Source organism: Lactuca saligna, chromosome 8, assembly GCF_052625555.1.
Source record: "Lactuca saligna cultivar CGN05327 chromosome 8, ASM5262555v1, whole genome shotgun sequence".
NCBI classification, from domain to species: Eukaryota; Viridiplantae; Streptophyta; class Magnoliopsida; order Asterales; family Asteraceae; genus Lactuca; species Lactuca saligna.
The window spans coordinates 42,369,784-42,441,872 of record NC_136424.1 but is presented as its reverse complement, the minus strand read 5'-3'; the positions used below and the strand labels follow the sequence as shown (position 1 = coordinate 42,441,872).

At 34.7% G+C, this 72,089-nt stretch overlaps 2 protein-coding genes across 2 annotated transcripts; both read right to left on the bottom strand.

The window, feature by feature from the left end:
• Positions 1-49,614: 49,614 nt before the first annotated feature.
• On the bottom strand, positions 49,615-51,990 carry LOC145011734 (uncharacterized). Its single transcript, XM_078970464.1, has 8 exons — positions 51,865-51,990; positions 51,298-51,374; positions 51,127-51,202; positions 50,957-51,037; positions 50,746-50,879; positions 50,417-50,666; positions 50,266-50,329; positions 49,615-50,144 (listed from the first exon to the last, which is right to left on the bottom strand). Exons 2-8 carry the CDS (start codon positions 51,372-51,374, stop codon positions 49,693-49,695), a joined length of 1,134 nt encoding a protein of 377 aa, XP_078826590.1. The 5' UTR covers positions 51,865-51,990; the 3' UTR covers positions 49,615-49,692.
• Positions 51,991-53,746: 1,756 nt separating this feature from the next.
• NUDX1 (nudix hydrolase 1) lies at positions 53,747-54,943 on the bottom strand. Its single transcript, XM_078970235.1, has 2 exons — positions 54,754-54,943; positions 53,747-54,291 (listed from the first exon to the last, which is right to left on the bottom strand). The coding sequence occupies exons 1-2, from the start codon at positions 54,893-54,895 to the stop codon at positions 53,993-53,995; spliced, it is 441 nt and encodes a 146-aa protein (XP_078826361.1). The 5' UTR covers positions 54,896-54,943; the 3' UTR covers positions 53,747-53,992.
• Positions 54,944-72,089: the final 17,146 nt, after the last annotated feature.

Below are 72,089 nucleotides of genomic sequence, written 5' to 3'. Positions count from 1 at the left end.
TTTAAAATTTGTCATCATGTTTTGGAATTTATAAATGTAAAGTCTAACTTTTGATACATTTGATTCCAAACCCTAGAATTTTAAAAGTTTAAAATTCAACCCTTATATTTATTATAATATTATAGGTTTAACATTCATATATGTATAAGAACAAAGTCAATCTTACCGTTAGTAGGCCTCATTCATGAATTCGGTCTATAAGGGGGTATAAGGTTACTGCCTATAAAATGACAGTTTAATGGGTGTCCACTCTCACTCACCGCTTCCTTGACTGGTCAAGGGTCATTAGCTGAAGGGGGTAGGATAGGATATTAGTTCTCATTAAATGTATAATGAAAATACCAAGTAACTAAACACGTATAAATTCACAATCTTAGTTATTTAGGAAAAACATGAATTTTGTGCTAACCCATGAAATTTCACTTTGCACCTTGTTAAGTCATTAGTGGAGTACGTGTGGTTAATCGGCACACTAATATGGGACTAACAGTCTGTGGAAATGGTAGATTGATGCTAATCATAGATCAATGGAGCATGTGTGGTTAACCGGCACACTGATTAGGTGATTTGTAACATTAGGTGTACCAAGATAATTTGCATGGTTATTAACATCTTGTTTGTGGTCATCGGCATCTCAGTGACAAAGTTGAAGGGCACAATCGATATTTAAACATGCCATTAAAAAGTTCAATGAATCTCAAAGGATCTAGGAATTTCAATTCATTTAAAACTTAATAATCAATTTTGTTTTTCATGGTGGAAATTGGTAAATTGTCATTTACCTACCTTTAAATATTTTACAACTGGATTACAGCATCCCTCTTCCGAATTGTAAAACATTGTGTTGGGTCCTAGCCTTAATATTTCATTTGGGTGTTATATTAAGGACCTAAATCAACTAACTTGAATTTCTCCCTTGTAGATGTCTAGTTGTGGTCTTCCCAAATCTTTTGGAATAAGCTTTCCTCTTGAAGAAGATGTTCCACGATTGGATTATGGAAGTGGAAATCATACTTCACTTCATCCACCTCCTCCTATAATTCTCCCTGACCCACAAGCTCGAAGACTTGAAAAGTTCAAGGTCACTCACACCCTACTTGCAATGACACATCAAGATGGAAGGTCTGTGTGTACTCATGTCTTGGAGATGAAGTCACATATTGACAGGCTGGGAGTATTGGGAGTCGTTGTCTCAAAGAAGTTGGCTGTTGACTGGGTTCTTTAATCACTTCCCGAGTTATAGAGTTCATTTAGGACTACTATGTTACAGACCACAACATGACCCTTATTGATCTTACCTATTTTGTTTGTTTCTGTTGAATCATCAATGATTTGGCGCATTGGAAAAGAAAATTTGATTGGAATATCTACTTCTCAAACTTCCATGGACTTTGACAATGGTAACATTGGAAGTCTAGAAAACCTTTCTCTTCCCATGGAAAGGGATTGGCCATGGTCAAGTCGTTTGACCAAAAGGTAAAGAGAAAGGCTATGTCTGAGATAGTCTCATGTACTATTCCCAAAGAGTCCATATGTTTCTACTTCCATTTGAAGGGACATTGGAAGCGAAGCTACCCTAACTACCTGAAAGATCTGAGAGAAAGTAGAATCAAAAAGTTTGACTCTGATTCAGGTAAGTCCACTATCTAACTCTATTAAGATCCTAATTGTTGATTCTTAATACATGATGTGACAAGGTTGAATTTCGATGCTTTGTTGCATCTTGCAAAAGGAAGGAAGCTTAAAGGAAGAGCATGTTGAATCTAGTCGCAAAGATGGATTTCAATCGCATGGTTCGATGATCGTATTTTTGAGTTGCTGCTTAAGAGTTATGGTAGATTGCTTAGAAATTTATAATAACATAGTTTTCATTTGTAATTGCATTGTAAGGAAAAGTTTTTCTGCATTTTATAAATAAATAAAATCTTGTTTTATTTTATTATATCTCCTTGCAATGGCATTTGTGATAAATGATGTTTGTATGTTTGTATGTTAGCAATATGAATTTGATTCTTTCGTTTGTGGTAGTGTCGAGAATTTACCAAATAAGGAAAGATTCTCATCACCCAAGTTTCAGTTGGATAGAAACTTGGAATCAGCAACTTGTAGTGTGATGAATGAGAACTTTCATCTTTGGTAAATTAAGACTAATTCCTTGTTCAAACTTAATTGAGCACAGCAATAGAGTTCTGACAAGGCCCGACACATAATTCAAAACAAGATCATCGAGGGGCCCAAGATACGCTTTTAGTCCTCTTAGGATAAAAGGAACATTTAAACTTCGACTTACATGCTTGTGCTAACTATTCACCGAATCATACATAATAGCAAGTTTTATAACATAGAGTTACTGATGCGTTTTCGCACTATTAATGTACAAGCAACAAATAATCTCCAACTCATATATCTTGGTTTGAAGATTATACGATATTATCGTCTCACAATCACCCATGATAAATTCCATGAAGAGATATGTGAGCGTGAGTTTAGTCCAATACTCAAATCTTATTTCAAGAGCACTCATGAATGTTTGTAGCAATCTTTTGCTATGTCTAACACCTTAGAAAATCATACAAAAACCCATTAATGACATTCTTCTTTCATAGCGTACTTCCAAAGTATGATCGACTGTGGATAGTTTGAATAATCTTATTATTCTGGATGTCAAAGCATGCAAAATGAAACGATAGTAAACAATTGGCATAATACAGTAACTTTACTTATAAATAAAAACACATTTTATTCAATCATCAAATGTTAATTACATTTTAACTATTACAAGTTTCTAAATGTCTATCTAATCACTAAAACTAATACCGTCCTTCAGCCCGATACTACTAGCGTGCTGCAAGTGCTTAACCCTACTTAGTCCCGTCGTAAGGGGATCTGCTAGATTTTCTTCTTATCATACCCTCTTAACCACGAGGAGTCCCTCTTCTACTTGATGTCTTATGAAGTGATATTTTATGTTGATGTGTCTTGATCTGCTATGATCTCTTGGTTCCTTTGATAAGGCAACCGCACTGTCGCTATCACATAAAATCTCCATGGGCTCTTTTATAGCTAGTACAACTCCAAGGTCTCTGATGATGTTATTCATCCATATTGCCTCCTTCAATGCTTCACTCGCTGCAATATACTTTGATTTACACGTTCAATCAGCTACAATCTCCTGTTTGGAACATTTCCAAGTTATTGCTCCTCTATTAGGGTAAATATCCAACCCGACTAAGAGCGGAAATTATCTCTATCGGTCTGAAAGTTGGCATCACTATACCCTACCACTCTAAAGTTATCACTCCCACCAAGGGTAAGGATCCAGTCCTTAGTCCTTTGCAGATACTTAAGAATGTTCTTTACCGTAGTCCAGTGAGAATTACCAGGATTCCTTTGATATCTGCTAACCATGCCCAATGCAAAGGCTACATCATGGCAAGTACAGTTCATAGCATATATGATTGAACCAACTGCAGAAACATATGGTATTCGACTCATTTCTACTATTTTAGAATCGGTACTCGGACTTTGAGTCTTACTCAGTCTATCATTGCTTTGGATGGGTAATTCTCCTCTCTTGGAATCCTGCATGTTGAAACGTCTCAACACCTTGTCCTAGTAGGAACTTTGACTAAGTCCTCTTAGTCTTTTACTCCTGTCTCTCAATATCCTTATCCCTAGAATATAAGCATCTTCGAGGTCCTTCATAGTGAAACACATCCCAAGCCAGGACTTAACCTCCTGCAAGGTTGGGATGTCATTTCCTATGAGTAATATGTCATCCAAATACAACACGAGACAGCTAACTATACTCCCACTAGCTTTGACATACACACACGACTCATCCTCACTTCTTGAGAAACCAAACTCTTTGACTTTCTCATCAAAACAAAGATTCCATCTACGAGATGCTTGTTTCAATCCATAAATGGATTTCTCAAGCTTACACACTCTATTAGGGTACTTTGCATCAAAAAAAACCCTCTAGCTGATTCATGCAAACATCCTCAACCAACTTCCCATTAAGGAAAGTGTTTTTGACATCCATTTTCCATATTTCATAATCATGAAATGCAGCTATGGCTAGCATAACCCTTATAGATTTAATCTTCACTACTGGTGAGAAGGTCTCGTCATAGTCAACTCCAGGAGCTTGAGTAAAGCCCATCACAACCAATCGTGCCTTATACGTGTGTACTTTCCCATCCATGTCGGTCTTTTTCTTGAAGATCCATTTCCACCCGACTGTCTTACGGCCTGGTACATTCTCAACCAAGTTCCAAACTTGATTTTCATACATGGACTAAACTCGCTGTCCATCGCCTCTTTCCATTTAGCAGACTCGTGGCCTAACATGGCTTCCTTGTAGTTGTTAGGTTCATCCAGATTTACCAGTGTACTATCACTGATAAATGTATCACCTTCAAAAGTAATATGGAAACAATAAAACTCAGGTGCCTATCTAACTCTACCAGAATGCCTCATAGTTAAGGACTCGTCAATTGGTTCAACATGAGTTTCCTCCTCGGGTTGAGCGCTAGTGTTTGAGGTTCCTTCATCACTTAACTTTTGAAGCTCTTCAAGGTCAATCTGCTTCCCGCTGTCCTTCTGGCATATGAGTTCCCTCTCATGGAAAACTCCTCTCCTCTCAACAAAGACAACATTGTCACTCAATCTACAGAAGAGATATCCAAAGGATTTATGTGGGTAGCCGATGAAAATACATCGCTCACTACGAGGTTCAAGATTTTTGTGAGTCTCTCATCTTATGAAAGTCTCGCAACCCTAAACCTTGATATGTGCTAACCAGGTAACCTTCCCTATCCACATTTCGTGAGGTGTTTTGGTAAACTTTTTAGTTAGGACTAGATTAAGGATATGGGTGGCAGTCTCTAAGGCGTACCCCCAGAATGAGATGGTAACAAAGCTCAACTCATCATGGAACGAACCATGTCTTGCAAGGTTTGATTGAACCTCTCAACTACACCATTAAGTTGTCGTGTCCTAGGTGGCATCAATTGTGAGACATTTCTATATTCCTCAAGATAGTCGTGGAAATCTATACTAATATACTCTTCTCCGCGATCGAATCGAAGCATCTTTATCTTCCTACCCAATTGATTATCCACTCCTTTCTTAAACTCTTTGAACTTTTCAAAGGTTTCTGACAGCCATATCTGTTCTAATCATCCGTAAAAGTCACATAAAAGTGGTTAGCATCCCTTATGGCGGTTCTAAAGGGTCCACACACATCGGTGTGTATGAGGTCCAACAAACCTTCACCCCTTGCACAAGAACCAGCGAAGGATTACTTAGTCATCTTTCCAAGTAAACAAGTTTCACAAGTGTCATCTGACTTTAAGTCAAATGATTCCAACACTCCATCCTTTTGGAGTTGGGCTATGCGCTTCTTGTTGACATGTCCAAGACGACAATGCCATAAGAACGCTTTATCCAAATCATTGTATGAATCAATATGTAACATATTATTTTCTAAATTATCTACAACCATCACTGTTTCATATATTTCATTGCAAGGTAATGCTTCAAAATAAAATACACCATTAAAATAAGCATTTATTGAACCAATTTCATTCTTAAAAGAAAAAGGTAAAACCTTGTTCATACAAACTGTGAAAGGAAATAGTATTTCTCACCATATCAGACGAGTAGCAACAATTATTCAAATCTAATTTTAACCCACTACTAAGCAATAAAGAATAAACTCCAATCTTGGTGATAGGCGACTTTTTCCTATTCCCCAGGATTAAGCTCATCTTCCCGTGCTCCACATCCCTACCTTTTTTAGACCCTGCAAATCAGAAAAAATATGAAAACTACATCCTATATCAAGGATCCAAGAATTAGCATGTGATGAGTTATTAGATAGAATAGTATAAATACCTGCAAAGGAGGGTTTGATCTTCCCATCCTTTATGTCCTGTAAGTATTTAGAGTAGCTTCGTCTCCAGTGCCCTTTTTCATGGCAATGGAAGCACTCAGCTTCCTTTGGATTGGAAGAGGGTGTGACAGAACCAACTTTAGTTCCACTGGAAGAGGATCCGGCATGGGACTTACCTTATGACTCTTGGAAGGAGTCTTCCTCGTCTCTCCCTTTACATGTCCAATTTCCAAGATAGGGGCAGTTTTAGTAGTTCTCAAGAGACCTTGAAGCTTGCTTAGAGTGACCTCCTCCTTGTCCATATGGTAAGTCATACGAAACTAATCATAACAAGGAGGTAAATAGTGTAGAATTATTTCTATAGCCAACTCTTCATCGAAGTTGACATTCAACTTCAGCAAGTGGTCCATAAAACTTTGCATCTTTTGCAAGTGGGCCATGATGGACTCTCCATCCTTCATTTTGGTCATGATCATGGAGGAAATAATCTCATACCTCTCCTGCCGAGCACTTTGATGGTACATTTCCATCAAATCCTGGTGCATTTCATAAGGCCAAAAGTCCTCATAGGACTTCTGAAGCTCAGCAGTCATGGTAGCGATCATTATACACAACACTTTGGTCGGGTCCTCCCATGAGTTTTGTACCCAGCAATCTATTCGGGAGTAGCAGTTGATTCATCAATCTCCTTAAGCTCTTTATTAAGGACATATTCTTTGACCTCATAATGAATAACCATTCAGATGTTTCAAATCCAATCATGGAAATTCGATCCATGGAAGATGAGTCCCCCCCCCCACACACACACACACACATAAACGCATAAGTTTAAGAGGGAGAAAGAGTCGGAAGTGATTGGGTTGGAAGCATTGTTTGAAGTAGACATCTGAAAAGAAAGACAAATTTTAGATTAGATAAGGATCCTTAATATGACACCCAAAATGGAATATTAAGGCTAGGACCCAACACAATATTCTCCAATTTGGAAGAAGGATGTCGTAATCCAATTGTAAAATATTTTAAGGTAGGTAAATGGCGATTTACCAATTCCCACCATGTAAAACAAAATTGAAGATTAGGTTTTAAATGAATTGAAATTCCTAGATTCTTTTGAGATTGATTGAGCCCTTCAAGTTTGTGACTGGGATACCGAGGATCACAAACAAGGTGTGAATAACCATGCAATTTATCTTGGTACTCTCGATGTTACAAAATTAACTAATCAATGTGCCGGTTAACCACACATGCTCCATTGATCCATGATTAACACAATTTACCCTTTTCCACACATTGTTAGTCCCAAATTAGTGTGTCGGTTAACCACACATGCTCCACTAACAACTTAACAAGGTGCAAAGTGCAATTTCATAGAATAGCACTATTTTCAAATTCTCCTAAAGTAACTAAGATTGGAAATTTATAAAAGTTTAGTTACTTTAATAATTTTTATTATACTTATTAATGAGAATTGGTGGCCTACCGTACCCGTTCGGCTAATGACCCTCCACCAGTCAACGAATCAGTAGGTGAAAGTGGATGCCCATTAAACCACCATTTTATAGGCAGTAACCTTATAACCCCCCCCCCCCCCCCCTTATAGAGCGGCTTAATAAATGAGGCCTACTAACGGTAAGACTGACTTGTCTTATACATACATATATATATATATATATATATATATATATATATATATATATATATATATATATAAGTATTAAACTTTAATATTATAATAGTATAAGGGTTGGATTTTAAACTTTTAAAACTCTAGGGTTTAGAATTGAAGTTTCATTAATGTAACTTTTCAAGTTCCAAAACTTGAGGGCAAGTTTTGTAACTTGTCAAAACTCTTGAAATTCATATGAACTTTTATGTTCCATGAATGAGACCTTTCCAATTCTAAATTTGTGTACAAGTTATGAAACCTTTCAAGACTCTTAGAATTCTATAACTTACATTAGTTAATGGTTTCATAAATAAAGACTTTTCATATTCCATAACTTGAGAACAAGTTATGGAACTTTTTTAAGAACACATATAGATCAAATTAACTAATCCAATAATGATATAAAGATCATTTACCAATTTGACCTAATTTGATTCATAGTACATGATAACTTCAAATTTTACAAATAACTAGTATATAACAAAAACAAGTAGTTATCTTAGAATTTGATAAACAACATGTTATTGGATGGGGATAGACGTTACCATATCATTAAAATCGAATTTTATGAACCAAAACAGTTTGTGGTAATGTACCTAATCCAAAATAAGCCAAAAACTCGAAGATTCTGCCCACTGACTGTCTAACTCATCGAGTGCACTTGTGAAATCGACAAGTTCATCATCATAAGGCACCTACATGTCGATATCATACATGGACTCGTCAAATAGGCCTTGGCAGAATCCAGACTTGTCAATTTTCAGCTTCTGAAAATCACACAATTGCATCAATATAATAGAAAACAACCAGGCTCTAATACCACTATTGGGTTTTATGTACTCTAACATTCCTATGGTGCACATACAACCCTAATGCTTTGCATCTTAGTTTTCTCTAATGGTACATGCAATAAACATTTCCAAAGCATGAAGGCTAAACTAGTATGCAAGGGGATATTTGAAACATAAAAACTAGTTAGAATATTACCTTATGTAGTAGCTTGAATGACTTGGCCTCAAGAAAGCTTAGTACCCCAAGTTTGATGCCTCAAATGGAATCACAAAACACCAAGAACAATTAGGATGACTATGGAGAGGTTATGGAGACTCTAAAATCGGTTCTTACTCTTCAAAATACAAGTGGTATGTGTGTAACCGATTTTTAGCTTATGAATACACGCACACACACACACACACACACACACACACATATATATATATATATATATATATATGTGTGTGTGTGTGTGTGTGTGTGTTTGTATAGAATATCAAGGGTCATCTATAACCCTAATCCATACCCATAAACTTATGATCCACCCATTTGATTTGGATAACAACTTCATGGACTAACCCATAAGCCCATCACAAATCAATCATGGATCATTAGCCCAATCTATATTATCAATTTAATTAGTCTCTTTTGATCACTAAATTAATTCTTGATCAGTAATAATAAATAAGATTCCTCAATTAATATATTATACGTATAATATATTAATAAATCATAATTAAACTCTTACTCAAATATCCTTCCTAACATATTGCTTTAATGAATGCAACCCAAATGGGCCATGCTACTATCGGGTCAAGTACATACCAATTATAGTTATGGGCTTATACACCTTTTCCAACAATAGCTTGTCGCCTTGCGGTCAAAGCATCGGCCACCACATTAGCCTTTCCAGGGTGGGACCGGATATCACAATCGTAATCCTTTACCACATTCAGCTATCTCCACTGCCTCATATTCATATTCGGTTGGTCCATCGAACACCTAAAACTCTTATGATCAGTGTGGATAGTACACCGAACCCGATACAGATAGTGCCTCCAGATCTTAAGGGAAAAAACCACGACCCCTAAATTTCAAATCATAAGTAAGGTAGTTTGCCTCATGAGGCTTCAATTGCCTCGAAGTGTAAGCAATCACATGACCCCTCTACATAAGAACAACTACCAAACTCGAAATTAAGGCATCACAGTAAACCACAAAATCATCCAAACCTCAGGGAGCGTGAGAATCAGGGCCTCACACGACCTCTACCTCAAAGTCTCAAAAGATAACTGTTGATCAGGCCCCCAAAGAAAGGCCACACACTTCTTTCTCAAACGGGTCAAAGGTACAACAATCTTGGAGAAATCCTGGACAAATATTTGATAATACCCTGCGAGACATAAGAAACTCTGAATATCAGATGCGGTCCTCGAAACCTCCCAATGCATCAAAACCTCGATCTCGGGTCAACTAAGATTCCCTTTTGGTTGACAATGTGCCCTAAAAACTACACCTCGCATAACCAAAACTCGCATTTGGAGAATTTAGCAAAAAACCTCTCCCTCCTTAGGGTCTCTAGAACCTCTCACAAATGATGCTCGTGCTGCGCCTTGGTCTTCGAGTAGACCATAATATCATCAATGAATATCATCACAGACCGATCCAGCATCGGACAGCAAACCTGGTTCATGAGGTCCATGAACGTTGTTGGTGCATTGGTGAGCCCGAATAGCACCACCACAAACTCGTATTGACCATAACGAGTCCTGAAGGTTGTCTTCTGCACATCCTCATCCTTGAACCTTGCCTAGTGATATCATGACCGTAAATCAATCTTGGAAACCGAGATGCACCCTGAAGTTGATCAAACAAATCATCAATCCTAGGAAGTTGGTAAGGGTTCTTCACCATTGGCTTATTTAACTCCCGATAGTCAATGCACATCCTGTATAAACTGTCTATCTTCTTCATAAACTGAATCAGTGTTCCCCACGGTAGGGACACTAGGCGATACGGCTCCTTGGCTATTGGAGCAGCACTGGGTACCAAATCAATCCAAAACTCAACCTACCTCTTGGTAGGTACTCTAGGCGAATCCTTGGAGAAAACATCAGGAAAATCCCGCATAATGGGTGCCCTGCTCAACTTCAACATGTCCTCAACCCGCATGTCAGAAATATAAGATAAGAACCCATAACAACCTTGCTGCAGATATCTCTTGGCCCTCACAGCTAAACACAGAGATGGCCCATGTGAAGCTCTCTCACCAGAAATTGCCAGTTTTCCCCTACTTGGGGTTCAAACTCTCACTAGTTGTCGCTCGCAATCACGAACCTATTGGTGCCCAACCAATCCATCCTGATGATAATATTCAATCCTCTCAAGGGAATCGGTACCAAATCACTAGAGAACCTCTCATTAAACATGTTCAAGACACCCACAGAAAACCCTTAAAGCACTCACAAAATGGTCATCCACAATCTCCACCTCTAGGGGAAAACCAAGGTCCCTGGAGCATCTCGAAACTTATTGTCGAGAGTAAGAGATAAAAATTATCAGGTAGCCACCGAATCAAACAGAACATAAGAAGACAAACCATTGACCAAAAAGGTCCTTATACAAGATCATAATAAACATGAGCATAAAAAAGGAAGCAATAAAAGATAGGGTTAAAACACATGCAAGTAACTGATAGGTTTTGAGCATAACAACATCCTATGTGATCATGTGTAATGCCTGTAGATCCGGGCTAGTCAATTTAGAGACGATAAGCATCAAAAATGACTTTTTGATGGAAGATTATTTAGAAGGATTAATCTTACCTAGGTATAGTATATGTTACGAGGATTTCCATACATATAAAGAACGCTGGAATCCGAGTTATAATGAAGAAGTTATGACCTGTCGAAGTTTCGCGACAGAAACGGCATGACACAGCGCGACGTAAATAGCGAATTTACATTAGAGAGATATTTTGCCTTAGCAATCTAAATGAAAGTCCTAGAATACGTTAAACCGAGAGTGTACATAAAAAGAACGTCTAAATCTGACTTGGTATGAGGAAGTTATGATTTTTCGAAGTTTCAACAATAGTAGTATGCAGCCCGAAGTTTGAATATGAGATCGAGTGATTTCTAGCTGAAACGATCTACACAAGAATCGAAGATATTTTCGATAGTAGTCCAACGGTAAAAAGACAGACGAAAACGGAGTTTTCCTGTCCTGACCTACTAAAAATAATATAATAAAAATATAATAAAAATAAAGTCAAAATTAGTCGACGAAGTATAAACGAGAGTTGTAGAGCATAATATCACCTACACGTGGATATAAAGAACGTCGAAAACGGAGTTCGTATGCGAAAGTTATGAATTTATAAAGTTCGGGGCGCAAAACCCCAAAACTGTCAGAGTTCACAACGTGAATACAGTGCTCACGACGTGAACTCAGTATTTATGACTTTTGGAGCCTGACAGACGCGAGTTGCGATGACGCACCTGATGACTATTGAACTCACGACTTGAATATTTGAGATTCACGATGTAAATCCAGAATAATGGCCCTATAAATAGACTTCAAGGGGCGGCCGAGTTTGGTTGCTCAATCTCTTCTCTCCCACTCCCAATACCCTTTTTAAGCCCTATTTTATACCCCCGAAGCCCCGATATCATCCCGAGACCCGAAGGAAGTCCCTAATCCCGAAGATCCCTAGAAGAAAAAATTTTCCGAGCCAAAGCTCTGCCTGCGAGAAGCCCGGTGTGTGAAGATCTTCCAGTTTTACCGAAGAATACTACTTTACGAGCCATAGTGTTGTCTGAGAATCCTCTAATCAAGTGAGTGTGTAGTTACTTTATTCTAACACATATATATGAAGTATTTGCTATGAAATACGTGTTATGTGTTTATATATTGTTGTTTACTTGAGATAGATGTTGAATGAATGTTTTATACAGGTTTTTAAATAGTTTTAAACTGTATATGTAATTTATATCTACAAATATTTTGGGTAGAACATGGGTAGATGAAATAGTTGGTGTGTGATGAAATAATGTGATAAAAGATAGCTGAGGATATAATGGTGATGATAATTAAGTGATGATAGATAGGTAATGAATTACGAGTCCAGGCGATGTTATGGTTGCGTATTCATGCAATGATAGTCTAACCCTTATTATGAATTACGAGTCCAGGCAATTTTGTGGTTGCGTATTCATGCGATGATAGTCTAACCCTTATTATGAATTATGAGTCCAGGCGATGTTGTGGCTGCGTAATCATGCTATGATACCCTAACCCTACACATATTGAGGGAGTGATCCCCGAATTAGTATTGTCTATGCGATGTAGGCAATGATCCTTAGGAAAAGTTCTTAGGAACAAACATATAAGGAAATAAGATGTAAGGAGATGAGAGGTAAATATGATATAGGAGATGACCCTTAGGATAATATCTTTAGGGACGATTAAACGAAGATTATGGGGATAGGTAATTGGGTTGATTGAATATAATAATTATATTATTGTGGGTTGAAAACTCTATATGCTCACCAGGCTCCCAAGTCTGACCCACTCAGTTTTCTTACATAGATAATGGCATAAGAGTATAAGTTGGTGGACTTGATGAGAGATTTTGGATTATAGATTAGTAGTTATAAATAACTGTTGTAAGGTCTGTTTTATACTGTTTTCGATTTTGCTCTGTATCGGAACATGACATCCCGAGATTTTATTATTTAATGAAAAATGCGTTTCTTTAAAGAAATGATTTGATAAAACAAAGCATAAACAAATCAATCTTTTCTGGCCGTGAAAATGGGGATGTCATAGTTGGTATCAGGGCATTAGTTTAAGCAAACTAGGAAATCTGTAGGATTTCTAGACTTAAACTTAGAATGCTAAGCAATGATTGTGAGATGAGCGTCTACCATATTTTAGACACAAGCACTATTATATTTTAGGAAATATGTCTAAAATGATTTTATATGCTAAATGCTATATGTTTGACACATATGAAATTGTTTGTTCGGATCTATGGTCTGTTGTTGACCGGATCTGGAAGCCTTATGTGTTTAGGATTCTAAGCATACGACTACGATATTAGAACTAGAATGTAAATGTTGATATATGTATCTATCGTGAATGAGGATCTAATTTCACCTTATTAAGTGTATAGATCAATATGGTAAGAACCAGAAGTGGCGTTGGAAAAAGCAGATGAAAACAGGAATCAACTACCTGTGGTTGAGCGAGTGGCTGTTGTAGCAGCAACACCTGAACCAATCACAATGGTTGGAGTGCGAACCATGATTCAAGCCATGATGGGTGAGCAAAAGGATGAAATGAGACCATTGTTGCTAAACAATAGGAGTGAACCCTCAATACCAGTTGAACAGCCTCAGCTGAATGATGGGCAGTCAGAAGGAGGGAACTATAATGGGACCGTTGGTCAAGCCAACCCACCGATAGATAGACGAAACAATCAGGATGGAGGAAATGATGGACGCGGATGCAAGTACAAGGATTTCATGGCATCCAAACCGCCAATTCTATCTGGAAACCTAACACCAGTGGAAGTTATGTACTGGATCTTCGAGATGGAGACAATGTTGAAAGTTACGACTGTAGCAACAAGCAGAAGACCACGCTTGCAATTCCCCTATTTAAATTTGGAGTATTTAGCTGGTGGAAGTTGGTGGCTGGTTCGATGCCCAAGTGGGAAGCTAGCAAGATGCCTTGGGAAGAGTTCGTAGTGCAATTGAAAATGCAATATTGCTCTAAGCAGGATCTTCTAGAAATCAACAACGAGTTCCAGAATCTGAAGAAGGGAAGATTGAGCATCACTGAATATGCTATAAGCTTTATGGAGAAGATGAAGCTTATTCCATACCTAATTCCATCCAAACTTTCCAAGGTCAACAAGTTTACCAATGGACTACCAGCGGACTTTGGTCTGATAGTCAAGCAAGCGACCACTCTGAAAGCCGCCATCTAGGCTGCTAAGAATGTCGAGACCCAGATAAAGGAAAAGAATCTAGAGAATGCTGAAGTGGGAGAGAAAAGAAAGTTTGAAGTATCTTCAAGATCCAACAAGGAGAGCAAATTTCTAAAGTCAGGAGTAGAAAGAGGAAGTGAAGCAAAATGGTGCGAGAAGTGCAAGAAGAAGCACTTCGGAAGATGCGATGGAGAAGTGACCTGCTACAAGTGTGGTAGGACCAGTCACTATTCCAGATATTACACGTTCGACAATAGGAAGTGTTACGAATGTGGGATGGTGGGCATATTTCAAAGAACTGCCCATAGAAGGACGAACTTGCAAAGAAAAATGCACCGCCACAGCCAAGGGCATTCCACACGATCCTCGACGAAGCGAATCAAGGATGAGGATTTTATATCCAAGGATCAAATTATGAAGTAGCAGTGCGAATAGTAAATTATGATGTAGCCTATTAGAGGCATAGTATAGGGTAAACTTTAACTTTTATGTAATCATTTCAAGATATAATATAAACCCTGGTTTTGTTATTTGATGGTTAAATGATTGTGTGATTTTTGTATGGTGACTCGGTTAACTGCGAGATAATACTTGGGACGAGTATGAGTAGGTGTGAATAGTAGTAGATATCTATACTACTGTAAGCATAGGACTCATGGTTGGATCAGGGAAAGCCACAAGGTTACCAAGAAGCTAGTGATTGGTCTCGTTTTATTCAATTATGCCATTACCCTTGTTTCGGTAATGACTAGTAGGATGATTGTTATTCCGACCCTAGTGGTCATATCAATTAAGTCCGACTATGATAGGTTTGTTACGTGGTTCCGAGAACTGAGTTCGATGTAACATTACACTTAAGCTAGAAGATTGAAATCAATGCGATCGATGTCATAGCGCTCGTTGTTACGGAATCTTGTAGCTAGAAATGCTACATGCAAAAATGTGATTATATCACATTAGAATATGAAGAAAGGTCTATTCCATTATGGAATTTGACTCTAAGAGACTTGAGTCTAAACGTTGCATCATACGATGAGAGGTCATTAGAACACTACCCATCGGTTTATTACAATAGATAAAGGAAAGTACTTATCCTAAGAAGAAGAAGGAGTCCTCAATAAGGATTTATTTTGTAACTCGAAGGCTATGATTGAAAGTCCAACATAGTACGAAGAGCATATGCAGGATTGAGCACTACCTGCTATTGAGAAGTCCAAGAGTTAGATACTCTTTCAAGGAAACATAGAACTTACAATTATTACCTCGGATGAAGAGATAACGTATGGAATCATTATACAAATCCTATTTCGATGATGATTCCAGGATATAATCATCCTAAGGGGGAGATAATTTTAATGCCTGTAGATCCGGGCTAGTCAATTTAGAGACTATAAGCATCAAAAATGACTTTTTGATGGAAGATTATTTAGAAGGATTAATCTTAACTAAGTTGTAGTATATGTTACAAGGATTTCCATACATATAAAGAACGCCGAAATCCGAGTTATAATGAAGAAGTTATGACATGTCCAAATTTCACGACAGAACCGGCACGACACAACGCAATATAAATAGTAAATTTATGTTAGAGCGATATATGGCCTTAGCGATCTAAATGAAAGTCGTAGAATACATTAAACCGAGAGCGTACATAAAAAGAACGTCTAAATCTGACTTTGTATGAGGAAGTTATGATTTTTCGAAGTTTCAGCATTATGCAGCCCAAAGTTTGAATATGAGATCGAGTGATTTCTATCCTAAACAATCTAAACAAGAATCGAAGATCTCATCGATAGTAGTCCAATGGTAAAAAGACAGACGAAAACAGACGTCAGACGAAGAAGTTATGGATTTCTAACGGAGTTTTCCTCTACCGACCTACTAAAAATAATATATTAAAAATAAATTAAAAATTAGCCGACGAAGTCTAAACGAGAGTTGTAGAGTAAAATCACACCTACGCATGGATATAAAGAACGTCAAAAACGGAGTTCGTATGCGAAAGTTATGAATTTCTGAAGTTCGGGCACGAAACCCCAAAACTGTCAGAGTTCACGACGTGAATACAGTGCTCACGACGTGAACTCAGTAGTTATGACTTCTGGAGCCTTACAGACGCGAGTTGCGATGACGCACCTGATGACTATTGAACTCACGACTTGAATATTTGAGATTCACGACGTGAATCCAGAATAATGGCCCTATAAATAGAGTTTAAGGGGCGGCCGAGTTTGGTTGCTCAATCTCTTCTCTCCCACTCCCAATACCCTTTCTAAGCTCTATTTTATACCCCCGAAGCCCCGATATCATCCCGAGACCCGAAGGAAGTCCCTAATCCTGAAGATCCCTAGAAGAAAAGAGTTTCCAAGCCGAAGCTCTGCCTGCGAGAAGCCCGGTGTGTGAAGATCTTCCAGTTTTACCGAAGAATACTACTTTACGAGCCGCAGTGTTGTCCGAGAATCCTCTAATCAAGTGAGTGTGTAGTTACTTTCTTCTAACACATATATATGAAGTATTTGCTATGAAATACGTGTTGTGTGTATATATATTGTTGTTCACTTGAGATAGATGTTGAATGAATGTTTTATACAGGTTTTTAAATAGTTTTAAACTGTATATGTAATTTATATCTACAAATATTTTTGGTAGAACATGGGTAGATGAAATAGTTGGTGTCTGACGAAATAATGTGATAAGAGATAGGTGAGGATATAATGGTGATGATAATTAAGTGATGATAGATAGGTAATGAATTACGAGTCCAGGCGATGTTGTGGTTGCGTATTCATGCGATGATACTCTAACCCTTATTACGAGCACAGGAAATGTTGTGGTTGCGTATTCATGCGATGATAGTCTAACCCTTATTATGATTTACGAGTCCAAGCGATGTTGTGGCTGCGTAATCATACTATGATACCCTAACCCTTACTAGACACATATTGAGAGAGTGATCCCCGAATTAGTATTGTCTATGCGATGTAGGCAATCATCCTTAGGAAAAGTTCTTAGGAACAAACATATAAGGAAATAAGATGTAAGGAGATGAGAGGTAAATATGATATAGGCGATGACCCTTATGATAATATCTTTAGGGAAGATTAAGCGAAGATAATGGGGATGGGTAATTGGGTTGATTGTTTGATGATTGAATATAATAATTATATTATTGTGGGTTTAAAACCCTATATGCTCACCAGGCTCCCAAGCCTGACCCACTTAGTTTTCTTACATTACATGTAATGGCATAAGATTATAAGTTGGTGGACTTGATGAGAGATTTTGGATTATAGATCGGTAGTTATAAATAACAATTGTAAGGTCTGTTTTATACTGTTTATGATTTTGCTCTGTATCGGAACATGACGTCCCGATATTTTCTTATTTAATGAAAAATGCGTTTCTTTAAAGAAATGCTTTGATAAATTCTTATCACATTTTGTTTTGGGAAGAAATTCTGCAACTGTTTTCTGTAAACGATTACTCTGATTTTAAAACAAAGCATAAACAAATCGGTCTATTCTGGCCGTGTAGTCCAGCAGTCTATTTTGCAACTATCAATGATTTGCAAAACTAGTCCCCCGTACTTTTAGTCAGTTCCTTTAATACCAAAATTAGTACCAAATTAATTTCTGATTAAATACTAATTATATAATATGATTTCTAATTAATACTATTCTTATAATATATTAAGAAATCATTAAATAACCTCTCTCTAAAAGTCATCATGCCAAGTTGTTATGTTGAACGCAACCCTAAAGGACTATGCTACTATTAAATCAAGTACATACCAATTATAGTTATGGGCTTATACACTTAATCCAACAGTCTCCCACTTAGATAACTCTAATAACTATAACTACAAGTATGACTTCAGAATCTGATTAGCAATCATAACTTTCAAAAGCCGTTGACAAACTCTGACCTAGTCAACGGCGCATCCTTTAGATAAGGAATCATATAATCCTCCGTTCTGTAATATATCATGTGGACAAACACATGGAACAAAATCGTTCTTAATGCCCATCGGTTTGTTTCTCGATTTCTAATTTGTATGACATAGAACTTAATCGAACACAACAATTTAGTCCCGACCGGGCTCAGAACATAAGTCAACACAAAATCATCGAGGGGCCTAAGATATCGCTTTTACCCTTAGGGATTAAAGGAACATATAAACTTTGACTTATATGCTTGTACTATTTACTCATCAAATCGTACACAACAATATATTTTATAACATCAAGTTACCGATGCATTTAGGCATTATCAATGCACAACCAACTCGTAAACAACAACTCATATATCTTGGTTTAAATATTATACGATGTTATTTTCTCACAATCACTAGTGATAAATTCCATGAAGTGATCCAAATGAGTGTGGGTTTAATACAATACTCAAATCCTATTTTAGGAGTACTCGTGAAAGTTGCAGCAAACCTTTGCTATGTCTAAGCACTTAGACAATCTACAAGCCAATTCATGACAGCCTTACTTCATAACTTACTTCAAAAGTATGAACGACTGTGGATAATTTCAGCAATCCAATTATTTAGGAAGTAAAACATGCAAAAGTGAAACACAAAGTAAACAATTGACAAAAGATAGTAAACATTACTCAAAAATAAATATTCCATTACTTAATCATCAAATGTCAATTACATTTATATTGTTACAAGTTTCTAACTATCGATCTAATCACTAAAACTAATATCATCCTTCATACCAATGCTCCTCACATGTTGCACGTGCTTAATCCTACTCAGACCCTTTGTGAGAGGATCTGCAGCATTCTCTTCTTACGATACCTTCTTGATGATGATGAGTCCTTCTACTACACGATGTTTGATGAAATGATATTTTATGTCGATAAGCCTGGATCTACCATGATCCCTTGGTTCCTTGGTTAAGGCAACCGCTCCTTCGTTATCATAGAAAATCTCCATAGGCACCTTTATGGTTGGTACAACTCCCAGGTCACTAATGAAGTTCTTGAACCATATAGCCTCCTTTGATGCTTCGCTCGCAATATGTACTCTGATTCGCACGTTGAATCATCCATGGTCTCCTGCTTGGAACTTTTCCAAGTAACTGATCCTCCATTAAGGGTAAACACCCATCCTAAATGAGAACAAAAGTTGTCTCGGTCGATCTGAACGTTGGTCTTACTATACCCTATCACTCTCAAGTTATTACTTCCACCAAGTACAAGGACCCAGACCTTAGTCCTTTGCATATACTTAAGAATGTTCTTAAATGCTATCCAATGAACTTTACCCGGGTTTGCTTGATATCGACTTGCCATGCTCTTAGCAAAAGCCACATCAGGTCGAGTACATGTTATAGTATACATGATCGAGCCAACGAAGGTAGCATATGGCACTCGACTCATTTTCGCTATCTCGGCATCGGTACTCGGACTCTGAGTCTTACTCATCTTGGTATTGTTATGGATTGGTAACTCCCCTTTATTGTAATTCTCCATGATAAAATGTTTTAACACCTTCTCCAAGTAAGTACTTTAACTAAGTTCAATTAGTCTTTTACTCCTATTTCTCAAGATCCTTATCCCTAGAATATAAGCAGCTTCCCCTAGATCCTTCATAGTGAAATACTTCCCAAGCTAGGAATTAATTTGCTGCAAGGTTGGAATGTTGTTTCCTATAAGCAGTATGTCATCGACATACAACACTAGAAACCTAACTATACGCCCACCAGCTTTGACATATACACAAGACTCATCCTCACTCCTAGAGAAACCAAACTCTTTGAATTTCTCATCGGAGCAAAGTTTCCATCTGCGAGATGCTTGCTTCAATCCATAAATAGATTTCTCAATCTTGCACACTCTATTGGGGTATTTAGTGACCACAAAACCTTCTGGTTGATTTATGTAAACATCTTCAGCCAGCTTCACATTAAGGAAAGCGGTTTTGACATCCATATGTTAGATTTCATAATTATGAAACGCGACGATAACCAACATAACCCTAATATACTTGATCTTGGCCACTGGTGAAAAGGTCTCTTCATATTCAACCCCTAGGGTTTGAGTAAAGCCATTCGCAACCAGTTGTGCCTTGAACGTATGCGTCTTTCCATCCATGTCGGTCTTCTTCTTGAAGATCCATTTGCACCTAACTATCTTTCGACCTGGTACATTGTCAACCAAGTTCCAAACTTGATTGTCATACATGGACTGGATCTCGTTATCCATTGTCTCTTTCTATTTTTTGCAGATTCAGGGCCTGCCATGGCTTTCTTGTAGTTAGTAGGCTCATCCAAATTTATCAATGTACTATGACTGATAAACGTATCACCACCTGTAGTAATATGAAAACCATAAAAATTCGGTGCCATTCTAACTCGAGTGGAACATCTAATAGGTAACAAATCGTCAATCGGTTCAATAGGAATTTCTTCCTCGGGTTGAGCGCTAGTGGTAGAGGTTCCTTCATCGCTTGACTCTTGAATCTCTTCAAGATCGATTATCCTCCCACTGTCCTCTTGGCATATGAGTTTCCTCTCACGGAAAACTCCTCTCCTTGCTATGAAAACCATGTTATTACTAGGTATGTAGAGAAGATATCCAAAGAATTTATGTAGGTAGCCGATAAAAATACATCACTCACTTTTAGCTTGTTGTGAGTCTCTCATCTTAAGAAAGTTTCACAACCCCAAACCTTGATATGTGCCAACAAGGGAACTTTCCCTGTCCACATCTCGTCAGGTGTTTTGGAAACCTTCTTTTTCGGGACTAGATTAAGGATATGGACGGCGGTCTATAAGGCATACCCACATAACGATATTGGAAGCGAAGCTCGACTCATCATGGAACGAACCATGTCCAACAAGGTTCGATTGTTCCTCTCATCCACACCATTCATTTGCAGTGTCCTAGAAGGTGTCAGTTGTGAAACAATTCCACATTCCTTAAGATAGTCATGGAACTCGATACTAAGATACTCACCACCCCTATCGGATCTGAGCATCTTGATTTTCCTGTCCAATTGATTCTCCACTTCTTGCTTAAACTCTTTGAACTTTTCAAAAGTTTCTAACTTATGCTTGATTAAGTAGATATATCCATATCTACTAAAATCATCGGTAAAAGTCACAAAGAAGCGATTAGCATCCCTTATGGTGGATTTAAAGGGCCCACACACATCTGTGTGTATGAGATCCAACAATCCCTCACTTCTTTCACAAGTGCCAGTGAAAGGTGATTTAGTTATCTTTCCAAGCAAACAAGACTCACACGTGCCATCTGACCTAAGTTCAAATGACTTCAACACTCCATCATTTTGGAGTTGGGCAATGCGCTTCTTTTTGACATGTCCAAGACGACAATGCCGCAAGCATGCCTTGTCTAAACCATTATACGAATCAATACGCAAGATATCATTTCCTAAGTTGTCTATAACCATCACAGTTTCATATACACCATTAGAAGGAAATTCTTAAAAATAAAATAAACCATTATAGTAAGCATTAATATAACCAATTTCATTATTAAATGAAAATCTAAAACCTTGTATGTACAAACCATGAAAAGAAATAATATTCCTCGTCATTTCTGACGAGTAGTAACAATCATTCAGATCAAACATAACCCACTACTAAGCACTAAAGAGTAAACTCCAATCTCGGTAACAGGCGACGATTTCCTATTTCCCATTATCAGGTTCATCTTCCCATGCTCCACATCCTAATTTATTCTTAGTCCCTGCAAATAAGAACAAATGTGAAAACTACATCCTGTATCAAGGACCCAAGAACTAGCATGTGATGATTTTTTAGATAGAATAGTATAAATACCTACGAAGGTGGGCTTTATCTTCCCATCCTTGATGTCATGCAAGTACTTCGGGCAGCTTCTCTTCCAATGCCCCTTGTCTTGGCAATAGAAGCATGTTTCTTCCTTCAGATCTGAAGAGGGAGGTGCAGAATTGGGTTTTGCTTTGGATCCACTAGAGGAGCGTTCATTGTACTTTCCTTTCCAGTTTGATTTAGAGGGAGCTTTTGTCTTTTCCTTTTTCCTTGTCTAATGGCTAGGACAGGAGTAGTAGCAGTAGGAGTAGAAACGACACTTTTCCCATTTAAACCACTTTCAGCAGCTCTTAGTAAACGTTGAAGTTTTCTCAAGGTGACTTTATCCTTGCTCAAATGATAAGTCATATTGAATTGATCATAGCAGGGAGGTAAACAGTGCAGGACTATGTCAATAGCCAACTCTTCATCAAAGTTCATGTTCAACTTGAGCAGACGATCCACATATCTCTACATACGTTGCAGGTGGGTCGAGATCGACTCTCCATCCTTCATCTTCGTCATGATGAATTGCATGACTATTTCCTACCTCTCTTGACGCGCTCTTTGGTGGTACTTTTCCATCAAGTCCTGGCATATTTCGTAAGTCCAATAGTCTTCATAGAAATGTTGTAGTTCGGGATTCATAGTGGCAACCATGATGCACGACACTTTGGTCGCGTCTTTGACATGGGCCTTATGCTCATCATTTTCTTCGGGAGTTGATTTGGACTCATCAATCTCATTCATCTCCTTGTCGATGACATACTCCTTGTCGTCGAATCGCAAGGCCATTCAGATTTTGTGGATCCAATCATTCAAATTGGACCCATCGAATGTCACCTTAACACAGATGCTCAAGAGCAAGAATAAGTTGGAGGATTTGTTGTTGTTTGAGGAGCCAGTAACGTTGTTTTAAGAATACATCTGCAAAAGAAAAAGGAGAAGTTTTGATTAGATATAAAATCCTCAATATAACACCCAAGATTAAATATTAAGGTTAGGACCCAACACAATAATTCACAATTTGGAAGAGGGATGCCATAATCCATTTGTAAATTACTTGAAGGTAGGTAAATGACGATTTACCATTTCAACAATAAAAAAACAAAATCTAAATGAATTAGGTTTTATTAAATGAAATTCATAGATCTTTTGAGATTCATTGAACTTTTCAACGGCACGTTTAATCTTGATTATGACCTTCAAGTTTGTGACCAGGATACTGAGGATCACAAACATGGTGTGAATAACCATGAAAATTAGCTTGGTGCTCTCAATGTCATTTACCACCTAATCAATGTGTTGGTTAACCACATATGCTCCATTGATCAATGATAATTTAGGAGCTACCCATTGCAACACTTTGTTAGTCCAAGTTAGAGTGTCGGTTAACCACACACGCTTCATTAACGACTTGGCAAGGTGCAATGTGAAATTTCATGGATTAGCCTTAAATTCACATTTTCCTAAAGTGTAACAACGTAATTTTTCAAAACAACTTTTCATTTTTCAACACAATAAAACTAAAATAATATTCTCAAATCTCATATTATCAAATGTTATCACAAATAAACATATCCTAGAATCTCAAAAAACATAATCCTCTGCCAGTGTGTACAAATCATATCGGCGCCTTCCCGCGATCCTCGCTAGTACTTGAAACACATAACACATAGCACGGTAAAAATAATGCTTAGTGAGGTCCCAAAAATACCACATACAACACATAATCCACTCGAGGCTATAACTCGGTATGACCCTCCAGTCAATGTGTCACAGCGGGACCCTCCAGTCCCGTAGCTCGTTAGACCCTCTGGTTCGGTCTAGCTCGTTGGACCCTCTGGTCCGATCTATATATCAAATAGCATACATATAACACATTGCACATAATCACAAACATACACATACATAGAAGACCCTCCGGTCTGCACATAAATACCAATCTAGGTAACGTATAGTGAGAATACTCACGTCGTAAGATGTCTAGTAACTTTCGTGCCCGATATCCTCGGTCTAGCGTCCGTCTATCAAATGATAACATCTCAAATCAATACTCTCTTTATGTTCTTGTCTATAAAGGATGGTTAGAAGACTATTCTACCCCTCCATGGCCTCTCTTAAATCAGTTGACCAAAACCCTAAGGTCCTCGGAAGTCAACCCCAGTCAATGGTCAAATTTGACCAGACTCACCGAGTGCACTCGCTAACTCGGCGAGTTCATGCGTATACCCTAAATCCTTCTAAGACCTCACTCAACTAGTCAAGCTAACCTCCCAACTCGATGGGTTACCAATGGTCACGAATCGTGGGGCAAGCTGATTCGACTCGTCGAGTTCTCTCATGGACTCGGCGATTTTCGTCCATGGCAACACTCAATTGACCTCCTAAGGTCAGATATGTTCCTCAAATCTATAGATCTGGCCTATTATCACTCAAAAGTCGCGTAAAGGTCTGAACTTGATGTCCATGCATGGAACATTAAGCTCTATTTGATGAAATAACCACCTTAATGGTGTTTTAGGCTCAACACACTCATGGAACTACATAAAGCTAAGCTCAAGGAACTCTCTGGACCTATCAAGGTCCAGATTCAATGTCTAAATTGAGAAGGGAGCTCTCATCTAGATAACCTAGCTCCAAAAGAGGGTAAAGAATCCAAAATCCATAATATTTATCCAATACAAGAGATTAGGTGTTGATTTGTACCTAATACAGAAGTCTGGAGTGAAATAGCAACCAATCCCACGACCTCCTTGCTTCCAAACCATGAAACTCTTCTCCTTCATTTCAAAGAACACACCAAGAAGCTCAAAAAGGTGAAATTTCTCACTCTAAGCTCTCAAGGTCGATTCGGGTTTCACAAGGGTTTGTGTGGCCGCAAATGAAGGCCATAAGGGCCTTTAAGTAGGTCCCAAACCCAGGCAATTAGGGTTTTCCTTATCAGCACCGACTCTTCGATTCCATTCATTAAACTCGTCATATAAATGCGACCCTACTCGTCGAGTTGAGGCACCAACTCGTCGAGTCCTTCTACTTAACTCAAAATAAATAATCAAAATAGCGTACCCAAAAATCCTGATCTTACATAAAGTAACTAAGATTGGGATTTATAAAAACATTTAGTTACTTTATATTTGTCATTATACTTATTAATGAGATAATTAATGTTCTATCATACCCCTTCGGCTAACGACCTTTACCAATCAAGGAAGTAGTGGTTGAGAGTGGACAACATTTCAACCACCATTTTATAGGCAGTTTCCTTATACCCCTCTTATAGATCAGCTTTGTGAATGAGGCCTATTAACGATAAGACTGACTCATCTTATACATACATACATACATACATACATACATATATATATATATACATACATACATATATATATATATATATATATATATATATATATATAAATTAAACTTTTAATATTATAATAGTATAAGGGTTTATATTAGACTTTTAAAATACTAGGGTTCTAGAATTTAATATTTCAAAATAAACATTTTAATTAAATTTTAAATTCCAAAACATAAAGGGTACAATTTGAAACTTTTCAAAATAATTAGATCAAATTTTAAATAACTAAATTAATCATATAATTTTGTCATTATCTTAAATTTGACCAAATCCATATATTTTCATAAGGAAATCATAGTACCAATCAGAAAATTCAATTTATGACGATAAAAACAATTTATGGTAATAATCCTAATCCAAAATAGATCAAAAATTCGAGAAATCAGCTAACAGACAAATCAACTCTTCGAGTCAGGGCATTGACTCGTCGGGTTCATCATAGAACTCGTCGAGTTTGTTGAACAAAAAATGATTTATGTTTTGCAATCGATTTGGACAGTTCACTATTGCATCAAATATAATAGAAAAACATCCTAGGCTCTGAATCCACTGATAGGTTTTGAGCATAACAACATCCTATCTAATCATGCAACCCTAATTGCTTTGGATCTAAGTTTTTCTCTAGTTATACATGCAAATAGAAATTCCAAAGCAATAACCCTAATACTAGCATACATTTTTTGAAATCAATATAAAACTAGGGTTAGAATGTTACCTTGCTAGTTATCTCATAATAACAACAATTCCATGGATGATCATCACTCTTGAAAGCTTTAGTGCCTCAAGTGTTGCACCTCTAACGGAGTTACAAACACCAATAGAAAAGGATGAGAGGGGGTGGGGGAGTAGAACACTATGATTTTCGGCTAGGGTTTCTCTTAGAATCATCGGCTAAAAATCATATGCCAAGGGGTCTTTATATAGTTATGGCTGCTAGGGTTTTCATGTGGAAACCCTAATCCTTTCTTAGGCTCCAAGTAGCCTAAGGACATCCCTTCTGGAAGGCCTTGGACGATTTCTATAGGGCCTCCCTATACAAACTCATCCACCGCTATTCTAAGTGAGTCCAACAGCCCATTTTGCAACTATCAATGATTTGCAAAACCAGTCCCCTTACTTTTAATCAGTTCCTTTTATCCCAAAACTAGTACCAAATTAACTTCTGATTAAATACTAAATAAATAATATGATTTCTAATTAATATAATATTCTTACTATATATTAAGAAATCAGTAAATAAACTCTATCTGCAAAAGTCATACTGTCAAGTTGCTATGGTGAAAGCAACCCAAAAGGACCATGCTACTATTAAATCAAGTACATACCAATTATAGTTATGGGCTTAAACACATAATCCAACAGTAACGACATTCGGTTTTATACGGGCCTCATCAGTGGTCAGCTAAAAAGCCATGCTCTTCACCACAGGAGCCTCTGCCTTGCCTTGGCGGTCATCGGTAATCCTCAAGGTGTCTGACGTAGGGCCACCACTTCTCCCCCATACAACCTCGTACAATCGGCTTTTTTATGGTTGGTTTGATTGCAATGAAAACAAATCGGGGCCCTCTTCGGGCAATCCATGTTCACGTGGCCTGACTGGCCACAGCTAAAACATCCTGAACCTACAGATCGGCAAGCCCCACTATGCTGATTGTCATACTTGGCATAATAGACTCGGCCCTGTTGGCCTCTGGTGTGGGTATCAGAGGTCTTGGGCCTCTTAGCCTGACCCACAGCTGTCTGAGCCTGCTCCGGCTTCCACTTTGTCCGAAGCTCCAACTCAATCTCCAGCTCGCTGACCTTCTCGATCATATCATTCAGGGTCTTGCACCCCGAAAAACTCACAAACTCCTTGATATCATCCCTTGGCATATCATGATATCTCGTATTCCTCATCACCTTATCTATAGTGTATGCCAAGACCAACAATGCTCTCTCCTTGAATTTGGCGGTAATCTCCGCCACAGCTATGATGATATGGGAGGACATTATACAATTAAACTTTTTTTAACACGTTATACCTTTAAACTTTTTTTGTACATATTTTATCATTAAACTTTTTTTTACACATTTTACCATTAATATTATACAATTTATTCAAAAAAATATCATTTCAAAACATACATATTTTTACATAAAAATGGTTTTTCCATCACCTATTGTTACTCCCTGATTTTGCAAGGTTTATGGGTGAGAGTTCGTTTTTGACAATGATACTAAGCACTCTTGTTGGAAATAAAACCCTAATTGTGATTTGATGAACAAGATGCGGAAAATAAGAACAAACACAAATATGAAGATATGTCGAATGATCACTCAATTTATTCAATTATGAGGAACATATTACACTTTAAGGAATAAGAGTCTAACTCTACAAGAAACCTCACAACGTGGCAGCTACATTTTGCCTCACCCTTAACCCTAATTATGAGTAATACATGACTATTTATAGGGAAAAGACAAGTCTTGGGCTTTTAACCTACACTTCATCAAGGGGGCCATTTCCATCATCCATGGATTACTTTGAAACCCTACAATATCCCCCTCAAAGTATGGAATGGATGACAATGCTTTAACTTCCAAAACAAGCATCTATCAAATAGGAAAAGATCTTCCAATGAGAAATATTTGAAGCAATCCACAAATCTTGATTCTTCAATAGTTTTCAACTACGGGTCTAGGAGATATAGATATATATATATATATATATATATATATATATATATATATATATATATATATATATAACCAAGCACTGAAGTAATGTTTTTTAAACTTCATTTTTTGATGTACTCCAAAAGATCTTCAATAAAGCTAAACCCACCATAAAACCCATCTCAGAACAAAGAAACCAAATCACTTTTTGTCTTTGAAGAGCTCCCCCTCCAAGTCACAATGATCTTCAAATAAGATAATGATATAATCCATCAAAAATTATCATGTAACAACCTAAATTTTAAGATTCGTAATGCCACTTGATCAAGAAAATACTAGAAGTCGGAGATATAACAAGTCCTTATAAGAGCTCGATGAAGAACTGCTACTATAAAGGATACTTCTCTGCAAAATCTTTAGAAGAGCTCAATGAAGAACTGCTATTGTAAAAGCTACCTTCATAATTTTACCACAAGCTTTATCAAAAATCTTCAAATTTGAAATGTCACAAATCCAATTTTGAATGACCATACCAAATTCTCCCCCGATTTATAATCAAAAACATGATTATAAAGCCTTCAAATGGTCATCAGAATGATCTTAAATGGATAAATAATTATTGTGCTCCCCCGTGCCAAACTGATATACACAATGAAGTATAAAATCCAAAAAAGTTGTGAAATTTTGTCATTATCACGAAAAACGACTTTCCGAACCGCAAAGACTTAATGGAATCTTTAATTTTCTGTTCACGAAAAAAAAAATATGTGCGTTAAAAAATCCAAAACTGTTCACCAGCCCTTAAATCTGTAAACTTTTCGAAAAATGGGCTGAAATTGTCACTTTATTGAAATTCTGGGACTGAAAGTGTAACTCTGCATCAATTTCCCTTTTAATTGTAACAATTTCTAGGAATGGTCCAAAACTACCTAGTCATGAAAAGTATAGGGACCAGATCATCAAATTCTTGAAGTTGCAGGAACCAAGTGTGAAACTTTGAGTTATATTCTTCCCCACAGCGACTCAAATGAATGACTTCAAACGAATGGTCACAAGCGAAACCACAGATACGATATCGATCATCCAATAACGTCGATCGACCATTTCATTCTCTTCCTTATGTTCGTACCTACTGGGAATCCGAATCCGATTCCAATAGTGCCACCATTCGTTCCAAGTACACCCAAAGCGAATCTCTCTTATTTCGTTCCAAGTGCTAGCTGTGACATCCTCATTTTCACGGCCAGAAAAGACCGATTTGTTTATGCTTTATTTTGAAAATCATAGTAACCTTTTAAATAAAAGAGTTGCAAAATTTGTTCCCAGAAAAACATGATAAATACATTATCAAAGCATCTCCAAAGAAATGTATTTTATTAATTTAAAAAAAAAATTGGATGTCATCGTCAATACAGAAACATAAGCATAAACAGAACTTATATTCATTATCACTAGTAATTTACATATCCTTAATCTCTCAGTTTAATGTAGCTTCATATCGACTCTTGTGATATAAATAAATTGAGTGGGTCGGGTTGGGAAACATGGTGAGTACATAGGGTTTTCAACCCACAATAATATAATTCTTATGTATAATCATCAAACAATTAATCCAATTATCTATCCTCATTATCTTATTTACTTTTAAGGATCTACCCTAAGAATTAGGTATTGCTTGTTCATTCATTCCTAACAATCATCCTAAGGAATCGGCACGAAATCCATCGTTTCCAGGGTTTACTCAACGGGCACTAAGTCACATAGTCGCCAGGTTTTAGACATTAAGTCTCATAGTCGCCAAGGTTTATACAACAAGCATTAAGTTGCATAGTCACCAGGGTTTAGGCACTCAGTCTGCATAGTCGCCAAGGTTTATCTCGTTTATTGATAGTATCGTTTTTGAGAGTCCACTCGTAATACATTTCAATGGGTTTTTAGAGTACACCGGGTGAACATCTCGTTCACAACACCCACAGGTTGCGAGCCTGCTAGTGTTTCCACTGGACTGTCTAGAATAGTCTGTGGTTGTCATCCATACTCGGCAAGATGACGAGGCCATAACTTGGGTCATCGCTTAGGTCATCGCTTGGCTCATCGCTTCTTACCATATTTTACCACTCATATATATCATCTTTCATCATTCATCTCATTTTTCATCACTCCTCATTTATCTCATCACTAATCTATCCATGTTTTACCCAACACGTTTTGTAGATATAATATACATATACAATTTAAATCATTTAAAACATGTATAAAAATCGTTCATCCAATACATAGCAAGTATACAAATAATATGCACACATAACAAGTAGTTTATATACAATACTTCAAATCTATGTGTAAGATCAAAGTAACCATGCACTCACTTGTTACAGTGACGACTCAAAATTTCGAGCAGCTTCGCTTCTTAACAATATGATTTCCTTCGACGAAACCAAGTATTATTACCACTAGATTTTAGTCTAATATTCACTACGACTAATTATTAGTCTAGATTCGTCATTAACTCAGAGTCTACTTCATGATCTATCAAGCAAGGAAGAACCAGGTAGGATCATATCGGAGGTATGGTCTGTTTGGTATACAATGTATACTGTTTGGAAATCCCACTTTAAACACCTCACTAAATCACAACCTAGACATATTTAAAGTATGGTAGGCATAGCTCACTTACAGCGGGTTTTTCTCAAAACCGGGCTCCGCTGAAGCAGAGTTTTTGAGCCAAAGGCTCTTCTTCTTGCAGCCATCGGGCACTTCGGGGCTTCCTCCTCGTGCTATGGAGTTACCCTAGGCTTTAGGGGGTTTGGGGGATTAGATAGAGGTTCTAGAAAGAGAAAAAGAAGTTGGATGGTGTAAGAAGAATGCTTCACCCGGCACTACTATTTATAGGATGGAAAACAGATCTAGTCATCGAGTAGAGGGACCTACACATCGAGTCCATGTCCAGGTGTCACCATCTGGTGGCTATCCTTGGGGAGAAAGCAAAGGCTAGGATTTCGCTATGTCACCAGATTTCGCACAACTCATTCCCGACTTAGAAAAATCATAACTCTTGCATACGAGCTCCCTTTTTGACATTCTTTATATCCATGCATAGTTAAAGACAAGAAATACAACTTTCCTTTTGACTCTGTCAGTTAATTCTCAACCTATTTTAAAATTAACAGTATGAGAAGATTATACTTTTAAATGATTGCGTAAAATTCATAACTTCTACATACGGACTCAATAAGAGCTCAACGATGAAAAGACAGACTAAAATGGAGTCCGTATGTAGAAGATTATACTTTTAAATGATTGCGTAAAATTCATAACTTCTACATACGGACTCCATTTTAGTCTGTCTTTTCATAGTTGAGCTCTTATTAATGATATATTCAATTCTCATTTAGGTCATGTTGGCCAAAAACCGCTCGATCTAAAATTCGAATTTCGGGTTGTGCACTGCTAAGCCAAATCTTAGAAAAATCATAACTTCCTCATACGAAGTCAGATTTGGGCGTTCTTTTTATGCATGCTCTCAGTTTAACGTATACTACAACTTTCATTTAAATATATAAGGCTAAAAAGTAGTTTATCATAAAATCACTTTTTACGATGCCCGGTATTGTGTCGGTTTTGCCATAAAACTTCGATGGGTCATAACTTCTTCGTTATAACTCGGATTTTTGCGTTCTCTATTTGTACGGAACCCTTGAGACATATTTTAAAACTTGGTTAAGATTATTTATTCTAAATAATCTTTTATCAAAAAGTCATTTTCGACACTTATTGCCTCTAAATTGACTAGTCCGAATCTGTGGGCGTTACAGTTATCTCCCCCTTAGGATGATTGCATCCCAGAATCATCAATGAAACAGGGTTGAATAATGACTCCATACATTATCTCTTCACCCTAGGTAATAATCATAACTTCTATGTTGCTTCGAACGAGTATCTAATTCTTGGACTCCTTGACTACAGGCGGTGCTCGATCTTGCACCTACTCCCTATCTCATGTTAGACTCCAAATTATGACCTTCAAGTCACAATATTGATCCTTACTGGAGACTGCTTCTTCTTAATAATCTTAAGATAAGTTATTTTATTACTACCATGGACCGATGTGTCATATTCTAATGACCTATCATCGTATGTTGCAATGCTTAGACTCAGGTCTCTTAGAGTCAAATTCTAGAATAGACTATACCTTTCTTCATGTTCGAATCACATCTTAAAAGGTAGCATTTCTAGCTACGAGAAACTATCGCGATACAACTACTGATCGCTTTGATTATCTTTTATTTCAATCTTTCGGCTTAAGTTGGATGTTACATTGAACTTGGTTCTTTGAAACACGTAACATACTCATCTTAATCAGACTCAATTTGATATGACCACTAGGGTTGGAATAACAATCACCTTCTTAGTTATTACCGAAACGATGGTAACGACATACTTGAATAAAACAAAATCATTTACTAGCTTCTTGGTAACCTTGTGACTTTCCCTAATCCAAGTGTGAGTCCTATGCTTCCAGTAGTATAGGCCTCTACTACCATTCACACCTACTCATACTCGTCCCAAGTATTGTCTCGCAGTTCTCCAAGTCCTTATCACAAACACAATTTTAACACATACAAATGTGTCCAAACAATCATATAATTTTTCCTAGACTCTACTAGGACTTCTTCCATGCATATCTTCAATCATCAATTCTGCTTCAACTAGGTTGATGATGGAAATGTCAGACGACGGGATAACTTTATGGATTATACCAAAAATCTTTCTTTCTGCTAATTGAAAGTGTACTTCTCCCGTACTAGATGTATTATTTGTTAGATGCATTCTAAAGGCAAGATATCACTCTTACGATATCTTCTGATAGGTATCATTCACTATTGTAAGCCTTCTCATTTCCTCCATTTACTCAGTCTGCTATGAGTCCTTATCATGAAATTCTATACACCAAGGCAGGCATTCGGTGTATCAAGATGAGAATATAGATAGAGGAAGATTTAGATGCGTATTCCTCCTTATTACTCCAAAAAGTTACATGTTGGTTCTAATATCGTTATTAAACGTTTAGAAACCAAAGCACATAAAATTTCCAGATCCGGTCAGCAACAGACCATAGATCCGATCAAACGATAACATAAAGCATCACAAATCATTTAGCACATAAAATCATTTTATGAATCTTCCCTAATTAATCTAGTGCTTGTGTCTATTCATGTGTACTTCCTAAAATAAATTAGACACACTCCTCACGATCATCACTTAGCATTCTAAGTTTTATTCTAGAAATAAATCCTTATTTCTAGTTTGCTTAAACTAATTCTCTGATACCAACTGTGACATCCCAATTTTCACGGCCAGAAAAGACCGATTTGTTTATGCTTTATTTTGAAAACCATAGTAACCTTTTAAATTGAAGAGTTGCGGAATTTTTTCCCAAAAAAACATGATATATATACATTATCAAAGCATCTCCAAAGAAATGTATTTTATTCATTTTAAAAACATTGGGATGTCATCATCAATACGAAAACATAAGCATAAGTAGAACTTACATTTAGTGTCACTAGTGATTTACATCTCCTTAATCTCTCAGTGTAATGTAGCTTCATATCGACTCATATGATATAAATAAACTTAGTGGGTCAGGTTGGGAAACCTGGTGAGTACGTAGGGTTTTCAACCCACAATAATATAATTATTATGTATAATCATCAAACAATTAACCCAATTACTCATCCCCATTATCTTATTTACTCTTAAGGATCTACCCTAAGAATCAGTTATTCCTTGTTCATTCATTCCTAAGGATCATCCTAAGGAATCGGCACGAAATCCATCGTTACCAGGGTTTACTCAACGGGCACTAAGTCGCATAGTCGTCAGGGTTTAGGCACCAAGTCTCATAGTCGCCAAGGTTTATACAACAAGCACTAAGTCGATTGATAAACTTCTCGATAACAACCAATAACCAATATTCATCGATTTTGATCAAGATAATGAGACATCGACTAGATGAAGGAATGATGTACAAAGCAAATGACATATGCACGTTCCAGAGACCCAAAAATAAAACAAATAGGACAAAAGATTATGGATCATGAACAGTACAGGATCCATTATTTGGGCCAGATTAAAACAATAGAACAGTTATTGATAGGGATGAGCAAAAGGACTGAATCGGTTGGAACCGGCCCGAACCGGACCGGAACCGGGAACCGGCTTCGGCCAAAATCAAGAACCGAACCGGCCCGGCGGTTCTATCGGTTCCGGTTCTACCGGTTCCCGGTTCCTACCGGTTCTTGTCGTGTCTTCAAATGTTGGAACCGGTCCTTAAAAAATAGCATTATACGGTTCCGGTTTTTGCCGGTTCTACCGGTTTTTGCCGGTTCTACCTGTTCCGGTTATATCGGTTTCGGTTCCTACCGGTTCCAAAAATCCACAAAAATAACGTCCCGGTCCCGGCCCGACCGGTTCCATCGGGTTTCGGTTCCGGTGCCGGTTTCGGTTCCGGTTCCGGTACCGGTTCCCCGGTCCATTTGCTCATCCCTAGTTATTGATCTTGGACTGAATTAACAAACAGATCCAATCATGAATATGAATAGAAACATAGATCGGATCAAAGAAAATACCAGATGAACAGTAACAAAACACATAGTTTTCCATGAATAGTTGCTTGAACAGAAAGCGTGATTCCAAAACACCAAACCACCAATAATCTTCAAAATCTTGTGCGGAAAATCACCAAATCAAGAACCGATACTTCAAAAATCAATAGATCTTCAAAGACCTGCTCTAATACCACTTGTTGGGAATAAAACCCTAATTGTGATTTGATAAACAAGATGCGGAAAATAAGAACAAACACAAATATGAAGATATGTTGAATGAAGACTCGATTTATTCAATTATGAGGAACAGATTACACTTTAAGGAATAAGAATCTAACTCTACAAGAAACCTTACAATGTAGCGGCTACATTTTGCCTCACTCTTAACCTTAATTATGAGTAATACATGATTATTTATAGGGAAAAGACAAGTCTTGGGTTTTTAACCTACACTTCATCGAAGGGGCCATTGTCATCATCCATGGAGTACTTAGAAACCCTACAACTCTCTTTTACAACTGCATCGTACATTTATGTTAGTCATACATCAATTGAAACCCACAAGGTTTAAACTTGAGACTTCCTTCTAGAGTGCCCAAGAAATACTCAATTATTCATTATTTTAGATAAAGTTTAATAAACTTACCATTATAAGTTATTTTCCTATCGTTAAACAACGACATAATTTCAATTCATTTTTCTAATCATCCACCATAATAAAGAAGGGGTGGGGTCGAAATCTAATATATTGGATAATATACTATTTGTATATTTATATATTTATACATTTAAACATATTAAACTTCAACTAAAATAATAGATAATTGAGTATTTATATATTTATACATTTAAATATAATAATATATACTACATGACCAACATATGGTTTTTAAATGTCAAAATATGTATTTATACATTGAAATATATGTTTATACATAAAAAAACACATATTTATTGTAAATATGTTTTATATGTATGTAAAAATATGTGTTTATACATTGAACTACTTTGTAGTTACTTGTAGAAATACTTTATACCTATATAATAATATTAAATTGTCATCTGGTGTCTCTTGGTAAGGCATGTGCACTACAGAAGGAAGTATCGAGTTCAAACCTTATGAGTTTCAATCGATGTATAACCAACATAAATGTAAGATATAGTTGTAAAATGAAGTGCTTAGTATCATTGTAAAAAGTAAACCTTTTTAACAAAATCTTACAAAATCAGGAAATCACAATAGGTGATGGAATACTCATTTTTTATGTAATAATATGTATTTTTTGAAATGATATTTTTTTGAATAAATTATATAGATTAATGGTAAATGTATATAAAAAAAAGTTTAATAGTAAAGTGTGTACAAAAAAATTTAATAGAATAATGTGTACAAAAAAAATTTGATGGTATGATGTGTATATAATAAACTATAAAAGCCACATCAGTAGCCACGTAGCTAGTGACTTACTATTACCAGTAACATAATTTTATTTTTTGAACAAATATAAAGTTTAATAGTCATATGTGTACAAACATTATACTTGGTTGGCGATATGTGTACAAAAAAAAAAAAAAGTTTAATGGTATTTTTTATACATTTATGATACTTCATTACATTTACAAGCACTAGTTGTGAGACCTATGTATTACATGGACTAATTTTAAAAAAATAAAATAAATATAAATGTTAAAATATTTGAGAACTTTGAATTTTGAATTAAATAAGAAAAAAAATGAATTATTATAATTGAAATGTTTTTTATCTTTTAAATTTAAATAAATAAACAAAAGAAACTAATGAACTTTAATTTGGAAATTTAGAAATTAAAAGGTAAGTTTATTAATTAAATTGATATCTATTTTTTACTACTATTATTACATTTATTTAATTAAAATATTATGTGAAATTAATAAAATAGAAAAACTCATAAAATGACATGTGGAAAAAAAAATTTAATTCTAAATAACCACAAAATTACATTTAGCAAATTAAATGAGAGTGTGATATGTCGCAAAAGAAACCCTTTAATTATTAGAATAGATTTTCCCTAATTAAAATTTTCAAGGTGATGTTTAAGGATTTTTCATTTTTATTTCTTTAAGATAGGAAAAACAAAATACTCTACTTATTTAGCAAAGCTTTTTAGTAAATTCTTTCATAAAAATACATAAAACGAAAAGGCTCATTATATTTTTATATTATTATTATGATAATTTTTTCAATTTAGTCATTTGTTTGTTTAAATTATCTATTTATAACTGGTTAAAAATATTTAGGATCCATAATAATAATAATAATAATAATAATAATAATAATTTCATGCCAGATTGTAAATTTACAAGTTTCTTAAAAAAATTCATTCAACAACTTTTCAAAACTATCTAATAGCTGGAAGCTAAAAGCTAATAGTTGGTAGTCGGAAGTTTTTGAAATATATAAAATTACATAAAATAATAATTGTTTAAAAAAGATAAATATATAAATACATATTTAAAGGGTAATGCAGAAAATTAATTAAAAAAACTCAATAGTTGTTACTTAAACACTATATATATATGTGTGAGTATATAGCGCTATGAACTAAGTTCACTTCAACATTAAAGATTTGCATCCCTTCGTCTCTAATGGCCTTATTTTCTTCTTTCAAAACTCCATTTTCATCAACATGGAAGCTCTTGATGGTTCTCTTTCTGGTGATCTTTTTTGTTAACCCAAGCTTTTCAAGCAGTCGTGGGGAGATGACATCATCACCCAAGCATAACCAGACATCAATGGCTGAATCGGCTCCTAAGAAATCTGGGTTGTTTTTTGGTATGCTACCCAAGGACACCCCTGCCCCTCCTCCTGGTCCTTCAAAGAATCACAATTAGGAGGTCAATAATGCAACACTTAAGTATGCATTTATGATATTGGTCATGCAGAATGAAGACGTCTTTCGATTGTAAGTCGAAGGTCAATTATATGTTGCATATATAGAAACATGCGGTTTAAATGGAATATCCATTTTCTCGTGGTAGATTATATAAACTGAAAGATTAATTAAATAATGATGATGTTATTGTAACATATGTATTTGTGTGTTTGTATATATGTGTATCCGGCCCACGTTGACGTTTGTCCCAAAACTTATATTGTATATATATATATATATTATTAGTTATCGTGGTATCAAAACTACCTTCATATTTTCTCTCCTATTTTTTCTAACCCTACATCTTCTTGTAGCCAACCATTCTTATGTCTTCGATGATGATAGGCTTGGCTTCTACTCTCTCCCCTGAGAAACTATATGTATTCGTTCGTCACTTCTATTGATTCTTGATCTCAAGTGACTTAATTCCAAACTCACTACATCGGCTATATGGCAGATGATCCTAAAACGCAATGCCATTGTCTCTCAAATTTGAATGAATCTCGGAATGTTGTTTCGTGACAATAAGGATGTTGAAAGGTGTGGCTCCCAAAGTCTAGTTAAAAGATATTTTATTTTTCCTAATAAGGAAGTAATTATCTCATTTACAAAATTAAGAAGAAATTTATTATAAGAGAACCTTGGTGCCCTAAGTTTTAGCCATGATGTTTATCTCAATGTCAAGTCTCTCTATAAATACTCAATAGAGCATTAGCTTTCTTGTTTTCATCGTTTTTCTCATAAACATTCTCAACTCAATTGATATTGGGTGTGTTTAACGCGCCACAACTATCTGATAAGTTAGCTTATTTTTTGAGTTTTTTTATATTGTCGTGTTTGGGTAGCAAAAAAATAGTTTATAAACTAGCTTTTTAAAAAGCTACTTAGACTAGTTTTTAGGAGCATTTTTAAAAAATTTCAAATACACCCCTTATTAATTATAGAAACACATACTCTTACATGTCCTTTTATTTAATTTTATATATTTTAACTAGCTTTTCAGCTAGTTTTACCAAACGATATTTTTTATCAGTTAGTTTTTCAGCTATCAACTAACTTTTTATTTAACAGCTAGCTTTTCAACTAGTACGCCAAACATAGCCATAGTGAAGTGATTTTCTTCATTCCATACTTATGGTTTTTCCACATAATTTTTTTTTGGGTGTTATTCTCTTTTCTTATTTCTTACTTTATAGTATTGTTCTTGGTTGTTGAAATAGTTTGATTATTTTATTTGAATCACTATTATAATAATACATGTCTTAAGGAGTTGGAGATCTACAACTTGTTAAGGGCAAATACGACTTTGTACTAAAGGTTAGTATTCCTTTTCCTTTTGATAATTCCTGTTCATATTTTAAAAGTGTGTTGTTATAATAGTAAAACTTGGAACCTAGGATGCATATACACTTATGATGATTTTTGAATGTTTCTATTGCCTTAATATAATATATAGTTGCATAGAAAACTCAACAAATCAATCATCTAGGCGACAAACTTAGATACAAGGCTAGATTGGTTGCTAACGGCTACAATCAAATCTTAGGAATTAATTACACATATTTTCTCATTGGTCGTAAAACATACATCTATACGTGTTTTATTGGGATGTTTTGTTTCCAATGATTATGAATTAGAACAACTTGATGTAACCATGACATTCATAAATAGTGTCCTTGAGGAAGAGATCCACATGCAACAACATGAAGTATTCATAGTTCATGTCAAGAAAAATTATTTACGAAAACCGAAGAAATCTCTATAAGGACTCAAGCAATCTCCATGAAGTGGATGGCATGTTCATTGCGGCAAAATAAATGGAGTTTAAAAAAATAAAAGGCCAATTGGATGTTGTATTTGATTTGAAGCACTTAGATGTTGCGAAAAAAAAATCTAGGAATGGAAATTGTATCCGACATAAGTGCAAGAGTTTTTATCATTCTCGAAAGGATATTAGGATATTGTAACAAAGTTTTGCATTGTTTTAACATGCATGATGCAAAAGAAGTCACCATGCCTTTTGCAACTCACTTAATGTTATCATCTGCATTTGAGTCTAACTATTGAATAAGATATAAAATCCATGACAACAGTAGTGTTGTAGGATTTTTATTGTAGGCTATGATATGTACAGTCTAAATTTTTCATATTCGATAACCATGGTTAGCATATACATTGAAAACACAAGAAAGGAGCGTTGGAATATTGAAAAATGGATTTTTTTGCTATTTGTGTTGTACATCCTCTATGTGTTTGCATTTTCGCAAAACTAAAAAATGAGTACTTATGTATGTGGATTCTGATTATGCAAAGGATTTGAACAATAAAAGATCTATTAAATGTTACATATTTATTTTGGGTAATTGAGTTGTTAGCAATAAAGCACAATCGCATATATTATTGTGTTGTCCACCATGGAAGCTGAATACATGGTTGTAACGAAATCAATTAAGTAAGTTATTTGGTTGAAAATGTTGATCGGAGAGCTTAATAACATATTAACAATCATACTTTAATTTTTCTCAATAAGGTCAAATGTTGCATGACCAAATGAAACATATTGATGTAGGTTATCATTCCGTAAGGGAAATAATTGATAAATGCAAGTTTGTTGTAAACAAGATCAAAATAAATAAAAATAAAGTCGATATGTTTACTAAAAGGCTTAATTTTGACATATTGAACTTGGTGGGTGTTCTAAAACACAAGTGAGCCAAGAGGCACTTGGTGGGATGCATTTGTTTTTTTTTTTTTTTTTGAACGGTAAATCTATCTTCTACTTCTAAACTGCTTATAAATCCACCTATGTCAAGTCCTTTCAACCTCAAAAGAAAAAGCCACCTAGGTTAGAAGCTCTTTAGTATGCATTTGCTATTTTAAAGACATGTATGTTGTTATATTTTCTTTTGATTTTTGTAAATGGATCAATAATCATTAAGACTTTTTCAACTTTAGGTGTCAAAGGTAGAGATTATTTAAAGGCATGTCTCAAAAAGTGTAGTTCGGAAGATATTTTCGTTTTGTTAATGAAAAAGAATTATTTTCTTCAAAAAGTTGGAGATATTTTCTTTTTGTTAATGAGAGAATTATTTCCATAATTGAGAAGAGTTTCCTTATAAGATAAAATTGTTGCCTAAGTTTTAGTGATAATGATTATCTCAATGTCAAGTATCTCTATAAATAAAGAATTAGCTTTCTTATTTTAATCATCTCGTTCTCAAAAACATTGTAACATCAATTGATATAGCAAAGTGATTTGGGATCCCCTGCTCGTGTTTTTTTCCAAGATGGGTTTCTGCGTAAAAAAAATCTTGGTGTTCTTCTCTCTCTTCTTATTTCTTGTTTTTGGTTATTCAGATAGTTTTTTTTTATTTTTTCGGGCTAGTATGTCATACATTCAAAAGGTTCTAACAAGTAATTAGAACCAAAACAAAATTCATTTAGACAAAATTGCAAAAAGGATCTATTGATTGTTGAAAATCTGGGACTTTGGTTCAAAAATGTTTTATGGTTTATTAGTGGTCCAATTTTGGATACCTCGTATATTTTTGGTCCCTATGGTTATCATTTTTTGTGGTTTTAATCTATATCCTACTTTAAATGATGACAATACCCTTAAATATATATTTTTAAATTTCTTTTAATTAGTTTATTATTATTTAATTAAAAAACCAAAAACAAAACCCACTTACCCACCCCACCTTCCTAATTTCTTTTTAATATTTGGAACCACCATTCGGTCTTCACCACCGTCGGACCACCGACCTCTTTATTGGAACACCATCATTCTCTTTCAACACCCAGTATATCACCTTCACTGGAACCTCCACAAACCACCCTTATATCACCACTAACAACCACCGACATCACATTAAGATCCAAAAATACAAAAATGGTTCTGTAAATCAAATTATCCATCGAAATTGGAGGAATGAAGAAGTAAGGAGGGACTAGAGGTGGGTTAATCAGTGTTTTGATGAACATGATTGGTTCCGGTGGTTGTTTTACTTCGAATGGAGAATCAGATGAACGGTGGTGGTTTTTCATAGCAATGGTGGTGGTGGTGGTTGATGAGATTTGTCGCCCCTTTGGGCCATTGATGTTCGTCTCCCTAGCTTTGTTTATATATAGAAATCAGATGAACGGTGGTGGTTTTTCATAGCAATGGTGGTGGTGGTGGTTGATGAGATTTGTCGCCCCTTTGGGCCATTGATGTTTGTCTCCCTAGCTTTGTTTATGTATAGAAATCTAACCCATACTCCCTTATTAAGTCACTGTCTTCCCCACATCACATTAACCCTAAAACCATAATCAAACCACCATCATCAACCTTGTTCCACCATCTCATCAGTCGAGATCCAACACCAACATGATTATCCACCATCTTCACACTTCATCATCATCTCCTTCAGATAACAACACAACTGGTAATGAAGGGTAGATCAATTTCCTCATAAACCGGAACCTAAGGATTGAGCAAGAAGAGTACTTGAAAATGGTGGACTAGAATTCGAGTTTGGAGGTGTCGATGATGGTCACAAGGTACTCTAACTTGACCACCAGTTCTATGGTTTAGGGTTTGCAAACCCTAGCTCCATCGACAAAAAAAATCTATGGTAGATGTGATGGGGTCGAACCACATGAGAGATAGAATAGGGTGAAAGATCATATAGCAATGATAGCAGTGGTTTCCGATGAGATATGCGGCTATCAGCGGTTGTTCCAGACAGAGGGTGGAGATTGATGAATGGCTTCTCTGTTCCTAATAAAAATGGAAACGTGAAGAGGGGGTATTGGTTATTTACTTATTTTCTTTTTGTGTTTCAAGTTAATAAAAAAGGAAAATTTTAATTATGAGGGTAAAAATGTCTTTTTTAGTGTACAGCGACCAAAATTACTAAAAAGATCCAGAATTTGACCACTCATGCACTACCAAACATTTTTAGACCAAAACCATATTTTTCTGTCAACTACAGGGTACATTTTTGCAATTTTGTCATTCATTTACACAGGAGATCGCATCCAAGCATTTCCATTAACATTTATTTTGGAAACTCGACTATTTAACCAATTGAACGAATTCAAAACTATGCAATAAAAAAAATAGGGAAATTGAGTAATCTAACTATTATACAGAGGTTTAAAAAAACAATTAACCATCTTTTTTCAGCTTTTGAAAATTAACCATCTTTTTCGGTTTTTAAAAAATAATCACATTCTCTGGAATTTCCTTATTTTGGAGTACTTTTCATATTCCATAGTTTTTTATATAATTTTCAAGTATTTTTTTTTTTGGATTCCGAATGCTACATTTCTTAATGTTTTCTGTCACCGTTTTTCAATAAAATGTCTAACATTATGCATTAATATTGTATATAGTTCATATAACTATGTTTCTTTGATTTTTTGTTAAATTAAGCAGAAAAATAATTTTTTTCTTGAAATTTCAGAATTGTTCTTCGGATTTCGGAATTGCTCTTAAAATTTCGGAGTTCTTTTTCCCCAAAACACGAAATTTTAGTCTGGATTCCTATGCCTCCATAACTTCCAAACTGTAGCCAAAATAATCACATACAAACACTGTTTCTCTAACAACAATCATTGTGAGTTATCAACCAAGAAAGACATCCTGAAATGGAACTCACCTGAGGAAAAGTTACATTGCACACTATTGAGTCACTAGCTATCTAGCTTTTATATTTCAGCCACCACTTCACACAAGACAAAGTGATGGCTAGTAATTTCAATCTCAACTTCAGATATGTGGCACCTTAACCAATTTAAATCCAAACTTTCTTTTGACAAATTAAACCTTGTAGAAAGAAAAAACGATGGTTGTTCAAATAGTTGATTATTTTGTTTGAACCATCATCATGATACTTGGCTTAACACGCCTTAAAGATTAGCAATTACTATATTGGTAATCAATTTGTCAACAAATAATAGTTTGTCGAGGCTTTTGTCTCTTCCAAAAAAAAACAAATAATGCAAAAGCTATTCAACATGATCAGGAACTCTAAACAATCTCCTTCGGTGGCTTCCATAATGGAGTATTGTACAAGGATCAAAACAATTGTTGATTTATTGGACAACATTGATTTCATGATTCCTATTAAAATCCTCATAATGTATACTGTGATATCCTCAATTTCACGGCCAGAAAAGACCGATTTGCTTATGCTTTGTTTTATAAAATCAGAGTAAATCTTTTAAAGAAAACGGTTGCGGAATTTGTTCCCAAAATAAAATATGATAACCATTTATCAAAACATTTCTCAAAGAGAATGTATTTTCATTAAATAATATAAACATCTGGATGTCATGTTCCGATATAGACCAAAAGCATAAACAATATAAAATAGACCTTACAACAGTTATTTATAATTACTGATCTATAATCCAAAACCTCTCGTCAAGTCCACCAACTTATACTCTTGTGTCATTACCTGTAATGCAAAGAAAACTGAGTGGTCAGGCTTGGGAGCCTGGTGAGCATATAGGGTTTTCAACCCACAATAAATAATTAATTTAATTTCATCAACCAATAATAACCTAATTACTCATTTCCGTTATCCTCACTTTACGTCCCTAAGACAACTAACACAATGGACCTAGTCTAAGAATATTTCATCGGGGCGACAACACATGCTTCGGGAGTTCCTCAGCAATATAAGTCAAATAAGGCAACCATGGGGGGATGGAATACAACGAATGAACACCCAAGCTCATTAACACCTACAGGTTATGAGCCTGATAGTGTTCCACGGGACTGTCTAGAAAGAGTTCGTGGTCGTCATCTAAATTCCGCTAGATGACTGGATCACAATGACATCGAGGCCTCTCATCTGTTTATCACACAACTATCTACCCATGTTCTACCCAACATATTAGTAGATAAAAATATATATTTTTATACATAGTTTAAAACCTGTATAGCATGTTCAATCAATACATATTCCACATAACAGACGAGGCACACACACATAACACACATTTCATAGAGAATAAATCAGATCTATGAGATAAAAGAAAGTGAATATACATTCACACATATAACAACAAAATATACACATAACACGTATATCGTATAAAATACTTCATAGTTATGCGTTAGAAGAAAGTAACTACACACTCACACCAAACATATACTTAATACATTCAAACAATACTTGTATTAAAATCGTGTTCATGAAAGGGACTATACACTCACTTGATCAGAAGATGATCAGACAGAACTACGGCTCTTCAAGTAGATATTCTTCGGTGAAACCGGGATCTTCACACACCGGGTTTCCCGCGGGCAGAGCTTCGGCTCGGAAACTCTTTTCTTCTCGGGATCTTCGGACTTCGGGACTTGCTTCGGGTCTTGGGGTGATACTGGGGCTTCGGGGGGTTAAAATTGCATGTAAAAGATGTAATATGGGAGAGAGATGAGAGAATGAGCAATCAAACTCGGCTGGCCCTTCAAACCTATTTATAGGGCAAAACTGACCCTTTCCACGTCGTAGAACCATTTGCCACGTCGTAGGCTTGGTCATCACTGCATGTGTCATTTCAAGTTGCATCTGGGGGACTCTCGGAGGTGTCAGAAGGCTTGCCACATCGTGGTATCTGACACAGCTTTGGGGTTCGCGCCCCGAACTTCAGAAATTCATAACTTTCGCATACGAACTCCGTTTTCGATGTTCTTTATATCGACGCGAAGGTGAGATTATGCTCTACAACTCTCGTTTAGACTCCATTGGCAAATTTTGACTTATTTTTAATATATTATAAGTATATTACTTATATATTATCTTTAGTAGGCCGGGATAAGAAAACTCCGTTCGAAATCCATAACTCCTTCATCTTAACCCCGTTTTCGTCTGTCTTTTTATCGTTAGACTACTATCGAAGATATCTTCGACTCTCGTTTAGATCACTAAGGACAGATATCTATCTACCTTATATTCACTATTTACGTCGCGCTGGGTTGCGCTGGGTCATGCCGGTTCTGTCGCGAAACTTCGACAGATCATAACTTCTTCGTTATAACTCGGATTTTGGCGTTCTTTATATGCACGGAAATCTTGTGACATATACTACAACTTGGTTAAGATTAATCCTTCTAAAAATCTTCCATCAAAAAGTCATTTTTGATGTTTATCGTCTCTAATTTGACTAGCCCGGATCTACGAGCGTTACATATACAATCAATTAGGGGTGGAAATTATTTGGTCTGGAACCAAAAATCCTGAAAATCAAATTGAATTGAAATCGATTTCAGACCAAATTATATTCAAATTCGGTTTTTGGTTTGGTCTGAAACCAAACCGAATTGTGAATTTGGTTTTTGGTTCGAGTTTGGGTTTCATGAAGTTTACATCAAACCAATCCAAAAAAACGAATTTCATAAATTAATTAATTAAAGAATATATATTATATTTTATATATTAAATAAAAATATTAATTATAAAGTAAAAATTATTTTAACATTTTGTATGTTATGTATTAATTATAAACTTTTCTATTGTAGACTTGCGACAATCAACAATGAATCAACTATTTTTTATGTATAAATGGGATCAAACATTGGTAAGCCATTCGGAACAAATTTTGAACTTTATGTTTTATACTTTTGTTTGGAACTTGGAACTTGGAAGTTAAACTTTTATGTTTCTAGCTAGTAGTAGTACCATTTTATCATTTTATGTATGAAATTTTGGATCTTTTTATGTGGAACTTTGTATCTTAATGCTTGCAAGTTGCAACTTTGGGTTTCTATCTTAAAACATTGTAATTTATATTTAAAAATTTGCAACACTAATTGTTTTTAAAGTTACACTATGTTTGGTGTACTAGCTGAAAAACTAGTTGTTAGCTGAAAAATTAGCTGATAGCTAAAAAGCTAACTGTTAAATAGAAAGTTAGTTGATAGCTGAAAAACTAGCTGATAAAAAATGACATTTTGTAAAACTAGCTGAAAAGCTAGCTTAAAAATGTGAAATGACATAAATATACATTTAAAAATGTGTTTTTATAATTAATTAAAAGATATATTTAGAAACTTTAAAAAAAAAAAAAAAAAAAAAAGCTCATGTACCTTTTTAAAAAGCTAGCTCATAAGCTAACTTATAAGCTACTATTTGGCTTGCCAAACATAACAACTAAAAAAAACTTGAAAAATAAGCTAGTTTTTCAGTTAGTTGTGGTGCACTAAACACATCCTTAATATTTGGTTTTATCAGTTTTAAAATCGAGCGAAACCGTATTAGAATTCGGTTTTTGATTTGGTTTGGAGAATTTGAATTCAATTTGATTCGGATTTCGAATTGAACCAAAAAAAAACAATTCAAACCAACAAAACCAAAAAACCCATAAACCAAACCGATTCTCACCCCTACTATCAATCTCCACTTCCTACATTTCTTAAAACAAATCAATGTTATTGCTTAAGATACCCAAATGAATCACATATGAAGTTTTCAAGGCAATTATCATGGTGGGGAAGCGATCCTTTAACAATAAATGACTCTTAAGGGTAACTAACTCTTGCATTTGTTTTTATTTGGTCCTTTTCCTTTTCTTTGTACTCAATATATCATCGAACTTGTTGTTTGTATTCACCATAACCCTTTTGGTCGGCTTTTGACCTGTAATAGTCGGTCAAAGGGTTATGGTGAACACAAACAACAAGTTTGATGGTATATTGAGTACAAAAAAATGAAAGTGACCAAATGAGAACAAACTCAACAGTTGGTTACCCTCCTAAGTCATTTTCCCTGAAAAGTTAAATGAAATTAAAGTTGCAAAGTTATCAAACACTGCAACCTTCTTTGGCCATAACATATATGAAGAGCATTTCGAAGGGGTAACTTCGTTAAAACATGGTCTATGTTATGCTTACTGTGGTTAATTGTTAACACCTCTGCAAAAGGATATGAATGTGTATGAGAGGTATATTCATCAACATAAACGTTTATCTCAAGGTATATTATGGTGATGTGTCTGCAAAATCAGCATGATATTGTACATATTGATGTTGTATCTTATCCCATGAGTTCGATTTTAAAGCTAAGTAAACTAAAAAATCACAACATTTGTGATTCCACTCATGATACGATAAATCATTTGATTGAAAATGTAAATGTAGTCATGAAATGCATCTGCTTAGTCAAAATTCCTCTAATAAATATTCAAGTGCATTACAAAGTTGTGCATGTATGAATAATGTTCTTTCATGGATTTTGTTTTGAAGAAAAGGAAGAATAAATCTCATAAAATCATTAATATCAGCAAGAGATGACGTGAGATTTGTTGTAAATAAATAAAAGAAAAATAAATTAGGTGTTTATCCAACTGTTGCATTTGATCTCATTTGGACCATTTCTTTTTTTTTGTACTCAATATACCATCGAACTTGTTGTTTGTGTTCACCATAACTATTTGACTGGCTATTACAAATCAAAAACCGGTCAAAAAGATTATGGTAAACACAAACAAAAAGTTCGTTGGTATATTGAATTTAAAAATAAAAAAAAAACACACACACACAACAGTTAGTTACTCTTAACAGTCATTTTCCCATATTCCTAATATTTTTCAACCATTTTCCGACTAAACTAATTAATATCGTTTTGCATTATTATTATCATTTTAATTATTAACATTTTTTATTATTGTTGTTAGTACGTGTTCCATGTATTACATAGTTTTACAAAGATGGTGAAACAGATCTTTCTAGTAAAACTATGACATAAAGATAAAATGATTACACCCGTTTTCTCATTATATAAAATTATGACATAAAGATAAATGGGCCACCATTGGGCATAATGAAGCTAACCCTATGATTTATTTTATTATTGCCTTATTATTTATAATTGTATGACCTTGTATTTGATTTTTGGGAATATGATTTATTAAGGTAATTAATTTTTCGATTTATTCATATCTTGGTAACTATTTTTTTTATTGACACATCTAGGTAACAATCTGGTTAGAAATGTTTACATATGACCAGATTACATCTAACTACAACATGTAGTATGATCCTAGTTTATTTAATTCGGATGATCTCTACTGTTTATTTTTGTTGCGTGTTTGGTCTTCATCTTACTTAAAAAGACTATTATACCCTTATTAATTAATTTATTTTATTAATTTTTTAATAAACCTCACGTATCTATATCTCCTCACCATCCCATATCTCATCCTTCTCAACTTCTATTTTTTTTTTTTATCTTTAATGGCATCGACATCTTCAGCATCCCTTTTTTTTCAATCTTTCAACTCACGTAAATCAACACCACAACCAACCTACTAAAAGTGAAGAGACAGTTGGTTATGATGTTGGTTCGCCAAAATTGAAAGACCAAAAAAGAAAATATGGTCTCGACGTCAATATCACCAAAGATGAAAAAGAAATAGAAGTTAAAAAGGATGAGAGATTGGATGGTAAGAAAATACAGATATGTGAAGTTTATTAATTTTTTTTAATATATAAAAAATAAATACGTAAATAAGAAAAATAATTAAATAAAGTAAAATAATAAGAACACAATAATCTTTTTAGGTAAGACATGAACCGAATGCGAAACAAAAACAAACAAAAGGGATCATCCAAGTTAAAAAAAATAAGTTCGAGACCAAACGCACAAATTCCCCCAAACCACAAGGACCATTCGTGTGATTTAATCTTCCTTTTCGTTTTGTTCATATATATAGGTTACTTATTTTTTTTTGTACACATCTAGATAACAAACTTATTGAAAGTGTTCACATATGATCATTATGATCTGCTGTAGCCGGATGTAACCTGCTGTAGCAGATAATAATGGTCATAGTGAACACTTCCATCAAATTTGTTACCTAGATGTGTAAAAAAAGATAGCATCCAGATTTTTTCCCAAATTTAACTACCAGTGTTACCACCAAACATGCTAACATATGACAATTATACCACTACATAATATTTGCATATAAATATTCTCTATTACATTTCATAAACCAACATTCAAATATTATCAACCATGAAACGAGCTAGGAGAATTACCTTGATTAATATGATCCCAATATCTATTCGCATAATTAGACAAAAGAGGAAATGCACGTGCATAAATATGTTCACCACGTGCATAAACAGGAGTTGACCCTCGTATACATTCTGGCCTCCAACTTTGTTCACAAGAGTGATATTGCAAATGTAATTCTGATGAATTTTTTACCTTTTTGTTTAAGGAACTATTGTAATAATTATTATTATTCCTGCAAGATTTAAGACCTTTTAATTGGGAATTAGGAGTCACCCATCGGTTTTTATCTGCATTTACTGGAATTGGTGCATTTATTCCTGGAATATTCACGCTCATTTTTCTTTTTCGCTCTGTAAAATTTTTATCGATGCATTTTTCATTTTCTTTTGTATCTTCGTTTGTGAATATTATAATTCCTGAAGGTTGGTCTTCATCTTCCAAATCTGAGCAATATCAAAAAATTAAAAAAGAAACTTGTAATCTCATAAAATATTTTTTTAAAAAAAAGGTGGAAATTTTCAAAATATGGTGTCTTTTATTTAAAAATAAAATACTAAAACATACCAAGATATCCAGGTGGGTATCCCATTTCACGCATTCTATTCAACCATGGAGGCGGATCAAATTCCTGAATCAAAAGATATAAACTAAATTTACAAGAATGGTCCTTGTGTTTTACATGAAATCACAAGTTTTGTCCATTTTTTTGACTTACCCCAAGGTGTAAGAGTTTCCTAGTCTCAAGATCAAGACAACCCGGTTTTAACCCATCAAACTTCCCTCCAGGGGTATTTTGGTAATATCGCGTTAAAACACGAGGACCAGAAGGTCTTTTACTTTTTAACTGATACAATTTGCGTGCATTGCTAACAACTTCTTTGTTAAAAGGCTTTGAACACTCTTTTAGTGAATGATCATACGCATCACAGTTAAAACAACGAGAAGCATTCACAATATCATCAACACTGTTATGAAATTAACAAGGGTAAAGCTAGTGGAAATAAATAAGTTTACTTTTCATTAAAAAAAAATAATAAAAAATACCTTTCTTTGGTAGCCACGTCATCATTTGACATTGGAAGTGGATAATTACGATCATAGACAGGTATAGAGTCTTTGTTGAATTCTGTATTTTCTATCCTTTGCTTTTTGTTCACTTGAGTGTCCATGTAAACAGACTTTTATGAAAATAAATTTAATTTGTCATTAAGTTATAAATAGAAAATGAAAAGAGATTAGGAATATGTGAACATACAATAATACAAGATCTCTCTGAGTTAACATTTAGTGCAGGAAGATATGTTTCTTCACCAGATTCAAGATCTTCATTAGAACCCTAAAAAAAAAGATTCAACAAGTTAATTATTTTTGAAAGAAGTGTGAGAATTTCTTAAACTTAATTGTTGTTGGAAAAAGAAATTTTGCCTCGGATAAAGAGCATTCTTGAGCATGCCATTCTGACCATTGATGTAATAGTTGTTCAAGCTTCTTTTTGCTCTTCCTAAAATTTAAAAACAGATTATTATTTAGTTATCGAGTAAGAAATAATACCTCAATTACTAGACTAATAAGAAAATCTATTAAATTGACATCAACCTTGATAATAATTTATAAATAATTTGAACAGAAGTCAGTTCACTGTCGTCCTGAAGTGCCCTTTTAATAGTTGTCATCTGTAAGTTCATAACAATCAGTATCAGATTGAGTGATTATCTAAAAACATGATTTTACTTCATGATGCAGAATGGTTTATACAACATTTAAAAGTAAAAATGTTTATTCCAATGTATACCTCTGCATTCGATTTATTGTTTGAACTTTGAAATTAATTTGTTATCCTGATCTTATTATAAATCCGATATGAGGCAGATGACTGGTTAAAAAATATTTTCATCTAGTTGCATTAGTGATTCAAAAGATTTTGTATAGTGGTTTCTGTTTAATGTTAGAATGTGACAAGTTTAAAATCTTCGGTTAACTAACAATGAAATCAATAATGGCGATAACAAGTGTGCTGAAGAATAAAACATAAGCAAACAAATCGGGTAGGATAGATTGAAGTTTGAATCCAACTTAGATGAAAAAAGAGCTCAAATACGCATAAAAAGGGAATCAAGTGTCAAAAATAAACCTCAGCTAGGGTTTCAAATACGAAGATTGTACCTTCTGGAGATGGTGATGAAGTAGGCGCCGATGGGAAGACGAAAGAGCAGACCTGGTTTGAGGGAATATGAAGAAAGTAGAAGCAGATTGATTTAAATTCGGAATCACTCGAAAGCGCGAGTATATGCAAATTTGGATTGGGGAAAATTTCAACGAAAAAAAACGCTTAATAAAAGGTTATTTTACAAAATTGTAATATATTATTTAATTAAAAAAGATTTCATTGGTGACCATATTTACAGGTATTTTTGATGACTTGGCACTTTTTTTTTTTTTTTTTGCTGAAGATGGCAATTTTTTTTTTTTTTTTTGGGGGGGGGGGGGGGATGTAGATCTTCCTAGACACGTGTCTTATTCCCATCGTAAAATGGGGTATTTGGGCAAAACTTTCATCAATTATATTGAAGGGCAACAATTTCTCCCCCATCTCCATGTTTTCCTACTTAAATTTGTACATCTCCAAGACAAATTGTTGTCACTATGGTTACCTTTATCGAATTTGTACATCATAAACCAAGAATTATTGGTTATCGGTTTCTATAACTCTTTGGTAAGCGGTTTTTCAGTTGAACTAAAATATTTTACTCATTTGATTTTTATTCTATTTGAAGAATCCTAAGTAGGAATGGCATTTTCAGTAATGAGTTGATAATGAACCAACAATGGAGAAGAAGAAAGATAAGTGGAAACAAACTTTTTTGTACTGAAGATTGCAATTCTTAAAAATGAAATCACCATTTACGTGTACAAGATGAAGACTCGTCAAGAACCTTTGGTTTTTAGAAAAGAATTAGATCAAATGAGTATAAAGTTGTTTACTTAGAAACTTTGTGGAAAGATATTGTATGTTATGATCACCTTTTGTATGATCGTGGAAAGGATTTCGTTATTTTTGAGTCAATTATATATTGGTTTAGAGGATAGCATTGCTTAATGATATTTTAAGAAAATATCTATTAGGTTGTAAAAGTTGCATGAAACATTTTTGTAGTGTAGACCATATTTATAAATAAATTTCATAAAGCCAAAGGTATTTTGCAAACCCGTTTTGCAAAATATTTGTTATTTTTTATTGCTTACTAAAAAGCATGATATAACACCTTTGAGTTTTGATCTATCTAGTGATTAATATCATAAAGCCAAAGGTATTTTGCACATCCATTTTGCAAAATAATTGTTATTTTATGATCGTTTACCAAAAAAAAAATGGTATAACACCTTTTAGTTTTGATCTATCTAATGATTAATATGAACAAATTGTTTAAAGCGAAAACTTTTCAGTAATAAGATATCATAATATATGATATACAATAGAAATTATTATATTTGAATTTTATTCAAATAAATTAATAATTTTCAAAATTCCCATAGTACTAATTTTCTATAAACTTTGATTTCTATCATGATGTATATGTTCATTATTATTAAAATTAAAATTTTAGTATTTGGTTCCATGTTTAAATTTCTTTCAAAACCTTATTATGATTTATGTGTTTTCAGGTATAAGAGCAACAACCATTTGCACTACATTTAGTTTATCTTGCATTTTGAAAAAAAAAAAAAAAAAATACTTATTTTAAACCAACTTTACAGTTTATTATATTCTGCGAAACGTCATTATATTTTAGCGAGCTATAATCACTTTCGTGGAAATATTGCCACGACCTAAAAACAAATTCATGAAGTATGATGTCAACGAAAGCAACTTAATTTACAAATTCACGAGTTAATTGAACATTTAGTGATATCTTCTAAATTGTGGGTTGATGGTTGATATATGAGACACACAGTTGATATATGTAATTCAAGTGTAAGTAATATTGAACTTGGTGTTCAAAAAACAAGTTAGCGAATAGCACATTTGACTTGGATAATTCAAGGATTGTGTAAATACTAAATACTCTCCAAAAATCTATAATTTCAACCATATTATAAGGTTACTCGAAATAATTTATATTTGGGCTAACTAAATGGCATGATGACACTAAAACCACAAATACATAGTTAGCCAATAGCCAATGATATAAAGAAAACCCAAAGTGCTAACTAAATTGAAAGTAAATTCATACACTTATAAATTCAACTTGAAGAACAAGTTGCAACCATTTCAAGATGATCTAAATCACTTTCAGTCAGTAAAAAAGGGATTCAGCCCACTTTTCAACATAGTCTCCAGAGGTCGAAATAATGGTTGAGGTGGTTTTTTCCAGTCGTACCAATCCCAACCATAACACTTATCAGGCTCCACATTTTGAGGGATTTGGTAAGGATCCGATAAAGAAGCACGCATATAAATAGCAACAGAATGAAATGTTTTTTCAGCTTCAGTAAATACGTCATTTGTTACTGTTAAAAATTGTATATCCTTAATGTCTAGCCCAGTTTCCTCTTTCACCTCTCTAGTCGCACATTCCTCAAAGCTTTCACCTAGGAAATGAGAAAGAAATATTTCTATAAATTAACGCAAAAATTTTAGGGCAATATTCAGAAAAAACTGTTACGTTATATTGTATAGATTTTCAAAAATATATTAAACTTACAAATATAATTAAAAAAAAATCAAGATTTTGAGTTGTATGATTGGATTCGCTGCTAAAATCCACCAAACCATTTACATGAAAAATGATTCGTATACGAAACTTTCAAACATGTTCAGTTTAATGATTATAAAAAATTAACAATGTATTTCTAGGGTTACCTAATTTCAGATTAAAACAGCATAATAGTTGTGAAATTATTCTGCTTTTCCTTGTTATTTCAAAAGGAAGCTCGCATGGAAAACATTTATAGTCTAGAGTATCCAACAATGGTAAGAGTTAAGATAACGATTTAGTATAGATCAATGTGTGTGTGTGTGTGGCGTGATAGTGGGCTTAAGAGAGGACTGACCGAACTCAAGGCGGCCGCCGGGGAGTGCAAAGGTGTTGTGGCCAACTGAATCTCGGCGACGCCCTAAAAGAACCGTGTTGTCCTTGATCAGAAATACAACCACCGCAATTACAGGTGCCGGCGGCGGCGAGGACGACGACATTGATCCGGTGTTTGTTTTCAATTGCAAAACTATTTCGACATTTTAAAAGGAAAAAAGTCTAAAAAGCGTACACAAAGGTCTTTCTCAATGGTATTTTTTTATTTTGAAAAAACATTTCTACATTGTTTGGGAGAGATTTTTTAATTTATCCTTTTCCATAATGTTGTTATTTTTTAATTAATTACTTGTACAGCACGAACTTGTTTATTTATTATTTTTATTACTTTACTTTATATGTTATAACTAGAAATTGTCATTCTTTCGGGCTTCGCAAGGATGCAAGTCAGGAGTATATTTATGTCCTAACGTGTAACGTGTTATTCCGAATCGTTTCTTATTTCGGAATGGTGACCAAAGATCGGGAATTATTAGGCCTAGGACCTTTGAGGAAATGATATCTGGACCTGGATGTGGGTGATGTAAATTTAGATGATCCGGGGGTTCAATTTGTGTTTTGGAGCCAATAGATATTTTGGTAAAGTGTCAGCTCGGACTTTTATGGATATTGGATTTTTGCTCAGGAAAATTTAAGGTGATTATGAGATGATAAAAACGTAAAGCTTCTCGTTACCTTTTCACTGATATAAGGATCGTCGAATTCAGATTTATAATGAAGAATTATGGCCTTCGGAAGAATTTAGGGTTTGGGGAAAACCCTAGTACATGGGGCATATATGGGGAGTACGCATGGCGTATTTGTGCGAGGACCATTACGCGAGGTGTAAACTGGCGTACGTTGAGCGTAGTCAGCAGATTATCCGCAAAGCCTCGGCCTCGTACATTGGGCATACAAGGAGTACGTTGGGCGTACAATAAGTGCAAGGAACCCTAATTTAAGTGTGGTGTACCCTATTTAAGCACCTTGAGTCTTTAGGATTGGCCTCCTTACTAGCCCCCAAACCTCCTAAAACCTTAAATCGACCCTTAAGCCTTCCTTGTGGTATTCTTGAGCTCTTGAGAAGATTTTGGTGGTTATTTTGCCCTTTGTGAAGGAAGTAAAGAAGATTGAAGGTGCTTTGCTTGGTGAGAAGGTTATAGATCCAGAATCATCACCCGTGTTGCAAAATTATTGAGGTATCAAGTTCAAACCTTATCTTCTCCATGCTTGGATATCTTCATATCTTACTTTTCATGCTTTTGGTCCCTTTTGGGTTGGTTTGAGGAGTTGGGACATTCTAAGGACTTGGTCACATGCATAAAGGTGCAAGCTTTATGGGATCTTGGTCACATGCATACATTAAGTCACCTATTAATTCCTTTTGAGCTTTAAGAGCTTCATTTAGTCATGCATGAATATAAAGTTAGCAACTTTATGTGATAATACAACTCAAGGATGCCCGATCTACGTTTTGGGGCAATGTCTTAAGAGATTAAGGACTAAATGTGGAAGATGGCTGAATCGGAGGAGTACGATGGACGTACAAGCCAATACACATAGCATACAAGCCCTAAAGCATGTACGCTTAGCGTATAGATGAGTACGCCCTGTGTACTCAGTCAATAGGCTTCAGACATTTTGGGCTTCGGTTTGGGCCATTCTTTTGGGCTTTGATGCTTAGGGCTTTGTGGGCCATCTGAATAAAAAATTTTTGGAGAAGGAATATTTTTGGGCCTTAGGGCAAGGCCTATTTAAGGGTTTGTGTGACATCCCCAATTTTTACAGCCAGAAAAGACCGATTTTGTTTATGCTTTATAAAAATAAGAGTACCTCTTTTAATAAAAATATTGCGGAATTTGTTCCTACTAAAACATGATAGATACGTTATCAAAGCAATTCCGAAGAAAATTATTTTTATTCATTTTAAAACATTTGGGATGTCATCGCCAATACAGAAACATAAGCATAAACAGAACTTACGTTCATTATCACTAGTGATTTATATCTCCTTAATCTCTCAGTGCAATGTGACTTCATATCAACACATGTGATATAAATAAATTGAGTGGGTCAGGTTGGGAAACCTAGTGAGTACATAGGGTTTTCAACCCAAAATAAATAAGTTTATTAACTTTATCAAACCAAACAAACCCGATTACCCGTTCCCGGTATCCTCACTTTACGTACCTAAAACATCTAACACAAGGGGTCTAGTCTAAGGGACTTTCATCAAGGTGACAACACATGCTTCGGGGGTTCCTCACCAATTCATGTCAAATAAGGCAACCATGTGGGGGATGGAGTACTGCTGGTGAGCACACAGTTCAAATAAACACCTACAGGTTGCGAGCCTACTAGCGTTTCACTAGACTGTCTAGAATAGTCTGTGGTCGTCATCTATACTTCGCTAGATGATTGGATCATCAATAAAATCTATAACGAGGCATCTCATTATTTTATTTTGCCACACAACAACTATTACATCTACCCATGTTTACCTAACACATTTTATAGATATAAAATGCATATACAGTTTAAATAATTTAAAACATGTATAAAATTGTTTATCCAGCATAAATAGCAAATATACAGATAATATGCACACACAGCACGTAATTTATATAAAATACTTCATATCTATGTGTAAGTTGAAAGTAACTTTGCACTCACTTGAAAAGGTGGTGAATCCGAACTCAGACAGCGCTTCGCTTCTTAAAAATAATTTACTTCAACGAAACCTAGTATTATTACCACTAGAGTTTAGTATATTATTCGCCGAGACTAATTAATAGTCTAGCTATTATTACTATTATATAAGCGTTAAACTATACTTATATAACCCATAATAATGGCCCAAATACTTATTATAAGTTTCTAATAATGTTACTATAATTAAATAAAAGCTATATTAAAAATAGCGTATGCGTAGCTCACTTACAACGGGTTTCATAGAAAACCGGGCTTTGCTTGGAGTAGCGTTTCCGAGCCGAAAAGCTCTTCTTCTCAGAGCCATCGAGCACTCCGGGGCTTTCGCCTCGTGCTAGGGAGGTTCCCTAGGCTTTTCAGGGGGTTTTGGGGATAGAGAGGGATTCTAGAGAGAGAGTAAAGAGAAGAAAGAATGAGAAAGGTATGAAGAAAATAAGGGCGTGAGAGGTTCTATTTATAGGGAGAAAAATGTTTGAACTTGGTGTCACATGTCACCATTTAGTGGCAAGATTCAGGGAGAAAGTAATGCTCAAGATTGTGCCACATCACCCATTTTCGCACAACACACTTCCGATTTCTAAAATCCTTAACTTTCACATACTACCTCCGTTTTTGACGTTCTTTATATCCACGCGTAGGTAAAAATAAGATCTACAACTTTCATTTTGACTCCATCGGCTAGTTCTCGACCGATCTTAAATTTAACAGTACGAGGAGATTATACTGTTAAATGTCTGGTAAAATTCATAACTTATACATACAGACTCTGTTTTCGTCTGTCTTTTTACCGTTGAGTTCCTATTAATGAGATATTCAATTCTTATTTAGGTTGCGTAGGCCAAAAACCACTCGATCTAAAATTCGAGTTTCGGACTGTGCACTGCTAAGCCAAATCTTAGAAAATTCATAATTTTCTCATACGAAGTCATATTTGGGCATTTTTTTTTTTTTTTGTATGTTCTCTGTTTAACGTATACTACAAATTTTGTTTAGATTTCTAAGGCTAAAAATTCCTCCATCATAAAATCACTATTTACGTCTCCCGGTGTCGTGTCGGTTTTGCCGTAAAACTTTGACGGACCATAACTTCTTCGTTATAACTCGGATTTCAACGTTCTTTATATGTACGAAACCCTTGAGACATATTCTAAAGCTTGGTCAATATTATTTATTCTAAATACTCTTTTGTCAAAAAGTTGTTTTCGACCCCTATTATCTCTAAACTAACTAGCCCGGATCTACAGGCGTTACAGTTTGGGCCCAATCTAGAAAAATTGGGCCATGAATGGGCCTTGAGTGCTTATTTGGATTTTGGGCCTTTGGATTTTTGGTTTGGGCCTAGGTTTAAGTCATGTTGAGTAAAGGGTAAAAAGGTCTTTTACCCTAATTTGGGCACTTAGTGTGGACCAGATCCGATTATTAATGGATAATTATTTTGGTGATTGTAGCACGAGGATTTTAGCAGGGCAGCAACCAATAAATTCAATCTCCAGGACCCAATAAATTCAAGGCCCTTTTGAGCAAATTATACGCCTTTACTATGATTTTTTTATGAAATACTAATCTAAGTTGTTATTTGTTTCCTTCATTTCATTACATCTTTGAAGCAAATGAATTTGAAAGATGTTAGTTTTAGTAGAAACTAACATGTTACCGGACATGGGGCGCCTTACTTTGGCATATAAATTATTTTTAGGTATAATTTGCTTTATTTTGGGTTTTTTTGTTGGTCTATTCAATATGTAACAAGATGGAAGGAAATTTGAGTTTATAAATTTTAATTTGTTTGGGAAGATGCTTTTAGAGTGACCATTTCATAAATGGTGATATTATCCACTTACTCAAATAAATTGAGAAGAATGACCAAGAACTAAGAAGGGAGAAGAGAAAACAATCTAACCGAGAATCTACTAGAAGATCAAGATTGAAGTAACATGTATCAAGGTTTTTCATGATAGCTAGAAAATATGAAATATATAGGGGATATTTTGTTGATATGGTTTGGTAAGGTAACACAAGTTCTAATAAATTATTGAAGCCAAAGATTAGTTGTTTACTTCAATAAACGTGAGTTGGTTCTATGATTTGAAGATTAGCATGGCAAAAAAGTTTATAATTTGAACAATAGAAGCTTTGAATTTACATGAACCTATTCCAACACTACTCCTTGCTCTTACAATTGACATGAACATGTTCCACTTAAATAAGTGTTTGGGTCATGTCCAAATCTTAGATAAGTGTTTTATTTATAAAACACACATCTAACTCCAGAAAGATACGAACCTCCTTTTCCTCATAAAGAAGTTGAGATTCCGCAGAGATCCAAGGTACAACCATATTTATTTACATCAGGGAAGTTTGTTGGGAAGTTCATAAATTAAAAAGAGGTCAAAAGGGTCAAAATGACAGATGTGGTCTAAAAGACCAAAACTATCAAAATTTATTAGAAGGGTTAAATAACCAAAATTTCTGTTTTTGGAGCATATATAATCACATCTATTTAGATTTGAAAAGGATTTTAAGAAGTTCATAGTTAAAAAGGAGGCCAAACGCGTTTAAATGACATATTTGATCTAAAAGACCAAAACTATCAAGATTAACCAGAAGGGATTAATCACTAGAGTTTCTGTTGTCACACAACTACAAATTTTGAATCGAGTTATAGAGTTATTGCTTTTCTTAATATTGGTCATGATAGATGGAGGCTTGCATTGTAAGATTCTCTCTGTTATATCATCTTACATGTAATTGTGCTAGCTGATGGAGGCTTGGATGTCTTCATGACTAAGAGAATTGCTGAGACTACAAAGATGATACATTTAATTTAAATTCAGAAACAAATCTGAGGCGGATGCATTTTATGAAGAACTAAAACCACATTAGCTACTTCCATTAAAAACATTAATTATAAACTTGGTTCTTAATTGTGTTCTTTTGTTTTCTTTTTCAATATAAAGCAATTTTACCGGGTGATGTTTATAGTTAGCAGGCTTTATACAAACATAAGGTATGTCAGTATTGTTGATTGTTCTTCCTATGTATATGACTAAATGTATGATTAAAGGACTTCGACTCTAACAGAAAACTTATAAAGGAAGCTAAAAAACAGCACTTTCCAAAAACACCCTTGGACATAAAATCTTATTACATTAAAAGAAGTAAAACTAAAATCGTACATAAAACACAAAAGAAAAAAAATCCGACTCTCTCACATTAGTCCAAAAGCGGCGGAGTTGCGGGCTCTTATCTAGTTACAATAAAGTATGTATAAGGACTTAGTTTTAATAAATTAATACTTAGAAGCTTAATTTAAAGTTCCTAAGTTACAAATATGGTTGTATGTCCCTTTTTAGGAAATTTAAGGTGTAGATACTAAAACCGTCAATTATCTGATGTAACGCCCGCAGATCCGGGCTAGTCAATTTAGAGGCAATAGGGGTCGAAAATGACTTTTCGACAAAATATTATTTAGAATAAATAATCTTAACCAAGTTGTAGAGTATGTCACAAGGTTTCCGTACATATAAAGAACGCCGAAATCCGAGTTATAACGAAGAAGTTATGGTCCGCCGAAGTTTTACGGCAAAACCGGCACGGCACCGGGAGACGTAAATAGTGAATTTACGATAGAAGACTTTTTAGCCTTAGCAATCTAAACAAAAGTTGTAGAATATGTTAAACTAAGAAGATCGATAAAAAGAACGCCCAAATCTGACTTCGTATGAAGAAGTTATGATTTTTCTAAGATTCGGCTTAGCAGTGCACGGCCCGAAACTCGAATTTTAGTTCGAGAGGTTTTTGGCTTACGCGACCTAAATGAGAGTTGAAGGTCTCATTAATAGGAACTCAACGGTAAAAAGACAGACGGAAACGGAGTCCGGATGAAGGAGTTATGAACTCTTCGCGGTCGTTTAACAGTCTAAACGCCTCCTACTGTTAAATTTGATATCGGTCGAGAGTTAGCCGACGGAGTCTAAACGAAAGTTGTAGATCTTGATTTTACCTACGCGTGGATATAAAGAACGTCGAAAACGGAGCTCGTATGCGAAAGTTATGATTTTTCTAAGTTTGAAGGCTGATACGCGATAGGGGTGACGTGGCACCACCAGAATTGGACACGTGGCACCACCAGAAGGCCACCACATGGACCAACTCGACAAGTCATGACTCAGACTCGATGAGTCCATCATATTTCTCCCATATAAATAGAGGTTTCGGGTTCCATTCATTCTCACACCTCCCAAACCTTCTTTCTCTCTCTAAACTCTCTCTCTAAGCCTCCCTAACCCCCCAAAGCCTAGGGTAACTCCCTAGCACGAGGCGGAAGCCCCGGAGCGCCCGACGGATCCGAGAAAAGAGCTTTTCGGCTCGGAAACGCTGCTCCAGCGAAGCCCGATTTTGCGAAAAACCCGCTGTAAGTGAGCTATGCCTACACTATCTTTAGTATAGCTTATGTTTTAATATAGTAACGTTATTAGGAACTTATAATGAGTATTTGGGCTATTATTATGAGTTATATTGAGTGTTATTTAACACTTATATAATAATAATAATAGTAAGACTATTAATTAGTCACGGTTATCGTTAGACTAAACCCTAGTGGTATCGGTACTAGGTTTTATCGAAGGAATATCGTTTTGAGAGTATCGAAGCGCTGTCCGAGTGTTGAGTCACCACCTACTCAGGTGAGTGCATAGTCCCTTTCATGAACATGATTTTAATACAAGTATTGATTGAAGTATTAATTTTATGTTTATGTGCGATTTAATTGATGTTGCTTGAAATTCGTGTTAAAGAACATACCTGATTATATTTGATAATTTAGGATAGAGAGTAGACCTAAATTAAATATGAGGAATATTGGGTAGTATATTCTTACGAGTACAAGTGAGTTAAACTCAGAGAATAGAAGTTAGTATATGTCACTTATCCGGGAGTATGGATTAGACATAGTCATTGTCCCTAGTCCGAGAATATGGATTAGGCATAATCATTCGTCGTTAATCCGAGAGTATGGATTAGCTATTGTCCCTAGTCCGAGAGTATAGATTAGGCATAATCATTCGTCGTTAATCCGAGAGTATGGATTAGCTATTGTCCCTAGTCCGAGAGTATGGATTAGGCATAATCATTCATCTTTAATCCGAGAGTATGGATTAGTCATTCGTTCCTAGTCCGAGAGTAAGGATTTGGTAAATTCATTCATTTCTAATCCGGGAGTATGGAGTAGGTAAAACGACTAATCTTAGGTCCGAGAGTATGGATAGCCTCGTTGCGAGGATCGATGGGGTGGGATAAGAGTTGTTTATATATATGTATGGTGAAATTGTATATTTTGTGAATTTTAAACTATATATATGGTATAACATTGTGGGATTGAAATCCCTATGTACTCACCAGGTTTTCCAACCTGACCCACTCAGTTTATTTACATCACAGGTGGCGATATGAAGTGACATTACACTGAGAGATTTAAAGAGATGTAGATCACTAGTGTAAATAATTGTAAGTTCTGTTTATGTTTATGTTTCTGTATTAACAATGACATCCCAAACGTTTTAAGATGAATAAAAATACGTTTCTTCGAAAATGTTTTAATAACGTATTTATCGTGTTTTTCTGGGAACAAATTCCGCAACATTATTATGAAACGAAGTACTCTGATTTTTATAAAGCATAAACAAACCGGTGTTTTCTGGTCGGGATTTTGGGGATGTCACAGTTGGTATCAGAGCATTAGTTTAAGCGAACTAGGAATATGGATTTATTTCTAGACTTAAACTTAGAATGCTAAGTAATGATTGTGAGGAGTGTGTCAAATAGATTTAGGTAATGCACCTGAATAGACACAAGCACTAGCTTATTTAGGCAAAATTCCTAACATGCTTTTATGTGCTAAATGATTTATGATATGAGTTATATGATCGGATCTATGGTCTGTTGCCGACCGGATTTGGAAATTTTATGTGCTCAGGTTTCTAAACGTTTAATTACGATATTAGAACTGGCATGTAACTTTTTGGAGTAATAAGGAGGAATACGTGTCTAATTCTTCCTTTATCTATATTCTCGCCTCGATACACCAAACGCTTGCTTTGGAGAATAGAATGTCATGATAAGGACTCATAGAGAATTGAGTAAGTGGAGGAAATGAAAAGGCTTACGATAGTGAATGACACCTATCGGAAGATATCATAAGAGTGGTATCTTGCCTTTAGAATATGTCATGTTGTACGTTTAGAGGAGTAAAGTACGTCCGAAGTACACCTTCGATTGGCAGGATGATGGAATGATTGGCGTAATTCATGAAGTTGACCCATCGTATGGTATTTCCACTGAGCTGAAGCAGAATTGATGATTGAAGATACGCATAGAAGAAGTCCTAGTAGAGTCTAGGGAAAATTTTGTGATTGTTTGGACACATTTTTATGTGTTAAAAATTGTTTTGTGATAATAACTTGGGAAAACTGTGAGACAATACTTGGGACGAGTATGAGTAGGTGTGAAAGGTAGTAGATGCATATACTACCGGAAGCACAGGACTCACGCTTGGATCAGGGAAAGTCACAAGGTTACCAAGAAACTAGTAATTGATTTCGATTTATTCAAGTGTGTTGTTACCATTGTTTCGGTAATGACTAAAAAGATTGTTGTTATCCCGACCCTAGTGGTCATATCACATTGAGTCCGACTACGATGAGTAGGCTACGTGGTTCAGAGAACCAAGTTTGATGTAGCGTCCGACTTAAACCAAACAATTGAAATCAAAGCAATCAATAGTAATATCGCGCTCGTTGTTAAAGAAGATAGTTGCTAGAGATGCTACCTTTTTAGATGTGACTAGAACATGAAGGAAGATATAGACTGTTCTGGAATTTGACTCTAAGAGACATGAGTCTGAGCATTGCAACATACGATGAGAGGTCATTAGAATATGACACATCGGTCCATTGTATTAATAAAAGAACTTATCTTAAGTTCGTATCCAGTGAGGATCGAGATTGTGACTTGAAGGTCATAATTTGGAGTCTAACGTGAGATAGAGAGCGTATGCAAGATCGAGCAGCGCCTGGAGTCAAGGAGTCTAAGAGTTAGATACACGTTCGAAGAATCATCGAATTTATGACTTAGGATGAATAGATAACAAATGGAGTCATCATGTGAGCCCTGTTTCGTTGATGATTCCGGGACGTAATCATCCTAAGGGGGAGATAATTGTAACGCCCGCAGTTCCGGGCTAGTCAATTTAGAGGCAATAGGGGTCGAAAATGACTTTTCGACAAAAGATTATTTAGAATAAATAATCTTAACCAAGTTTTAGAGTATGTCACAAGGTTTCCGTACATATAAAGAACGCCGAAATCCGAGTTATAACGAAGAAGTTATGGCCCGCCGAAGTTTTACGGCAAAACCGGCACGGCACCGGGAGACGTAAATAGTGAATTTATGATAGAAGACTTTTTAGCCTTAGCAATCTAAACAAAAGTCGTAGAATATGTTAAACTAAGAAGATCGATAAAAAGAACGCCCAAATCTGACTTCGTATGAAGAAGTTATGATTTTTCTAAGATTCGGCTTAGCAGTGCACGGCCCGAAACTCGAATTTTAGTTCGAGAGGTTTTTGGATTACGCGACCTAAATGAGAGTTGAAGGTCTCATTAATAGGAACTCAACGGTAAAAAGACAGACGAAAACGGAGTCCGGATGAAGGAGTTATGAACTCTTCGCGGTCATTTAACAGTCTAAACGCCTCCTACTATTAAATTTGAGATCGGTCGAGAATTAGCCGACGGAGTCTAAACGAAAGCTGTCGATATTGATTTTACCTACGCGTGGATATAAATAACGTCGAAAACGGAGCTCGTATGCGAAAGTTATGATTTTTCTAAGTTTGAAGGCTGATACACGATAGGGGTGACGTGGCACCACCAGAATTGGACACGTGGCACCACCAGAAGGCCACCACATGGACCAACTCGACGAGTCATGACTCAGACTCGATGAGTCCATCATATTTCTCCCCTATAAATAGAGGTTTCGGGTTCCATTCATTCTCACACCTCCCAAACCTTCTTTCTCTCTCTAAACTCTCTCTCTAAGCCTCCCTAACCCCCCAAAGCCTAGGGTAACTCCCTAGCACGAGGCGGAAGCCCCGGAGCGCCCGAAGGCTCCGAGAAAAGAGCCTTTCGGCTCAGTAAACGATGCTCCAGCGAAGCCCGGTTTTGCGAAAAACCCGCTGTAAGTGAGCTATGCCTACGCTATCTTTAGTATAGCTTATGTTTTAATATAGTAACGTTATTAGGAACTTATAATGAGTATTTGGGCTATTATTATGAGTTATATTGAGTGTTATTTAACACTTATATAATAATAGTAATAGTAAGACTATTAATTAGTCACGGTTATCGTTAGACTAAACCCTAGTGGTATCGGTACTAGGTTTTATCGAAGGAATATCGTTTTGAGAGTATCGAAGCGCTGTCCGAGTGTTGAGTCACCACCTACTCAGGTGAGTGCATAGTCCCTTTCATGAACATGATTTTAATACAAGTATTGATTGAAGTATTAATTTTATGTTTATGTGCGAGTTAATTGATGTTGCTTGAAATTCGTGTTAAAGAACATACCTGATTATATTTGATAATTTAGGATAGAGAGTAGACCTAAATTAAATATGAGGAATATTGGGTAGTATATTCTTACGAGTACAAGTGAGTTAAACTCAGAGAATAGAAGTTAGTATATGTCACTTATCCGGGAGTATGGATTAGACACAGTCATTGTCCCTAGTCCGAGAATATGGATTAGGCATAATCATTCGTCGTTAATCCGAGAGTATGGATTAGCTATTGTCCCTAGTCCGAGAGTATAGATTAGGCATAATCATTCGTCGTTAATCCGAGAGTATGGATTAGCTATTGTCCCTAGTCCGAGAGTATGGATTAGGCATAATCATTCATCTTTAATCCAAGAGTATGGATTAGTCATTCGTCCCTAGTCCGAGAGTAAGGATTTGGTAAATTCATTCATTTCTAATCCGGGAGTATGGAGTAGGTAAAACGACTAATCTTAGGTCCGAGAGTATGGATAGCCTCGTTGCGAGGATCGATGGGGTGGGATAAGAGTTGTTTATATATATGTATGGTGAAATTGTATATTTTGTGAATTTTAAACTATATATATGGTATAACATTGTGGGATTGAAATCCCTATGTACTCACCAGGTTTCCCAACCTGACCCACTCAGTTTATTTACATCACAGGTGGCGATATGAAGTGACATTACACTGAGAGATTTAAAGAGATGTAGATCACTAGTGTAAATAATTGTAAGTTCTGTTTATGCTTATGTTTCTGTATTAACGATGACATCCCAAACGTTTTAAGATGAATAAAAATACGTTTCTTCGAAAATGTTTTAATAATGTATTTATCGTGTTTTTCTGGGAACAAATTCCGCAACATTATTATGAAACGAAGTACTTTGATTTTTATAAAGCATAAACAAACCGGTCTTTTCTGGCCGGGATTTTGGGGATGTCACATCTGAAACTTAGGTTTGACTCATCCTTAACCATTTTTGTGTCCAAAATGTTAAGAAACTAATGAGAGTTGATTGGAGACGAAGTGAGAAACTTAAGTCTTAAGGGACCAAATGTGTCTATTTCGAAAAGATGACATCTAACACCCCAAATTCCCTTATTTATACTTCATTTGAACATTTTGAAGTCGAAAAGTAATAAGAGAAGTCTAATTTGAAGATTTATAATGGAATTGAGAGCAAAATTGAAGATCCAAAAGCATGTTTGAATTTAATCTTTAAGTAAAAGTTCTTAAGGTAGTTGTTTATGTTGGATTATAAGGTGTTCTTTTTAGTTCATAAACAAATAATTAGATGTATTTGAATCAATAATACTTATGACACTATTACATTATTAATATTAACCTTAACCCTAAAAAGAGGTTTACTAAATTTTATTGATTACCGCAAATGTTGACCAACCACCATGTAAGAACCCTAGCTTTGGAGGCTTGAAAATTTCACCCATGTTAGAAACTGGTGATTTCTTTAGTTCATCGCACATAAGATGAGGGGATGAGGCAAGTAAACCGATTTTAGGGTTTCAAAATAAGCACTAAAACCTTTTTATTTTCTTCCAATTTATACTTTTGGGATCCTATCCTTTCAAAATTTGAATTCAAATGATAATATTATTGATTCCTTATTAATTAACTTTTAGAATTATCATTTAGCTACCCAAATAATTAATATAATTATTTTCAACATAATTAATTAATCCTACCAATTAATTTCTAATTATTTATTAACATTTTAGTAAATAATAAATTAATCGCATTAACTTATAATCATTTATTGACACTCAATAAATAATAAATTAATTCATATTTATTATTTTCTCTTGATTTAGATATGAAAGTTGATTCGTACACATCAATTTTTCTCCATACACAACAATTTATGTTTTAAAATGTTGTTGTTGAGTATGATAAAAATCTATTGTTTAGGAGTCACTAAATAAACATATTTATACTTGCTAAATTCAATGAAGGTCACAAAAGTGTCTATTACCATATCTAGTGATAAGGACACAAAGTATTTATTACCATATCTAGTGATAGATGTGAACGATCTACATACATTGAGATGTATTAATTCCAACAAAAAATTGTTTCTTTTACAGGTTCCTGTGCATCATAAGACTTTAGTTCAAATGACTTCAAAATCTCATCCGACTGGAGTTTGTGAAAGATCTTGTATGCTCAAGAATCATATTAAAATGATATTGTTAATTAATATACGATACTAATGGATTATACTAACAACTTTATATATTTTATTATTTATTAGAAATTTGGTTTTAATAAATATTCAATAAACTCTTATAAATAATTGGAAGTTATTTATTTCTAAGAAATAATAATTTTCATTAGCAAGTAACATTACATAATTTATATGGTATGAATTAATAAGTCATGTACAACATTTTGGTAATAGACACTTTTGATTTTTGAAAATCTTGGTTTTTGGAGATTATGGATAACTTGGCTTTGATTAAAAACAAGTTCATACATATTTTGTATGACAACTTTATAATTGTTATTTTTTTATGTGAATAATATATTAGTTGTTAGAAATAATTTATTTGTACAAAAATGTAACAAGAACTGAAATTGGACCCATTTTTTGAAGACAAGAAGACAATTTTTGAGGTATTGAGGTGTACAGGAACAAAGACAACCTTTTCCGTAATCTGTTGCAAAAGGTGTTGCTCTTGACAGCTTCCCTTGGAGCTATTGGACCTAATGCAACCTTTTTGCAACCTTTTCTGAGAAGTGTTGCATATTTGCTAAAATATTGCTTTAAAAAAGTTTTTTTTTTGCAATCTTTTGCAAGCAATGAGTGTTTTCTAAAGTTGGAGTTTCTACAACAACATTACAAGAAGATTTTATTCATGTTAGGAATGGACTAGGCATTTATTATGTTGGCTCACAAAAAAATGTATTAGTTGGTTATGTTTATACACATATAATTTTATGCATGTTTGTGTTGTTTATTTTATGTAATTATTATGTGTGGTTGATAAATTAGTTTTTCACATGCTAAAATAATTTTGGACAAAATAAACATCACATGGAGTTTGGTTTTCAAAATTTATAATGTGGACATAAGATGTAACAAGTTTTAGTTTTAAAATAAAATTCGATTTTATAAAAATCGTTAATAATGTCAAATTTTGAAATATCAAATTTAAGTTTAAAAAGATGATTTTTGAAACTTATACAAACTCCAAATATATAAGTAATAAAAAGAATTTTTATTAAATATATAAAAAGGTTCAAATGCACTCAAACTTAATACCGATTATTAAAATTGAATCGCATTAAAATGATATAAAAACTAGCTTTTATATAGAACCTTCAAAAATGATTTTCTTTTGAAAATTGGTATCATGGTTTATTATATGTATGTAATAACCATGATATCATATATTTTTAAAACTATAATTATAAAACATATTAAAGACCCTTTTATAAACCTCAAATATATGCAATCAAATTTGAAGAACACTCAAACATCTCTTGTATGTACTAGTGTGATAAATGATACCTAACCGCTTAGTGTTATCTTTTGATGGTCGGGGTGTCTTTGCGATTTCTATAATCAAGTTATAGGACGATTACACATGTTTTCAAATTTGACGATTTGATCAGAAATCTTTTGTGATAAAGGATACCTAAGCAAGAGAAATCTGAGGTATAAATGAGATCAAACATGTCTAATTAAATTTGTTATTAACGATCCCATAAATCTATGAATTGTATAGTAATATATAATTGATAATCGATATCTACCGGGTTGAATTCAAATGGATGGGATAAAAGATCGCAAACCATTTATTTGTTTTGCAACTTGGATCCTACACTTTGATAATTAATGTTTTGGAAACTAAAATGGTATTAATTATTAAAGAGTTTAAATATTAAAAATACTAAATGAATTTTATTAAAATTGTGTAGTTAAATAATTCATTCTCATTGCTATGAAATTGTCATTTTATTTAATGACTTAATGAAAAAATAACATTCAATAGATACAACTTAAATGAAAATAACATTCAATAGATACAACTTAAATGAATGAGTTGATGTCTTAAGAGACAATCTCGTGAGAGATATGAAATTGTATACTCTTAAAGGTGTTAGTCCTAAACAAATTGCTTTGAGCAATAAGCCTAAACATTATACCTAGTAAAGGCATCATTGTGACGCTAAAGATGTTTCTAACATCAAACTAGGAATAGTACAAGTCCCAAAAGAGTCACCTTGTGTGATCTAGGAGACCCATGTTTTATGGACTGAACACCTTTAAGCCCAAGAAATCCGATAAGGTCTATATAAATGGATCTTGTTTCTTTTGTGAAGAAACTGGATACTGGAAGAGGATTTGCTCTTCTTATCTGGAAAGAAAGTTTGGAAGAGACTAGCACTTCAGGTATCTCCTAGATGTAACTCATACTTTTCATATAACAGTTAGGTACTTGGTACTCAAATATTAATCTAATATTTGTAAATGGCTTGCATATATTTACAGAAGAGTAACCACCTGAGTACAATCAAGTTGGAACTACACTCTCAGAGTTTAGTTTATTAATTATGATAGGAACATAATGTACTTGTAATATAAAACAATGTTTGTTTTGGAATAATGTATGTTTTAATTTGGATTATCTAAATATATGTCTCAGTTTAATTTATGAATGATTGACTATTTACTTAAATCATTTTTCATAACGATCACCTTCATATTCGGAAATGAACAAAATTCTATTTACGAGACTAGATCTCTTAATAAGAATTATAAAGTAAATATCAATGTTTTATAAATAACAAATTCCATATGAAAAATACTTTTGACTTAAACGTGTTTTAAATCAAACTCATATTTGACATTGTTATCTTTATTATATAAATGACATTCACATATTCCAACTTCAAGTAAGGGATCTTTGAAAGCAAGTAATGTAGCTTATGACATACATAAATCTTATTTCTATATAAAGGATTCCTAATGATATTTTCACTACGTAATAGAGAAAACAAATTATTAAGGAACTATACATGGTTGTATATGACTTCCTTTCTAATAAATGTCTAAGATTTAACACAATATACCAAATCAACTTTATTAATAACTATAGTAGTTTCAATTATATTTTACATTGTAGAACATAATTATGAAATCTTAGTTTAAGTTTTCAAGTATAAAGTCGAGATACAAACCGGTAAAGACTATCTAAAGCCTTAATGATGATAAATGATGAATAAAATCTTACTTGATATGATTTACTTTCTAATTGGTAGAAATGTCTTCCTTTTATTTCCTTAGGATAACACCTAGAATACTATCAATTGTACCTTGAGTAGAACACCAACTAATAAGTAGATAATAACATTTTCTCTATAAGATTTTGTATGGAAATGCTTCATCCCTATCTTACTTAAATGTTTTATGGATTTAAAGCCTATGTTGGACTAAAGCCTTTAAACCCAAAATCTACTAAATACATATTTGTTTATGATAATCTAAATGTGACTTAGATTCTTATATGAAAACCCACCAAGAATGAGTTCTCTTATTCTTGTGAAAGCTAAGTTAATAGAAATCAAGATTCTAATGACAAAGTAAGTGGGAGGTACAATAAACTTGAACCAACTCAAGAGCCATAACCTGATGTAGTTACAGTTGGCACTAGTCTTAAAATGATTTCTAAACTTGAACAATAACTATTCATAAACACAAATTGTTAACATTAGTGGTAGAAATCATCTATGACTTAAGAAATGTGGAATCTCTCATTGAAGAGCTTTTATTGATGATTCTGGGCAAATCCATCAAATACCAAGATGTTATGTCATATCTCGAATCAGATAAATGACTTAGAGCAATGAACATGGGATGTAATCCATGTAAAATAATCAAGTATGGTCTTGATTGATTTTTCTCTCTATAGTAAGGTTAGAAGGAGTAAGTGATTCTTCTAGAAAGAATACATTACATGGATAACAATACACATTTAAAGCAAGACT

Bases quoted from the DNA above. Each gene is read 5' to 3' on its own strand.
- NUDX1 (XM_078970235.1), bottom strand. From the start codon at position 54,895: ATGTCGTCGTCCTCGCCGCCGCCGGCACCTGTAATTGCGGTGGTTGTA. The intron at 54,292-54,753 runs GTCAGTCCTCTC...CTCATTTCCTAG, and splicing joins CGGCGGCCGCCTTGAGTTCG to GTGAAAGCTTTGAGGAATGT.
- LOC145011734 (XM_078970464.1), bottom strand. From the start codon at position 51,374: ATGACAACTATTAAAAGGGCACTTCAGGACGACAGTGAACTGACTTCT. The intron at 50,880-50,956 runs GTATGTTCACAT...TTTTCATAAAAG, and splicing joins CAGAGAGATCTTGTATTATT to TCTGTTTACATGGACACTCA. The intron at 50,667-50,745 runs GTATTTTTTATT...ATTTCATAACAG, and splicing joins GACGTGGCTACCAAAGAAAG to TGTTGATGATATTGTGAATG.